The sequence below is a fragment of the Oncorhynchus kisutch genome, linkage group LG7, assembly GCF_002021735.2.
Source record: "Oncorhynchus kisutch isolate 150728-3 linkage group LG7, Okis_V2, whole genome shotgun sequence".
NCBI lineage: Eukaryota > Metazoa > Chordata > Actinopteri > Salmoniformes > Salmonidae > Oncorhynchus > Oncorhynchus kisutch.
The window spans coordinates 56619226-56691314 of NC_034180.2; the positions used below are offsets into that span (position 1 = coordinate 56619226).

The following is a 72089-nucleotide window of genomic DNA, read 5'->3' on the forward strand; positions in this document are numbered from 1 at the left end:
AGCATCGAATAGCCCCCGTGATATGCAACTTTTTAGGGAAGTTAGGAACCAATATACACAGGCAGTTAGGAAAGCTAAGGCTAGCTTTTTCAAACAGAAATTTGCATCCCTGGAGCACTAACTCAAAAAAGTTCTGGGACACAGTAAAGTCCATGGAGAATAAGAGCACCTCCTCCCAGGTGCCCACTGCACTGAGACTAGGAAACATTGTCACCACCGATAAATCCACTCAAATTTAGTATTTCAATAAGCATTTTTCTACGGCTGGCCATACTTTCCACTTGGCTACCCCTACCCCGGTCAACTGCCCTGCATTTCCACAGCAACTCGCCCAAGCCTCCCCCATTTCTCCTTCACCCAAATCCAGATAGCTGATGTTCTGGGCAAGACAATCTGGACCCTCTCTTTCTAAAATTATCTGCAGAAATGGTTGCAACCCCTATTACTAGCCTGTGATTCCCAAAGATTGGAAAGCAGCCACGAACCTCACCCTCTTCAAAGGGGGAGACACTCTAGACCCAAACTGCTACAGACCTATATCTATCCTACCCAGCCTTCAAGTCTTCAAAAGTCAAGTTAACAAACAGATTACCAACCATTTTGAATCTCACCGTACTTTCTCCGCTATGCAATCTGGATTCAGAGCTGGTCATGGGTGCACCTCAGCCACGCTCAAGGTCCTAAATGATATCATAACCGCCATCGATAAGAGACATCACTGTGCATTACTCAACAGCCTTGGTTTCTCAAATGACTGCCTTGCCTGGTTCACCAACTACTTTGCAGACAGAGTTCAGTGTGTCAAATCGGAGGGCATGTTGTCCAATCCTCTGGCAATCTCTATGGGGGTGCCACAGGGTTCAATTCTCGGGTCGACTCTCTTCTCTGTATACATCAATGATGTTGCTCTTGCTGCTGGTGATTCTCTGATCCACCTCTACGCAGACGACACCATTCTGTATACTTTGGACACTGTGTTAACTAACCTCCAGATGCCATACAATTCTCCTTCTGTGGCCTCCAACTGCTCTTCAATGCAAGTAAAACAAAATGCATGCTCTTCAACCGATCGCTGCCTGCACCTGCCCGCCTGTCCAGCATCACTACTCTGGACGGTTCTAACTTAGAATATGTGGACAACTACAAATACCTAGGTGTCTGGTTAGACTGTCAACTCTCCTTCCAGACTCACATTAAGCATCTCCAATCCAAAATTAAATCTAGAATCGGCTCCTATTTCGCAACAAAGCATCCTTCACTCATGCTGCCAAACATACCCTCGTAAAACTGACTATCCTGCCGATCCTGGACTTCAGCGAGCTCATTTACAAAATAGCCTCCAACATTCTACTCAGCAAACTGGATGGAGTCTATCACAGTGCCATGCGTTTTGTCACCACAGCCCCATACACTACCCACCACTGCAACCTGTACGCTCTCGTTGGCTGGCCCTTGCTTCATACTCGTCACCAAACCCATTGGCTCCAGGTCATCTATAAGTCTTTGCTAGGTAAATCCCTGCCTTATCTCAGCTCACTGGTCACCATAGCAGCACCCACCCGTAGCACGCACTCCAGCAGGTATATCTCACTGGTCACCCCCAAAGCCAATTCCTCCTTTGGCCGCCTTTCCTTCCAATTCTCTGCTGCCAATGACTGGAACGAACTGCAAAAAATCACTGAAGCTGGAGACTCATATCTCCCTCACTAACTTTAAGCACCAGCTGTCAGAGCAGCTCACAGATCACTGCACCTGTACATAGCCCACCTGTAAACAACCCATCTATCTACCTCATCCCCATACTGTATTTATTAATTTATCTTGCTCCTTTGCACCCCAGTATCTCTACTTGCACATTCATTAATCTTCTGCACATTCTACCATTCCAGTGTTTAATATCTATATTGTAATTACTTCACCACCATGGCCTATGTATTGCCTTACCTCCCTTATCCTACCTCATTTGTACATGCTGTATATAGATCTACTGTATTATTGATTGTATGTTTGTTTATTCCATGTGTAACTCTGTGTTGTTGTTTGTGTTGCACTGCTTTGCTTTATCTTGGCCAGGTCGCAGTTGTAAATGAGAACTTGTTCTCAACTAGCCTACCTGGTTAAATAAAGGTGTTCTCAACTAGCCTACCTGGTTAAATAAAGGTGTTCTCAACTAGCCTACCTGGTTAAATAAAGGTGGAATATATAAATAAAAAGGACAGCTGGAGCACCTGATTGGCTAAGTATGAATAGTCATTGAAAATGGTGAGAAAGATATCCTACTACATTGCCATTTTAAGAGAGATGAAAATGATGGTCAATTTAGCTATAATGTCATCCATTGTAGTCCCATTAAGATTGTAAGCTAAAGTAGTTACGCAGCATTGTGATGTTGACGCATGGTTCATTTTCATACATTTCAAACCTATAGCATTAACTATTCAAATCGACACAAACATGAAATGATGTCTGAAATTTGTTGAAAGTAATGAGCGTTACAAACCAGAAACATGGAGATAAGACAGATATTGTAAACTTCTCGCCAGCTGTTACTTCCCTCCCAAGGCTGTGTTACTTCCTTCCCAAGGCTGTGTTACTTCCCTCCCAGGGCTGTGTTACTTCCCTCCCAAGGCTGTGTTACTTCCCTCCCAGGGCTGAGTTACTTCCCTTCCCAAGGCTGTGTTACTTCCCTTCCCAGGGCTGTGTTACTTCCCTTCCCAAGGCTGTGTTACTTCCCTTCCCAAGGCTGTTTTACTTCCCTTCCCAAGGCTGTGTTACTTCCCTTCCCAAGGCTGAGTTACTTCCCTTCCCAAGGCTGTGTTACTTCCCTCCCAAGGCTGTGTTACTTCCCTTCCCAAGGCTGTGTTACTCCAGCTCCGCCAGCAGGTACAAAAGTAACGTTGCGGAAGTTCTGTTCTCCGTCAATTAATTCCAAGACATGATCACTAGCAAACCAATGGCAGTCTTATCTGCAATTAGGAATGTCTCATGTAAAATGAAAAATGACAGTAAGTTATTGTCAACCTTTCGAGTTACTGGCCCAACGCTCTAACCACTAGGCTACCTGCCACCCCAATTACAGTAAGTTATTGTCAATCTTTCGGGTTACTGGCCCAACGCTCTAACCACTAGGCTACCTGCCACCCCAATTACAGTAAGTTATTGTCAATCTTTCGGGTTACTGGCCCAACGCTCTAACCACTAGGCTACCTGCCACCCCAATTACAGTAAGTTATTGTCAACCTTTTGGGTTACTGGCCCAACGCTCTAACCACTATGCTACCTGCCACCCCAATTACAGTAAGTTATTGTCAACCTTTTGGGTTACTGGCCCAACGCTCTAACCACTAGGCTACCTGCCACCCCAATTACAGTAAGTTATTGTCAACCTTTTGGGTTACTGGCCCAACGCTCTAACCACTAGGCTACCTGCCACCCCAATTACAGTAAGTTATTGTCAACCTTTTGGGTTACTGGCCCAACGCTCTAACCACTATGCTACCTGCCACCCCAATTACAGTAAGTTATTGTCAACCTTTTGGGTTACTGGCCCAACGCTCTAACCACTAGGCTACCTGCCACCCCAATTACAGTAAGTTATTGTCAACCTTTTGGGTTACTGGCCCAACGCTCTAACCACTAGGCTACCTGCCACCCCAATTACAGTAAGTTATTGTCAACCTTTTGGGTTACTGGCCCAACGCTCTAACCACTAGGCTACCTGCCACCCCAATTACAGTAAGTTATTGTCAACATTTTGGGTTACTGGCCCAACGCTCTAACCACTAGGCTACCTGCCACCCCAATTACAGTAAGTTATTGTCAACCTTTTGGGTTACTGGCCCAACGCTCTAACCACTAGGCTACCTGCCACCCCAATTACAGTAAGTTATTGTCAACCTTTTGGGTTACTGGCCCAACGCTCTAACCACTAGGCTACCTGCCACCCCAATTACAGTAAGTTATTGTCAACCTTTTGGGTTACTGGCCCAACGCTCTAACCACTAGGCTACCTGCCACCCCAATTACAGTAAGTTATTGTCAACCTTTTGGGTTACTGGCCCAACGCTCTAACCACTAGGCTACCTGCCACCCCAATTACAGTAAGTTATTGTCAACCTTTTGGGTTACTGGCCCAACGCTCTAACCACTAGGCTACCTGCCACCCCAATTACAGTAAGTTATTGTCAACATTTTGGGTTACTGGCCCAACGCTCTAACCACTAGGCTACCTGCCACCCCAATTACAGTAAGTTATTGTCAACCTTTTGGGTTACTGGCCCAACGCTCTAACCACTAGGCTACCTGCCACCCCAATTACAGTAAGTTATTGTCAACATTTTGGGTTACTGGCCCAACGCTCTAACCACTAGGCTACCTGCCACCCCAATTACAGTAAGTTATTGTCAACCTTTTGGGTTACTGGCCCAACGCTCTAACCACTAGGCTACCTGCCACCCCAATTACAGTAAGTTATTGTCAACCTTTTGGGTTACTGGCCCAACGCTCTAACCACTAGGCTACCTGCCACCCCAATTACAGTAAGTTATTGTCAACCTTTTGGGTTACTGGCCCAACGCTCTACCCACTAGGCTACCTGCCACCCCAATTACAGTAAGTTATTGTCAACCTTTTGGGTTACTGGCCCAACGCTCTAACCACTAGGCTACCTGCCACCCCAATTACAGTAAGTTATTGTCAACATTTTGGGTTACTGGCCCAACGCTCTAACCACTAGGCTACCTGCCACCCCAATTACAGTAAGTTATTGTCAACATTTTGGGTTACTGGCCCAACGCTCTAACCACTAGGCTACCTGCCACCCCAATTACAGTAAGTTATTGTCAACCTTTTGGGTTACTGGCCCAACGCTCTAACCACTAGGCTACCTGCCACCCCAATTACAGTAAGTTATTGTCAACCTTTTGGGTTACTGGCCCAACGCTCTAACCACTAGGCTACCTGCCACCCCAATTACAGTAAGTTATTGTCAACATTTTGGGTTACTGGCCCAACGCTCTAACCACTAGGCTACCTGCCACCCCAATTACAGTAAGTTATTGTCAACCTTTTGGGTTACTGGCCCAACGCTCTAACCACTAGGCTACCTGCCACCCCAATTACAGTAAGTTATTGTCAACCTTTTGGGTTACTGGCCCAACGCTCTAACCACTAGGCTACCTGCCACCCCAATTACAGTAAGTTATTGTCAACCTTTTGGGTTACTGGCCCAACGCTCTAACCACTAGGCTACCTGCCACCCCAATTACAGTAAGTTATTGTCAACATTTTGGGTTACTGGCCCAACGCTCTAACCACTAGGCTACCTGCCACCCCAATTACAGTAAGTTATTGTTAACATTTTGGGTTACTGGCCCAACGCTCTAACCACTAGGCTACCTGCCACCCCAATTACAGTAAGTTATTGTCAACCTTTTGGGTTACTGGCCCAACGCTCTAACCACTAGGCTACCTGCCACCCCAATTACAGTAAGTTATTGTCAACCTTTTGGGTTACTGGCCCAACGCTCTAACCACTAGGCTACCTGCCACCCCAATTACAGTAAGTTATTGTCAACCTTTTGGGTTACTGGCCCAACGCTCTAACCACTAGGCTACCTGCCACCCCAATTACAGTAAGTTATTGTCAACCTTTTGGGTTACTGGCCCAACGCTCTAACCACTAGGCTACCTGCCACCCCAATTACAGTAAGTTATTGTCAATCTTTTGGGTTACTGGCCCAACGCTCTAACCACTAGGCTACCTGCCACCCCAATTACAGTAAGTTATTGTCAACCTTTTGGGTTACTGGCCCAACGCTCTAACCACTAGGCTACCTGCCACCCCAATTACAGTAAGTTATTGTCAACCTTTTGGGTTACTGGCCCAACGCTCTAACCACTAGGCTACCTGCCACCCCAATTACAGTAAGTTATTGTCAACCTTTTGGGTTACTGGCCCAACGCTCTAACCACTAGGCTACCTTCCACCCCAATTACAGTAAGTTATTGTCAACATTTTGGGTTACTGGCCCAACGCTCTAACCACTAGGCTACCTGCCACCCCAATTACAGTAAGTTATTGTCAACATTTTGGGTTACTGGCCCAACGCTCTAACCACTAGGCTACCTGCCACCCCAATTACAGTAAGTTATTGTCAACCTTTTGGGTTACTGGCCCAACGCTCTAACCACTAGGCTACCTGCCACCCCAATTACAGTAAGTTATTGTCAACCTTTTGGGTTACTGGCCCAACGCTCTAACCACTAGGCTACCTGCCACCCCAATTACAGTAAGTTATTGTCAACCTTTTGGGTTACTGGCCCAACGCTCTAACCACTAGGCTACCTGCCACCCCAATTACAGTAAGTTATTGTCAACCTTTTGGGTTACTGGCCCAACGCTCTAACCACTAGGCTACCTGCCACCCCAATTACAGTAAGTTATTGTCAACCTTTTGGGTTACTGGCCCAACGCTCTAACCACTAGGCTACCTGCCACCCCAATTACAGTAAGTTATTGTCAACATTTTGGGTTACTGGCCCAACGCTCTAACCACTAGGCTACCTGCCACCCCAATTACAGTAAGTTATTGTTAACATTTTGGGTTACTGGCCCAACGCTCTAACCACTAGGCTACCTGCCACCCCAATTACAGTAAGTTATTGTCAACCTTTTGGGTTACTGGCCCAACGCTCTAACCACTAGGCTACCTGCCACCCCAATTACAGTAAGTTATTGTCAACCTTTTGGGTTACTGGCCCAACGCTCTAACCACTAGGCTACCTGCCACCCCAATTACAGTAAGTTATTGTCAACCTTTTGGGTTACTGGCCCAACGCTCTAACCACTAGGCTACCTGCCACCCCAATTACAGTAAGTTATTGTCAACCTTTTGGGTTACTGGCCCAACGCTCTAACCACTAGGCTACCTGCCACCCCAATTACAGTAAGTTATTGTCAATCTTTTGGGTTACTGGCCCAACGCTCTAACCACTAGGCTACCTGCCACCCCAATTACAGTAAGTTATTGTCAACCTTTTGGGTTACTGGCCCAACGCTCTAACCACTAGGCTACCTGCCACCCCAATTACAGTAAGTTATTGTCAACCTTTTGGGTTACTGGCCCAACGCTCTAACCACTAGGCTACCTGCCACCCCAATTACAGTAAGTTATTGTCAACCTTTTGGGTTACTGGCCCAACGCTCTAACCACTAGGCTACCTGCCACCCCAATTACAGTAAGTTATTGTCAACCTTTTGGGTTACTGGCCCAACGCTCTAACCACTAGGCTACCTGCCACCCCAATTACAGTAAGTTATTGTCAACCTTTTGGGTTACTGGCCCAACGCTCTAACCACTAGGCTACCTGCCACCCCAATTACAGTAAGTTATTGTCAACCTTTTGGGTTACTGGCCCAACGCTCTAACCACTAGGCTACCTGCCACCCCAATTACAGTAAGTTATTGTCAACCTTTTGGGTTACTGGCCCAACGCTCTAACCACTAGGCTACCTGCCACCCCAATTACAGTAAGTTATTGTCAACCTTTTGGGTTACTGGCCCAACGCTCTAACCACTAGGCTACCTGCCACCCCAATTACAGTAAGTTATTGTCAACCTTTTGGGTTACTGGCCCAACGCTCTAACCACTAGGCTACCTGCCACCCCAATTACTGTAAGTTATTGTCAATCTTTTGGGTTACTGGCCCAACGCTCTAACCACTACGCTACCTGCCACCCCAATTACAGTAAGATATTGTCAACCTTTTGGGTTACTGGCCCAACGCTCTAACCACTAGGCTACCTGCCACCCCAATTACAGTAAGTTATTGTCAACCTTTTGGGTTACTGGCCCAACGCTCTAACCACTAGGCTACCTGCCACCCCAATTACAGTAAGTTATTGTCAACCTTTTGGGTTACTGGCCCAACGCTCTAACCACTAGGCTACCTGCCACCCCAATTACAGTAAGTTATTGTCAACCTTTTGGGTTACTGGCCCAACGCTCTAACCACTAGGCTACCTGCCACCCCAATTACAGTAAGTTATTGTCAACCTTTTGGGTTACTGGCCCAACGCTCTAACCACTAGGCTACCTGCCACCCCAATTACAGTAAGTTATTGTCAACCTTTTGGGTTACTGGCCCAACGCTCTAACCACTAGGCTACCTGCCACCCCAATTACAGTAAGTTATTGTCAACCTTTTGGGTTACTGGCCCAACGCTCTAACCACTAGGCTACCTGCCACCCCAATTACAGTAAGTTATTGTCAACCTTTTGGGTTACTGGCCCAACGCTCTAACCACTAGGCTACCTGCCACCCCAATTACAGTAAGTTATTGTCAACCTTTTGGGTTACTGGCCCAACGCTCTAACCACTAGGCTACCTGCCACCCCAATTACAGTAAGTTATTGGGGAACTGTTTTCCATGCTCTTGCTGGTCTAGTAAACACAGATGTAAGAATGTAAGGTAAACAGATATAGATATATATATTTGTAAAACATCAAGACAGGCTCATGTTACTCCTTCAAAGTATATATTTGTGAAACATCAAAACAGGCTCATGTTACTCCTTCAAAGTATATATTTGTAAAACATCAAGACAGGCTCATGTTACTCCTTCAAAGTATATATTTGTGAAACATCAAAACAGGCTCATGTTACTCCTTCAAAGTATATATTTGTAAAACATCAAGACAGGCTCATGTTACTCCTTCAAAGTATATATTTGTAAAACATCAAGACAGGCTCATGTTACTCCTTCAAAGTATATATTTGTAAAACATCAAGACAGGCTCATGTTACTCCTTCAAAGTATATATTTGTAAAACATCAAGACAGGCTCATGTTACTCCTTCAAAGTATATATTTGTAAAACATCAAGACAGGCTCATGTTACTCCTTCAAAGTATATATTTGTAAAACATCAAGACAGGCTCATGTTACTCCTTCAAAGTATATATTTGTAAAACATCAAGACAGGCTCATGTTACTCCTTCAAAGTATATATTTGTAAAACATCAAGACAGGCTCATGTTACTCCTTCAAAGTATATATTTGTAAAACATCAAGACAGGCTCATGTTACTCCTTCAAAGTATATATTTGTAAAACATCAAGACAGGCTCATGTTACTCCTTCAAAGTATATATTTGTAAAACATCAAGACAGGCTCATGTTACTCCTTCAAAGTATATATTTGTAAAACATCAAGACAGGCTCATGTTACTCCTTCAAAGTATATATTTGTAAAACATCAAGACAGGCTCATGTTACTCCTTCAAAGTATATATTTGTAAAACATCAAGACAGGCTCATGTTACTCCTTCAAAGTATATATTTGTAAAACATCAAGACAGGCTCATGTTACTCCTTCAAAGTATATATTTGTAAAACATCAAGACAGGCTCATGTTACTCCTTCAAAGTATATATTTGTAAAACATCAAGACAGGCTCATGTTACTCCTTCAAAGTATATATTTGTAAAACATCAAGACAGGCTCATGTTACTCCTTCAAAGTATATATTGTAAAACATCAAGACAGGCTCATGTTACTCCTCAAAGTATATATTTGTAAAACATCAAGACAGACTCATGTTACTCCTTCAAAGTATATATTTGTAAAACATCAAGACAGGCTCATGTTACTCCTCAAAGTATATATTTGTAAAACATCAAGACAGGCTCATGTTACTCCTTCAAAGTATATATTTGTAAAACATCAAGACAGGCTCATGTTACTCCTTCAAAGTATATATTTGTAAAACATCAAGACAGGCTCATGTTACTCCTTCAAAGTATATATTTGTAAAACATCAAGACAGGCTCATGTTACTCCTTCAAAGTATATATTTGTAAAACATCAAGACAGGCTCATGTTACTCCTTCAAAGTATATATTTGTAAAACATCAAGACAGGCTCATGTTACTCCTTCAAAGTATATATTTGTAAAACATCAAGACAGGCTCATGTTACTCCTTCAACGTATATATTTGTAAAACATCAAGACAGGCTCATGTTACTCCTTCAACGTATATATTTGTAAAACATCAAGACAGGCTCATGTTACTCCTTCAAAGTATATATTTGTAAAACATCAAGACAGGCTCATGTTACTCCTTCAAAGTATATATTTGTAAAACATCAAGACAGGCTCATGTTACTCCTTCAAAGTATATATTTGTAAAACATCAAGACAGGCTCATGTTACTCCTTCAAAGTATATATTTGTAAAACATCAAGACAGGCTCATGTTACTCCTTCAAAGTATATATTTGTAAAACATCAAGACAGGCTCATGTTACTCCTTCAAAGTATATATTTGTAAAACATCAAGACAGGCTCATGTTACTCCTTCAAAGTATATATTTGTAAAACATCAAGACAGGCTCATGTTACTCCTTCAAAGTATATATTTGTAAAACATCAAGACAGGCTCATGTTACTCCTTCAAAGTATATATTTGTAAAACATCAAGACAGGCTCATGTTACTCCTTCAAAGTATATATTTGTAAAACATCAAGACAGGCTCATGTTACTCCTTCAAAGTATATATTTGTAAAACATCAAGACAGGCTCATGTTACTCCTTCAAAGTATATATTTGTAAAACATCAAGACAGGCTCATGTTACTCCTTCAAAGTATATATTTGTAAAACATCAAGACAGGCTCATGTTACTCCTTCAAAGTATATATTTGTAAAACATCAAGACAGGCTCATGTTACTCCTTCAAAGTATATATTTGTAAAACATCAAGACAGGCTCATGTTACTCCTTCAAAGTATATATTTGTAAAACATCAAGACAGGCTCATGTTACTCCTTCAAAGTCAGGAACAAATGAGCACATACATTAATATTGATGAGATCCACATCGTTATTATTTATCAAAATAAACCTTTCTTAAAACATCTAAAACATGTGTATATTACTATGATATACTATATTCACAATCAAATCAATGTTAAACTATAATTCTGTTCTGTGGTGTCGCCTTACATAAATATTACTTATCTTAAGGGAGGGGGGAGAGAGAGACAGGGCGAGAGAGGGAGAGAGAGACAGGGTGAGAGAGGGAGTGAGAGACAGGGTAAGAGAGGGAGAGAGAGACAGGGCGAGAGAGGGAGTGAGAGACAGGGTAAGAGAGGGAGTGAGAGACAGGGTGAGATAGGGAGTGAGAGACAGGGCGAGAGAGGGAGTGAGAGACAGGGTAAGAGAGGGAGAGAGAGACAGGGCGAGAGAGGGAGTGAGAGACAGGGTAAGAGAGGGAGTGAGAGACAGGGTGAGATAGGGAGTGAGAGACAGGGCGAGATAGGGAGTGAGAGACAGTGCAAGAGAGGGAGAGAGAGACAGGGTGAGATAGGGAGTGAGAGACAGGGCGAGATAGGGAGTGAGAGACAGGGCGAGATAGGGAGTGAGAGACAGGGTGAGATAGGGAGTGAGAGACAGGGTGAGAGAGGAAGAGAGAGACAGGGTGAGATAGGGAGTGAGAGACAGGGTAAGAGAGGGAGAGAGAGACAGGGCGAGAGAGGGAGTGAGAGACAGGGTGAGATAGGGAGAGAGAGACAGGGCGAGAGAGGGAGTGAGTGAGGGAGTGAGAGACAGGGTGAGATAGGGAGTGAGAGACAGGGTAAGAGAGGGAGAGAGAAACAGGGCGAGAGAGGGAGAGAGAGACAGGGCGAGAGAGGGAGAGAGAGACAGGGCGAGAGAGGGAGTGAGAGACAGGGTGAGATAGGGAGTGAGAGACAGGGCGAGAGAGGGAGTGAGAGACAGGGTGAGATAGGGAGTGAGAGACAGGGCGAGAGAGGGAGTGAGAGACAGGGCGAGAGAGGGAGTGAGAGACAGGGTAAGAGAGGGAGAGAGAGACAGGGCGAGAGAGGGAGTGAGAGACAGGGTGAGATAGGGAGTGAGAGACAGGGTAAGAGAGGGAGTGAGAGACAGGGCGAGAGAGGGAGTGAGAGACAGGGTGAGATAGGGAGTGAGAGACAGGGTAAGAGAGGGAGAGAGAGACAGGGCGAGAGAGGGAGAGAGAGACAGGGCGAGAGAGGGAGAGAGAGACAGGGCGAGAGAGGGAGTGAGAGACAGGGTGAGATAGGGAGTGAGAGAGGGAGTGAGAGACAGGGTGAGATAGGGAGTGAGAGAGGGAGTGAGAGACAGGGTGAGATAGGGAGTGAGAGACAGGGTGAGAGAGGGAGAGAGAGACAGGGCAAGAGAGAGGCACAGTGCTAGAGAGAGACACAGGGCGAGAGAGACACAGGGCGAGAGAGAGAGAGACAGCGCCAGAGAGAGAGACAGGGCGAAAGAGAGAGAGACAGGGCGAAAGAGAGAGAGACAGGGCGAAAGAGATAGGGAGAGAGTGAGAGATAGGGAGAGAGAGAAAGAGAGGCAGATAGAGACAGGGCAAGAGAGAGAGACAGGGTGAGAGACAGGGCGAGAGAGAGAGCGACAGGGCGAGAGAGAGACACACAGGGCGAGAGAATGAGAGAGAGAGGGAGCGAGAGAGAGATAGGGAGAGAGTGATAGATAGGGAGAGAGTGATAGATAGGGAGAGAGGTTGTGTCTGTGTGAAGGCATGCCAATTGTTGCATTCCCACTCAGTTATATGTTTTTCTAAATGTTATCACCATATCAGAGTCACTGAGAAATCAGCACTAGAGGGAAACTGTGGCAAATCTCTGAGGTCCTACATGTCGCCAAGCCAGTCATGGCACAACCTTACATAAACAAACCAGACCAACAACAGAGAATAATACAAATGCAGGAATGGAGCTTTATGGCACTGGACTGGAGTTGTGAGATGCTGTGGAGAGAAGAGGTGGAACAGAGTTCTGGTCCTGGTTTTTGATCACATGGTGCTGGTCCAGACCTGTTCCTGCTGGTAGAGAGAGGAGACACCTAATCTGTCTGTCCATAAAGGTCCTGATGGGCACCTCTCTCTCTCTCTTTCACCTCTCCCTCCATCCCTTTGTTCCAGTGCTTCACCTGTGTGGATGGATGGAAAACAAATCACAGTCCTTTTATCCAGGAGTTGGTCTGTATCTACATGTGTTGGTCTGTGTCTGTATCTACATGTGTTGGTCTGTGTCTGTATCTACAAGTGTATCTACATGTGTAACATGTGCTGTTACATGTGTTACATGTGCTGGTCTGTTACATGTGTTGGTCTGTGTCTGTATCTACATGTGTTGGTCTGTTACATGTGTTGATCTGTGTCTGTAGTTACATGTGTTGGTCTGTGTCTGTAGTTACATGTGTTGGTCTGTGTCTGTATCTACGTGTGTTGGTCTGTGTCTGTAGTTACATGTGTTGGTATGTGTCTGTAGTTACATGTGTTGGTCTGTTACATGTACTGGTCTGTGTCTGTAGTTACATGTGTTGGTCTGTTAAATGTTTTTGTATTGTGTCTGTAGTTACATGTGTTGGTCTGTGTCTGTATCTACATGTGTTGGTCTGTGTCTGTATCTACAAGTGTATCTACATGTGTAACATGTGCTGTTACATGTGTTACATGTGTTGGTCTGTTACATCTGTTGATCTGTGTCTGTAGTTACATGTGTTGGTCTGTTACATGTGTTGGTCTGTGCCTGTAGTTACATGTGTTGGTCTGTGTCTGTAGTTACATGTGTTGGTCTGCGTCTGTAGTGACATGTGCTGGTCTGTGTCTGTAGTTACATGTGCTGGTCTGTGTCTGTAGTTACATGTGTTGGTCTGTTACATGTGTTGGTCTGTTACATGTGTTGGTCTGTGTCTGTAGTTACATGTGTTAGTCTGTTACATGTGTTGGCCTGTGTCTGTAGTTACATGTGTTGGTATGTGTCTGTAGTTGCATTTGATGGTCTGTTACATGTGTTGGTCTGTGTCTGTAGTTATGTGTGTTGGTCTGTGTCTGTAGTTGCATTTGATAGTATGCTACATGTGTTGGTCTGTGTCTGTAGTTACATGTGTTGGTCTGTGTCTGTGGTTACATGTGTTGGTCTGTGTCTGTAGTTATGTGTGTTGGTCTGTGTCTGTAGTTGCATTTGATAGTCTGCTACATGTGTTGGTATGTGTCTGTAGTTACATGTGTTGGTCTGTGTCTGTGGTTACATGTGTTGGTCTGTGTCTGTAGTTACATGTGTTGGTCTGTTACATGTGTTGGTCTGTGTTTGTAGTTACATGTGCTGGTGTGTGTCTGTAGTTACATGTGCTGGTCTGTTACATGTGTTGGTCTGTTACATGTGTTGGTCTGTGTCTGTAGTTACATGTGTTGGTCTGTTACATGTGTTGGTCTGTTACATGTGTTGGTCTGTTACATGTGTTGGTCTGTTACATGTGTTGGTCTGTTACATGTGTTGGTCTGTTACATGTGTTGGTCTGTTACATGTGTTGGTCTGTTACATGTGTTGGTCTGTTACATGTGTTGGTCTGTTACATGTGTTGGTCTGTTACATGTGCTGGTCTGTTACATGTGTTGGTCTGTGTCTGTAGTTACATGTGTTGGTCTGTTACATGTGCTGGTCTGTTACATGTGTTGGTCTGTGTCTGTAGTTACATGTGTTGGTCTGTTACATGTGTTGGTCTGTTACATGTGTTGGTCTGTTACATGTGTTGGTCTGTTACATGTGTTGGTCTGTTACATGTGTTGGTCTGTTACATGAGTTGGTCTGTTACATGTGTTGGTCTGTGTCTGTAGTTACATGTGTTGGTCTGTTACATGTGTTGGTCTGTGTCTGTAGTTACATGTGTTGGTTGTGTTACATGTGTTGGTCTGTTACATGAGTTGGTCTGTGTCTGTAGTTACACGTGTTGGCCTGTTAAATGTTTTTGTCTTGTGTCTGTAGTTACGTGTGTTGGTCTGTTAAATGTTTTATTTGTGTCTGTAGTTGCATGTGTCGGTCTGTGTCTGTAGATACATGTGTTGGTCTGTTACATGTGCTGGTCTGTGTCTGTAGTTACATGTGTTGGTCTGTTACATGTGTTGGTCTGTGTCTGGTGTTACATTTGATGCTCTGTTACATGTGTTGGTCTATGTCTGTAGTTACATTTGATGGTCTGTTACATGTGTTGGTCTGTGTCTGTAGATACATGTGTTGGTCTGTTAAATGTTTTTCTCTTGTGTCTGTAGTTGCATGTGTTGGTCTGTGTCTGTAGATACATGTGTTGGTCTGTTACATGTGTTGGTCTGTGTCTGTAGTTACATTTGATGGTCTGTTACGTGTGTTGGTCTATGTCTGTAGTTACATTTGATGGTATGTTACATGTGTTGGTCTGTGTCTGTAGATACATGTGTTGGTATGTTACATGTACTGGTCTGTGTCTGTAGTTACATGTGTTGGTCTGTGTCTGTATCTACATGTGTTGGTCTGTAGTTATGTGTGCTGGTCTGTGTCTGTAGTTACATGTGTTGGTCTGTTAAATGTTTTTGTCTTGTGTCTGTAGTTACATGTGTTGGTCTGTGTCTGTATCTACATGTGTTGGTCTGTGTCTGTAGTTATGTGTGCTGGTCTGTGTCTGTAGTTACATGTGTTGGTCTGTTAAATGTTTTTGTATTGTGTCTGTAGTTGCATGTGTTGGTCTGTGTCTGTAGTTACATGTGTTGGTCTGTGTCTGTATCTACGTGTGTTGGTCTGTGTCTGTAGTTACATGTGTTGGTCTGTGTCTGTAGTTACATGTGTTGGTCTGTTACATGTACTGGTCTGTGTCTGTAGTTACATGTGTTGGTCTGTTAAATGGTTTTGTATTGTGTCTGTAGTTACATGTGTTGGTCTGTTACATGTACTGGTCTGTGTCTGTAGTTACATGTGTTGGTCTGTTAAATGTTTTTGTATTGTGTCTGTAGTTGCATGTGTTGGTCTGTGTCTGTAGTTACATGTGTTGGTCTGTGTCTGTATCTACGTGTGTTGGTCTGTGTCTGTAGTTATGTGTGCTGGTCTGTGTCTGTAGTTACATGTGTTGGTCTGTTAAATGTTTTTGTCTTGTGTCTGTAGTTGCATGTGTTGGTCTGTGTCTGTAGTTACATGTGTTGGTCTGTGTCTGTATCTACGTGTGTTGGTCTGTGTCTGTATCTACGTGTGTTGGTCTGTGTCTTTAGTTACATGTGTTGGTCTGTGTCTGTGGTTACATGTGTTGGTCTGTTAAATGTTGTTGTATTGTGTCTGTAGTTACATGTGCTGGTCTGTGTCTGTAGTTACATGTATTGGTCTGTGTCTGTAGATACATGTGTTGGCCTGTTACATGTGCTGGTCTGTGTCTGTAGTTACACGTCTTGGTCTGTGTCTGTAGATACATGTGTTGGTCTGTTACATGTGTTGGTCTGTGTCTGTTGTTACATTTGTTGGTCTGTTAAATGTTTTTGTCTTGTGTCTGTAGTTACATGTGTTGGGCATCCATGATATCCAGGTATTTAGCCTCGATGATGTGAGGAAGAACACAGTTCCTGAAACAGGAAGAAGAATTAGTGGGAAGTCAGTTAGTGAGAAGTCAGTTAGTGTGAAGTCAGTTAGTGAGAAGTCAAATTTTTGATGATTTTAATATTCACATGAAAAAGTCCACAGACCCAGTCCAAAAGGCTTTCGGAGCCATCATCGACTAAGTGGGTTTTGTCCAACATGTATCTAATCAAAATCAAATCAAATCAAATGTATTTATATAGCCCTTCGTACATCAGCTGATATCTCAAAGTGATGGAGGAACATATTGTCTGTAGTCTACTGTACATGATGGAGGAACATGTTGTCTGTAGTCTACTGTACATGATGGAGGAACATGTTGTCTGTCTGTAGTCTACTGTACATGATGGAGGAACATATTGTCTGTCTGTAGTCTACTGTACATGATGGAGGAACATACTGTCTGTAGTCTACTGTACATGATGGAGGAACATATTGTCTGTAGTCTACTGTACATGATGGAGGAACATATTGTCTGTAGTCTACTGTACATGATGGAGGAACATATTGTCTGTAGTCTACTGTACATGATGGAGGAACATATTGTCTGTCTGTAGTCTACTGTACATGATGGAGGAACATATTGTCTGTAGTCTACTGTACATGATGGAGGAACATATTGTCTGTCTGTAGTCTACTGTACATGATGGAGGAACATATTGTCTGTAGTCTACTGTACATGATGGAGGAACATAGTGTCTGTCTGTAGTCTACTGTACATGATGGAGGAACACATTGTCTGTCTGTAGTCTACTGTACATGATGGAGGAACATATTGTCTGTAGTCTACTGTAAATGATGGAGGAACATATTGTCTGTCTGTAGTCTACTGTACATGATGGAGGAACATATTGTCTGTAGTCTACTGTACATGATGGAGGAACATATTGTCTGTCTGTAGTCTACTGTACATGATGGAGGAACATATTGTCTGTAGTCTACTGTACATGATGGAGGAACATATTGTCTGTAGTCTACTGTACATGATGGAGGAACATATTGTCTGTCTGTAGTCTACTGTACATGATGGAGGAACATATTGTCTGTCTGTAGTCTACTGTACATGATGGAGGAACATATTGTCTGTCTGTAGTCTACTGTACATGATGGAGGAACATATTGTCTGTCTGTAGTCTACTGTACATGATGGAGGAACATATTGTCTGTAGTCTACTGTACATGGAGGAACATATTGTCTGTAGTCTACTGTACATGGAGGAACATATTGTCTGTAGTCTACTGTACATGATGGAGGAACACATTGTCTGTCTGTAGTCTACTGTACATGATGGAGGAACATATTGTCTGTAGTCTACTGTACATGATGGAGGAACATATTGTCTGTAGTCTACTGTACATGGAGGAACATATTGTCTGTAGTCTACTGTACATGATGGAGGAACATAGTGTCTGTCTGTAGTCTACTGTACATGATGGAGGAACATATTGTCTGTCTGTAGTCTACTGTACATGATGGAGGAACATATTGTCTGTAGTCTACTGTACATGATGGAGGAACATATTGTCTGTCTGTAGTCTACTGTACATGATGGAGGAACATATTGTCTGTAGTCTACTGTACATGATGGAGGAACATATTGTCTGTCTGTAGTCTACTGTACATGATGGAGGAACATATTGTCTGTAGTCTACTGTACATGATGGAGGAACATATTGTCTGTCTGTAGTCTACTGTACATGATGGAGGAACATATTGTCTGTAGTCTACTGTACATGATGGAGGAACATATTGTCTGTCTGATGAAAAAGTCCACAGACCCAGTCCAAAAGGCTTTCGGAGCCATCATCGACTAAGTGGGTTTTGTCCAACATGTATCTAATCAAAATCAAATCAAATCAAATGTATTTATATAGCCCTTCGTACATCAGCTGATATCTCAAAGTGATGGAGGAACATATTGTCTGTAGTCTACTGTACATGATGGAGGAACATGTTGTCTGTAGTCTACTGTACATGATGGAGGAACATGTTGTCTGTCTGTAGTCTACTGTACATGATGGAGGAACATATTGTCTGTCTGTAGTCTACTGTACATGATGGAGGAACATACTGTCTGTAGTCTACTGTACATGATGGAGGAACATATTGTCTGTAGTCTACTGTACATGATGGAGGAACATATTGTCTGTAGTCTACTGTACATGATGGAGGAACATATTGTCTGTAGTCTACTGTACATGATGGAGGAACATATTGTCTGTCTGTAGTCTACTGTACATGATGGAGGAACATATTGTCTGTAGTCTACTGTACATGATGGAGGAACATATTGTCTGTCTGTAGTCTACTGTACATGATGGAGGAACATATTGTCTGTAGTCTACTGTACATGATGGAGGAACATAGTGTCTGTCTGTAGTCTACTGTACATGATGGAGGAACACATTGTCTGTCTGTAGTCTACTGTACATGATGGAGGAACATATTGTCTGTAGTCTACTGTAAATGATGGAGGAACATATTGTCTGTCTGTAGTCTACTGTACATGATGGAGGAACATATTGTCTGTAGTCTACTGTACATGATGGAGGAACATATTGTCTGTCTGTAGTCTACTGTACATGATGGAGGAACATATTGTCTGTAGTCTACTGTACATGATGGAGAACATATTGTCTGTAGTCTACTGTACATGATGGAGGAACATATTGTCTGTCTGTAGTCTACTGTACATGATGGAGGAACATATTGTCTGTCTGTAGTCTACTGTACATGATGGAGGAACATATTGTCTGTCTGTAGTCTACTGTACATGATGGAGAACATATTGTCTGTCTGTAGTCTACTGTTACATGATGGAGGAACATATTGTCTGTAGTCTACTGTACATGGAGGAACATATTGTCTGTAGTCTACTGTACATGATGGAGGAACACATTGTCTGTAGTCTACTGTACATGATGGAGGAACACATTGTCTGTCTGTAGTCTACTGTACATGATGGAGGAACATATTGTCTGTAGTCTACTGTACATGATGGAGGAACATATTGTCTGTAGTCTACTGTACATGGAGGGGAACATATTGTCTGTAGTCTACTGTACATGATGGAGGAACATAGTGTCTGTCTGTAGTCTACTGTACATGATGAGGAAATATTGTCTGTCTGTAGTCTACTGTACATGATGGAGGAACATATTGTCTGTAGTCTACTGTACATGATGGAGGACATATTGTCTGTCTGTAGTCTACTGTACTGATGGAGGAACATATTGTCTGTAGTCTACTGTACATGATGGAGGAACATATTGTCTGTCTGTAGTCTACTGTACATGATGGAGGAACATATTGTCTGTAGTCTACTGTACATGATGGAGGAACATATTGTCTGTCTGTAGTCTACTGTACATGATGGAGGAACATATTGTCTGTAGTCTACTGTACATGATGGAGGAACATATTGTCTGTCTGTAGTCTACTGTACATGATGGAGGAACATATTGTCTGTAGTCTACTGTACATGATGGAGGAACATATTGTCTGTAGTCTACTGTACATGATGGAGGAACATATTGTCTGTCTGTAGTCTACTGTACATGATGAAGGAACCTATTGTCTGTAGTCTACTGTACATGATGGAGGAAACATATTGTCTGTAGTCTACTGTACATGATGGAGGAACATATTGTCTGTAGTCTACTGTACATGATGGAGGAACATATTGTCTGTCTGTAGTCTACTGTACATGATGAAGGAACATATTGTCTGTAGTCTACTGTACATGATGGAGGAACATATTGTCTGTCTGTAGTCTACTGTACATGATGAAGGAACATATTGTCTGTAGTCTACTGTACATGATGGAGGAACATATTATACACTGTGTTGTACCTGATAGGTATAAGCAGTACCATAAAGAGAGGGATGCCATCTTCATGTAGGGTAGAGGGGACATGCCAAAGCCACACAGCACCAGTAGCTGCATCATCTGGAGAAACGTGAAATAGTGGATCTTCCTCTGGGGAACCTTACGGATGTAGTGGGCGGGTGGGTAGGACGTCTAGAGATAGGAGAGGGAGAAGAGAAAGAGAGAGAGAGAGAGAGAGAGAGAGAGAGAAAGAGGGAGCAGAGAGAGAGAGAGAGAGAGAGAGAGAGAGAGGGAGCAGAGAGAGAGAGAGAGAGAGAGAGCAGAGCAAAGAGAGAGGGAGCAGAGAGAGAGAGAGAGAAGAGAGAGAGCAGAGAGAGGGAGCAGAGAGAGAGGGAGAGAGAGAGAGCAGAGCAAAGAGAGAGGGAGCAGAGAGAGAGAGAGAGAGAGAGAGAGAAGAGAGAGAGAGAGAGGGAGCAGAGAGAGAGAGAGAGAGAGAAGAGAGAGAGCAGAGAGAGAGGGAGCAGAGAGAGAGAGAGAGAGAGAGCAGAGAAAGAGAGAGAGCAGAGCAAAGAGAGGGAGAGGGAGAGAGAGAGAGAGCAGAGAGAGAGAGAGAGAGAGAGAGGGAGCAGAGAGAGAGAGAGAAGAGAGAGAGTGGGAAAAGAGAGAGAGAGAGAGAGAGAGAGAGAGAGAGAGAGGTAGAAGAGAGAGAGACAGTGAGAAAGTGAGAGAGAGATAGAGAGAGAGAGAGGGAGCAGAGAGGGAGAGAGATGGAGAAGAGAGGGAGAAGAGAGAGAACAATTAACTTCTTTACTGATTTAACATCTGTTGGTCGGTGGTCTCCAAAAGATCTGCAGGTTTAAACTGTGCCTACAGGGTCCTACCGTTGTTTTGATCTGCAAAGCACTGTGGCCATTACAGTAACCCACCAAAAGCCCTGTGGCCATTACAGTAACCCACCAAAAGCCCTGAGGCCATTACAGTAACCCACCAAAAGCCCTGTGGCGAATGTGTGGCACTGCCCAAAATCACCTGTTCACACCTGCAGGGCCTTGTGGTCACTAACCTGTTCTTTAAGAAGCAGGACATTGTGGTCACTAACCTGTTCTTTAAGAAGCAGGGCATTGTGGTCACTAACCTGTTCTTTAAGAAGCAGGGCATTGGGGTCACTAACCTGTTCTTTAAGAAGCAGGGCATTGTGGTCACTAACCTGTTCTTTAAGAAGCAGGGCATTGTGGTCACTAACCTGTTCTTTAAGGAGCAGGGCATTGTGGTCACTAACCTGTTCTTTAAGGAGCAGGGCATTGTGGTCACTAACCTGTTCTTTAAGAAGCAGGGCATTGTGGTCACTAACCTGTTCTTTAAGGAGCAGGGCATTGTGGTCACTAACCTGTTCTTTAAGAAGCAGGGCATTGGGGTCACTAACCTGTTCTTTATGAAGCAGGGCATTGTGGTCACTAACCTGTTCTTTAAGAAGCAGGGCATTGTGGTCACTAACCTGTTCTTTAAGAAGCAGGGCATTGTGGTCACTAACCTGTTCTTTAAGAAGCAGGGCATTGTGGTCACTAACCTGTTCTTTAAGGAGCAGGGCATTGTGGTCACTAACCTGTTCTTTATGAAGCAGGGCATTGTGGTCACTAACCTGTTCTTTAAGGAGCAGGGCATTGTGGTCACTAACCTGTTCTTTAAGGAGCAGGGCATTGGGGTCACTAACCTGTTCTTTATGAAGCAGGGCATTGTGGTCACTAACCTGTTCTTTATGAAGCAGGGCATTGTGGTCACTAACCTGTTCTTTAAGGAGCAGGGCATTGTGGTCACTAACCTGTTCTTTAAGGAGCAGGGCATTGGGGTCACTAACCTGTTCTTTATGAAGCAGGTCATTGTGGTCACTAACCTGTTCTTTATGAAGCAGGGCATTGTGGTCACTAACCTGTTCTTTAAGAAGCAGGGCATTGTGGTCACTAACCTGTTCTTTATGAAGCAGGGCATTGTGGTCACTAACCTGTTCTTTAAGAAGCAGGGCATTGTGGTCACTAACCTGTTCTTTATGAAGCAGGGCATTGTGGTCACTAACCTGTTCTTTAAGAAGCAGGGCATTGTGGTCACTAACCTGTTCTTTAAGGAGCAGGGCATTGTGGTCACTAACCTGTTCTTTAAGGAGCAGGGCATTGGGGTCACTAACCTGTTCTTTATGAAGCAGGGCATTGTGGTCACTAACCTGTTCTTTATGAAGCAGGGCATTGTGGTCACTAACCTGTTCTTTATGAAGCAGGGCATTGTGGTCACTAACCTGTTCTTTAAGAAGCAGGGCATTGTGGTCACTAACCTGTTCTTTAAGGAGCAGGGCATTGTGGTCACTAACCTGTTCTTTATGAAGCAGGGCATTGTGGTCACTAACCTGTTCTTTATGAAGCAGGGCATTGTGGTCACTAACCTGTTCTTTATGAAGCAGGGCATTGGGGTCACTAACCTGTTCTTTAAGGAGCAGGGCATTGGGGTCACTAACCTGTTCTTTAAGGAGCAGGGCCATGCGGTCACACATCTGGTTCCCGTCTATAGATGTCAGGGCGATGTAAAGGAAGAGTCCGTAGAGGACAGGTTTGGGGATCCACTGGAGAGGAACCGGTAGCAGAAACACTGACATACCGATGAAGATGTTGGCCACTAGAGATGTTAGCCTGGTTTCCTTTACACTGACAATACTGGACACACACACACACACACACACACACAAAATAAGTCAACAGTTACTTCTGATTAAGGACACTAGTCTATCTATAACCTCTTAGAGCATGTTATAACCCACAGGACACTAGTCTATCTATAACCTCTTAGAGCATGTTATAACCCACAGGACACTAGTCTATCTATAACCTCTTAGAGCATGTTATAACCCACAGGACACTAGTCTATCTATAACCTCTTAGACGTGTGTCCTGTGGGTTATAACATGCTCTATCGATAACCTCTTAGAACATGTTATAACCCACAGGACACTAGTCTAAGAGGTTAACAGGTCACACGTGGCATACTGCGAAAGGGTATGAAAGAGAATGATCTATGACAAAGGATGGTCAATGGCAGAGTCTGGTCTATGACAAAGGATGGTCTATGGCAGAGTCTGGTCTATGGCAGAGGACGGTCTATGACAGAGTCTGGTCTATGGCAGAGTCTGGTCTATGACAGAGGATGGTCTATGGCAGAGGACGGTCTATGGCAGAGGACGGTCTATGGCAGAGGACGGTCTATGACAGAGTCTGGTCTATGACAGAGGACAGTCTATGACAGAGGACAGTCTATGACAGAGTCTGGTCTATGACAGAGGATGGTCTATGACAGAGGACGGTCTATGACAGAGTCTGGTCTATGACAGAGTCTGGTCTATGACAGAGGATGGTCTATGGTCTCAGGGGATACAGCTGTCTTCAATTACAGACTCCTGCAGCCTCTTTACCTCCATCTACAGTCACATACCTCTTTACCTCCACATACAGTCACTTACCTCCACCTACAGTCACATACCTCTTTACCTCCATCTACAGTCACATACCTCTTTACCTCCACATACAGTCACTTACCTCCACCTACAGTCACATACCTCTTTACCTCCACCTACAGTCACATACCTCTTTACCTCCACCTAAAGTACCATACCTCTTTACCTCCACCTACAGTCACATACCTCTTTACCTCCACCTGCAGTAGTGGGTAGGCAGGTAAGTTAGGAGAGGGTAGGTTTGGTAAGTAGTGGGTAGGCAGGTAAGGTAGGAGAGGGTAGGTTAGGTAAGTAGTGGGTAGGCAGGTAAGGTGGGAGAGTGTAGGTTAGGTAAGTAGTGGATAAGCAGGTAAGGTAGGTAGGAGAGGGTAGGTTAGGTAAGTAGTGGGTAGGCAGGTAAGGTAGAAGAGGGTAGGTTAGGTAAGTAGTGGTAGGCAGGTAAGGTAGGAGAGGGTAGGTTAGGTAAGTAGTGGGTAGGTAGGTAAGGTAGGAGAGGGTAGGTTAGGTAAGTAGTGGGTAGGCAGGTAAGGTAGGAGAGGGTAGGTTAGGTAAGTAGTGGGTAGGCAGGTAAGGTAGGAAAGGGGACTAAAACTTTTACTTTCTTTGATTTGGTTCTGTCCAGCCCCTTTTTCCCACATTACCGTGTAAGGAAATAAATTCCCAGTAAACGGTGATATTCTCTGCCTCTGTCATCCTTACCCGTACCTACAGTTCCATACCTCTTTACCTCCACCTACAGTTCCATACCTCTTTACCTCCACCTACAGTTCCATACCTCTTTACCTCCACCTACAGTTCCATACCTCTTTACCTCCACCTACAGTCACATACCTCTATACCTCCACCTACAGTCCCATACCTCTTTACCTCCACCTACAGTTCCATACCTCTTTACCTCCACCTACAGTTCCATACCTCTTTACCTCCACCTACAGTTCCATACCTCTTTACCTCCACCTACAGTCACATACCTCTTTACCTCCACCTACAGTTCCATACCTCTTTACCTCCACCTACAGTCACATACCTCTATACCTCCCCCTACAGTCCCACACCTCTTTACCTCCACCTACAGTGCCATACCTCTATACCTCCCCCTACAGTCCCATACCTCTTTACCTCCACCTACAGTCCCATACCTCTATACCTCCCCTTACAGTCCCATACCTCTTTACCTACCTCCACCTACAGTCCCATACCTCTATACCTCCCCCTACAGTTCCATACCTCTTTACCTCCACCTACAGTTCCATACCTCTTTACCTCCACCTACAGTCACATATCTCTATACCTCCATCTGGAGTCACATACCTCTTTACCTCCACCTACAGCCACTTACCTCCATCTACAGTCACATACCTATTTACCTCCACCTACAGTCACATACCTCTATACCTCAACCTGGAGTCACATACCTCTTTACCTCCACCTGGAGTCACATACCTCTTTACCTCCACCTACAGTCCCATACCTCTTTACCTCCACCTACAGTCCCATACCTCTTTACCTTCACCTACAGTCACATACCTCTTTACCTCCACCTACAGTCCAATACCTCTTTACCTCCACCTACAGTCACATACCTCTTTACCTCCATCTACAGTCCCATACCTCTTTACCTCCACCTGGAGTCACATACCTCTTTACCTCCACATACAGTCACTTACCTCCACCTACAGTCACATACCTCTTTACCTCCACCTAAAGTACCATACCTCTTTACCTCCACCTACAGTCACATACCTCTTTACCTCCACCTACAGTCACATACCTCTTTACCTCCACCTACAGTCCCTTATCTCTTTCCCTCCACCTATAGTCCCATACCTCTTTCCCTCCACCTACAGTCCCTTACCTCTTTACCTCCACCTAGTCACATACCTCTTTACCTCCACCTACAGTCACACACCTCTTTCCCTCCACCTACATTCACATTCACATACTTCTTTCCCTCCACCTACAGTCCCATACCTCTTTCCCTCCACCTACAGTCCCATACCTCTTTACCTCCACCTACAGTCCAATACCTCTTTACCTCCACCTACAGTCCCATACCTCTTTACCTCCACCTACAGTCCAATACCTCTTTACTTCCACCTACAGTCCCATACCTCTTTACTTCCACCTACAGTCCCATACCTCTTTACTTCCACCTACAGTCCCATACCTTTTTCACTCCACGGGGAGTTGAGTGTAGCAGGGTGTTCCCTCTTCACAGAGGTGTAACATAATGGGGGCTCATCCGGGGTCATTCCATTAAACCCACCAGACCCTGGTGCTCTGAGCTCTCTGTGATTGGTGATTGAGGTGCGATGGTGGGTTGTGAGTTTGGGGGACTTGTTTAGTTTGTGTGTTCAGTAGACTGCAGTGTACAAAATGGCTGCCTCAGCCATCTCCCAGTTATTGAAGCGCCCTCTGTTGATTGGTTGGCTGAGGAAAGTAGACCTTTTAGCTGTAGCTGACCATTATGGTCTCTTAGTCCCTGAGAAAGCCCTAAAGGCTGAGCTTGTGTTACAAGTCAGGGAGGGTTTTAGGAGAAAAATAATTTTCTTGTTGAAAGATGACAAGAGGGGGTCTTCAGGAGACGGTAGACCTTCCGATGCCAAGTCAGAGGACGGCGTGGAGGAAGGGGTTGCTCGTACCCCCTTTACATTGCCCCGATTTGACCCTTTATTTCTGCTTCGGGTCATTCAGACAGCTTTAGGATAGTCCTCGTTGAGGAAGATTCATCTCAAGTTGGGCTTGTCACCTGGGCCGGTGGTGGGTTTTTACGTCCTGTGGGCGCACTCCACCTGAATCTTCCTGTGCTTCAATTTCTCAGAGATCATTTCCCTCACTTTGTCCTCAGACTCCGTCCAGGTCTCATGTGGAGATTCTGCTATTCTGTCCACAACCATGTTGTTCCACCTTGATCGTCCCTTGACTGATTTATCTGTCATTGTTATCATGGATTCACACACCGAACTGATTTCCTCTCTCAATGACTTAGAGAGATTGCTGTCAACTTGCCGTTCTCCTGTTTCAACTCATTCAGCTGACCTACAAACTGTTCTTCAGGTCCTGGACCTCTCTTGTCCCGGTTGTCTTTTATTAGTTGAATCCACCAATATTTGGACACTTGTAGAACTGCTTGTAGAACTCTTTGTGTTTGTTTAAAATAACCTTTACCTGTGATCGAGAGACACCACTGTCCTCAATGGTAATCCCGCCGGCTTTCGTCTTTGTCATGGTAGCTAGCAACGTACAGTACCACTCAAAAGTTTGGACACACCTGCTCATTTAAGGGGTTTTCTTTATTTTTACTGTTTTCTACATTGTAGAATAATAGTGAAGACATCCAAACTATGAAATAACATATGGAATTGTGTAGTTACGAAACAAAATGTTAAACAAATCAAAATATACTTCATATTTTAGATTCTTTAAAGTAGCCACCGTTTGCCTTGATGACAGCTTTGCACACTCTTGGCATTCTCTCAACCAGCTTCACCTGGAATGCTTTTCCAACAGTCTTGAAGGAGTTCCCCCTTATGCTGAGCACTTGTTGGCTGATTTTCCTTCACTTTGTGGTCCAATTAATCCCAAACCATGTAAATTGTGTAGAGGTATTCCATCACTCTCCTTCTTGGTCAAATAGCCCTTACCCTGGAGGTGTGTTGGGTCATTGTCCTGTTGAAAAACAAATGATAGTCCCACTAAGCGCAAAGCAGATGAGATGGCGTATCGCTGCTGAATGCTGTGGTAGCCATGCTGGTTAAGTGTGCCTTGAATTCTAAATAAATCACAGACTGTGTCGCCAGCAAAGTACCCCCACAACATCACAATTCCTCCTCCGTGCTTCACAGTGGGAACCAGACATGTGGAGATCATCCGTTCACCTACTTTGAGTCTCACAAAAACACGGCGGTTGGAACCGAAAATCTCCAATTTGGACTCCAGACCAAAGGACACTTTTCCACCGGACTAATATCCATTGCTCTTGTTTCTTGGCCCAAGCAAGTGTCTTCTTGTTATTGGTGTCCATTAGTAGTGATTTCTTTGCAGCAATTCGACCATGGAGGCCTGATTCACACAGTCTCCTCTGAAAAGTTGATGTGCTCAAGAACATTAACCTTAATGCCTGCCTAAATGCCTAAACCTGCCTAAATGACTCGTAGCACTCACATCTGTAGCCATGACGTGCTTTGAAAGGCTGGTCATGGTTCACATCAACACCATTATCCCAGAAACCCTAGACCCACTCCAATTTGCGTACTGCCCCAACAGATCCACAGATAATGTAATCTCTATTGCACTCCACACTGCCCTTTCTCACCTGGACAAAAGGAACACCTATCTGAGAATGCTATTCATTGACTACAGCTCAGCGTTCAACACCATAGTGCCTTCAAAGCACATCACTAAGCTAAGGACCATGGGACTAAACATCTCCCTCTGCAACTGTATCCTGGACTTCCTGACGGGCTCCCCCCAGATGGTGAGGGTAGGTAACAACACATCCGGCACGCTGATCCACAACACGGGGGCCCCTCAGGGGTGTGTGCTCAGTCCCTTCCTCTACTCCCTGTTCACTAATGACTGCACCGCCAGGTACGACTCCAACACCATCATTAAGTTTGCCGATGACACAACAGTGGTAGGCCTTAATCACAGACAATGACAAGACAGTGTATAGGGATGATGTCAGAGACCTGGCTGTGTGGTTCTAGGACAACAACCTCTCCCTTAACGTGATCAAGACAAAGGAGATGATTGTGGACTACAGGAAAAGGAGGACTGAGCAGCCCCCATTCTCATTGATGGAGTTGAGCAGGTTGAGAGCTTCAAGTTCCTTGGTGTCCACATCACAAACAAACTAATATGACCTGCTAGAGCTGCCCCGGTCAACTGTAAGTGCTGTTGTTGTGAAGTGGAAATGTCTTGGAGGAACAGGCTCGGTCGCGAAATGGTAGGCCGCACAAGCTCACAGAATGGGATAGCCGAGTGATGAAGCACATTGGGCTGTTTTTCATGGTTCGGGCCTCTTAGTTCCAGTGAAGGAAAATCTTAACATTACAGCAAACATGTTTATTGTTCGCCAAAAAGCATGTGGGAGACTCCCCAAACATATGGAAGAAGGTACTCTGGTCAGATGAGATTAAAATTGAGCTTATTGGCCATCAAGGAAAATGCTATGTCTGGCACAAACCCAACACCTCACCACGAGAACAACATCCCCACAGTGAAGCATGGTGGTGGCAGCATCAGAATATTTTTCATCGGCAGGGACTGGGAAACTGGTCAGAAATGAAGGATGGCGCTAAATACAGGGACATTCAGCCTTTCAGCCTGCCTTGTTTCAGCCTTCCAGAGATTTGAGACTGGGACGGAGGTTCACCTTCCAGCTGGACAATGACCCTAAGCATACTGCTAAAGCAACACTCGAGTGGTTTAAGAGGAAACATTTACATGTCTTGGAATGGCCTAGTCAAATCCCAGACCTCATTCCAATTGAGAATCTGTTGTATGACTTAAAGATGGCTGTACACCAGCGGAACCCATCCAACTTGAAGGTGCTGGAGCAGTTTTGCCTTGAAGAATGGGCAAAAATCCCAGTGGCTAGATGTGCCAAGCTTATAGAGACATACCCCAAGAGACTTGCAGCTGTAATTGCTGCAAAAGGTGGCTCTACAAAGTATTGACTTTGGGGGGGTGAATAGTTATGCACGCTCAAGTTCTGTTTTGTTGTCTTATTTTTGGTTTGTTTCACAAGAAAAAATATTTTGCATCTTCAAAGTGGTAGGCATGTTGTGTAAATCAAATGATACAAACCCCCCAAAAAGCTCTTTTAATTCCAGGTTGTAAGGCAACAAAATAGGAAAAATGCCAAGGGGGGTGAATACTTTCAGAAGGCATTGTAGATGACATCTTGGTCCGTTGTTGAATGAGTAGGTCTATTTTCTGTCATCAAGATGAGGTATGTGGATATGGACTTCATTGTCCTGTTGTATTTTTTTATTTTACCTTTATTTAACTAGGCAAGTCAGTCAAGAACAAATTCTTATTTACAATGACAGCCTAGGAACAGTGGGTTAACTGCCTTGTTCAGGGGAGAACGACAGATTTGTACCTTGTCAGCTTGGGGATTCGATCTAGCAACCTTTCGTTTACTGGCCCAACACACTCTAACCACTAGGCTACCTGCCGCCCCTATTCTGGAGCAAAAATCATTCAAACTTTAGAATACACTACATTACCAAAAGTATGGCTTTCCACTAGATGTTGGAACATTGCTGCTATAACAGCCTCCACTCTTCTGGGAATGCTTTCCACTAGATGTTGGAACATTGCTGCTATAACAGCCCCCACTCTTCTGGGAAGGCTTTCCACTAGATGTTGGAACATTGCTGCTATAACAGCCTCCACTCTTCTGGGAAGGCTTTCCACTAGATGTTGGAACATTGCTGCTATAACAGCCTCCACTCTTCTGGGAAGGCTTTCCACTAGATGTTGGAACATTGCTGCTATAACAGCCTCCACTCTTCTGGGAAGGCTTTCCACTAGATGTTGGAACATTGCTGCTATAACAGCCTCCACTCTTCTGGGAAGGCTTTCCACTAGATGTTGGAACATTGCTGCTATAACAGCCTCCACTCTTCTGGGAAGGCTTTCCACTAGATGTTGGAACATTGCTGCTATAACAGCCTGCACTCTTCTGGGAAGGCTTTCCACTAGATGTTGGAACATTGCTGCTATAACAGCCTCCACTCTTCTGGGAAGGCTTTCCACTAGATGTTGGAACATTGCTGCTATAACAGCCTCCACTCTTCTGGGAAGGCTTTCCACTAGATGTTGGAACATTGCTGCTATAACAGCCTCCACTCTTCTGGGAAGGCTTTCCACTAGATGTTGGAACATTGCTGCAGGGACTTGCTTCCATTCAGCCACAAGAGCATTAGTGATGTAGGGCGCTGATGTTGGGCGATTAGGCCTGGCTCGCAGTCAGCGTTCCAATTCACCCCAAATGTGTTCAATGGCGTTGAGGTCAGGCCTCTGTGTAGGCCAGTCAAGTTCTTCCACACCAATGTCGACAAACCATGTCTGTATGGATCTCACTTTGTCCACGGGAACATTGTCATGCTGAAACAGGAAAGGGCCTTCCCCAAACTGTTGCCACAAAGTTGGAAGCACAGAATTGTCTAGAATGTCATTGTATGCTGTAATGTTAAGATTTTCCTTCACTGGAACTAAGAGGCCCGAACCATGAAAAACAGCCCAATGTGCTTCATCACTCGGCTATCCCATTCTGTGAGCTTGTGCGGCCTACCATTTCGCGACCGAGCCTGTTCCTCCAAGACATTTCCACTTCACAACAACAGCACTTACAGTTGACCGGGGCAGCTCTAGCAGGGCAGAAATTTGACTTGTTGGAAAGGTGGCATCCTATGACGGTGCCACGTTGAAAGACACTGAGCTCTTCAGTAAGGACCATTCTACTGCCAGTGATTGTCTATGGAGATTGCATGGCTCTGTGCTCGATTTTATACACCTGTATACACGGTGTGGCTGAAATCGCAGAATCCACAAATTTGAAGGGGTGTCCACATACTTTTGTATATGATATGGATCAAGATAGCAGGCTGATTGGGGCCATATCCTGACCCTGCAGTTCAAAATGGACTTATTCTGGCCAGTGGGGTCAACAATGGTTCCTGGTCTGAAGGGGGTTGATAGGCCCCTCCCAGTAAAAGGGGTTTGTACTGATGCGACATGAGGGTCCACTCCTGAGGGGCAGGTCGTCTCTAAGGGGCAGGTCGTCTCTAAGGGGCAGGTCGTCTCTAAGGGGCAGGTTGTCTCTAAGGGCAGGTCGTCTCTAAGGACAGGTAGTCTCTAAGGGCAGGTAGTCTCTAAGGGGCAGGTCATCTCTAAGGGTCTGGTTGTCTCTAAGGGCAGGTTGTCTCAAAGGGCAGGTAGTCTCTAAGGGGCAGGTCGTCTCTAAGGGGCAGGTAACTCACGTCTCATATAGATGTCCTCCCTCCACCCGCTGCTCTACGAAGGCCAGCTGTCTGACGTGCAGGGTGGAGTGGGGGAATGCTGCGTGTATCCATGGTAACCCCAGGAGAGACATCAGGATGTTGATGAGCCCAGAGAGCATCAGGTCCCAGTGGTACGCTGTTCCCTTCAGCAGCCTGACACACACACACAGTTGATACACAGACACACACACACACACACAGTTGATACACACACACACACACACACACACACACACACACACACACACACACACACACACACACACACACACACACACACACACACACACACACACACACACACAGTTGAGACACACACACACAGTTGGTACACACACACACACATACATAACACACACACACTTGATACACACACAGTTGATACACACACACACAGTTGATACACACACACACACACACACAGTTGATACACACACACACACACACAGTTGATACACACACACACACACACATTTGATACACACACACACACAGTTGATACACACACACACACACACACATTTGATACACACACACACACACAGTTGATACACACACACACACACACACACACACACAGTTGATACACACACACACACAGTTGATACACACACACACACACACAGTTGATACACACACACACACACACACAGTTGATACACACACACACACACACACACACAGTTGATACACACACACAGTTGATATATACACACACACACACACACACACAGTTGATATATACACACACACACAGTTGATATATACACACACACACACACACACACAGTTGATATATATACACACACACACACACACACACACACACACACACACACACACACACACACACACACACACACACACACAGTTGATATATACACACACACACACACACACACACACACACACACACACACACACACACACACACACACACACACACACACACACACACACACACACAGTTGATATATATACACACACACACACATTTGATACACACACACACACGCACAGTTGATACACACACACACACACACACACACACAGTTGATACACACACGCACACAGTTGATACACACACACACACAGTTGATACACACACACACACACAGTTGATACACACACACACACACACACACACACACACACACACACACACACACACAGTTGATACACACACACAGTTGATATATACACACACACACAGTTGATATATACACACACACACACACAGTTGATATACACACACACAGTTGATACACACACACACACACACAGTTGATACACACACACACACACACACACACATTTGATACACAAACACACACACACAGTTGATACACACACACACACACACACACACAGTTGATACACACACACACACAGTTGATACACACACACACACACACAGTTGATACACACACACACACACACACAGTTGATACACACACACACACACACACAGTTGATACACACACACACACACACAGTTGATATATACACACACACACAGTTGATATATACACACACACACACACACACACAGTTGATATATATACACACACACACACACACACACACACACACACACACACACACACACACACACAGTTGATATATACACACACACACACACACACACACACACACACACACACACACACACAGTTGATATATATACACACACACACACATTTGATACACACACACACACACGCACAGTTGATACACACACACACACACACACAGTTGATACACACACGCACACAGTTGATACACACACACACACAGTTGATACACACACACACACACAGTTGATACACACACACACACACACACACAGTTGATACACACACACAGTTGATATATACACACACACACAGTTGATATATACACACACACACACACACAGTTGATATATACACACACACACACACACACAGTTGATATATACACACACACACCACATATATAGCGCATCGCCGTCGGCACATCTTTACCTGTTCTCGGGAGCGTTGGTGAGAGAGACCACGATGTTCTGGTCGATGAAGATGAGGAGAGCCAGGAGGAAGCCCAGAACCATGGCCGACAAAACGTTCATGACTGACAACTTCCCAACTGGAGCAACGCTGAACATCGGACCGTTATGGAAGTTAAATACTGGAACTGTAGAAACAAGACTAGGCTTGAGGACTAGGCTGGAGACTAGTGTTGAGGACTAGAGTTGAGGACTAGAGATGAGGACTAGGGTGGAGGACTAGGGTTGAAGAATAGGCTTGAAGACTAGGGTTGAAGCCTAGGATGGAAGACTAGGGTTGAGGACTTGGGTTGAAGACTAGGGTTGAAGCCTAGAGTTGAAGACTAGGGTTGAAGTCTAGGCTTGAAGACTAGGGTTGAAGTCTAGGGTTGAGGATGAGTGTTGAGGACAAGGTTTGAAGACTAGGGTTGAGGACTAGGGTTGAAGACTAGGGTAGAGGGCTAGGGTTGAAGACTAGGTTTGAGGACTAGGGTTGAAGTCTAGGTTGAAGACTAGGGTTGAGGATGAGTGTTGAGGACGAGGCTTGAGGATGAGGGTTGAGGACTAGGCTGGAAGACTAGGGTTGAGGACTAGAGTTGAGGACTAGAGTTGAGGACTAGAGTTGAAGACTAGGTTTGAGGATGAGTGTTGAGGACGAGGGTTGAGGATGAGGGTTGAGGACGAGAGTTGAGGATGAGGGTTGAGGACTAGGATGGAAGACTAGGGTTGAGGACTAGAATTGATGACTAGAGTTGAAGACTAGGGTTGAAGCCTAGGGTTGAAGATGAGTGTTGAGGATGAGGGTTGAGGACTAGGGTTGAGGATGAGTGTTGAGGACTAGGATTGAAGAATAGGGTTGATGACTAGGGTTGATGATTAGGGTTGAGGACTAGGAAGTGGGAATAGGGTTGAAGACTAGGGTTGAGGACTAGGTGGGGGGACAAGGCTTGAAGACTAGGGTTGAGGACTAGAAAGGGGGACTAGTGTTGAAAACTAGGCTTGAGGATTAGGGTTGAGGACTAGGGTTGAGGATTAGGGTTGAGGACTAGGAAGGGGGACTAGGGTTGAGGATTAGGGTTGAGGACTAGGGTTGAAGTTTAGGGTTGAAGACTAGGGTTGAGGATTAGGGTTGAGGACTAGGAAGGGGGACTAGGCTTGAGGACTATGGTTGAAGACTAGGGTTGAAGACAAGGTTTGAAGACTAGGGATGAGGACTAGGGTTGAAGACTAGGGTTGAAGACTAGGGTTGAAGACTAGGGTGGAGGATGAGTGTTGAGGACGAGGTTTGAGGACGAGGGTTGATGACTAGGCTTGAAGACTAGGATTGAGGACTAGGGTTGAAGACTAGGTTTGAGGACGAGGATAGGGGACGAGGTTTGAAGACTAGGGTTGAGGACTAGGGTTGAGGATGGGGGTTGAGGACTAGGGTTGAGGACTAGGGTTGAAGTCTAGGGTTGAAGGTGAGTGTTGAGGATGAGGTTTGAGGACTAGGGTTGAAGATGAGTGTTGAAGACTAGGGTTGAGGATGAGTGTTGAGGATGAGGGTTGAAGACTAGGGTTGAAGACTAGGTTTGAAGACTAGGGTTGAAGATGAGTGTTGAGGACTAGATTTGAGGATTAGGGATGAAGATTAGGTTTGAGGACAAGGATAGGGGACGAGGACTGAGGACTAGGGTTGAAGAAGAGTGTTGAGGACTAGAGTTGAGGACAAGGGTTGAAGACTAGGGTTGAAGACTAGGGTTGAAGATGAGTGTTGAAGACTAGGGTTGAGGATGAGTGTTGAGGACGAGGGTTAAGGACTAGAGTTGAAGATGAGTGTTGAAGACTAGGTTTTAGGATGAGTGTTGAGGATGAGGGTTGAAGACTAGGGTTGAAGACTAGGGTTGAAGATAAGGGTTGAAGATAAGGGTTGAAGATGAGTGTTGAGGACTAGATTTGAGGATTAGGGTTGAAGTTTAGGTTTGAGAACAAGGATAGGGGACGAGGACTGAGGACTAGGGTTGAAGAAGAGTGTTGAGGACTAGAGTTGAGGACTAGAGTTGAGGACTAGGGTTGAAGACTTGGGTTGAAGACTAGGGTTGAAGACTAGGGTTGAGGATGAGTTTTGAGGATGAGGGTTGAGGACTAGAGTTGAGGACTATGTTTGAAGACCAGGGTTGAAGATGAGTGTTGAGGACTAGAGTTGAGGACTGGGGTTGAAGACTTGGGTTGAGGATGAGTGTTGAGGATGAGGGTTGAGGACTAGAGTCGTTTGTGTTTGAGAGCAGAAAGTAAGAAACAGAGGAGAGTATATCAGGTGGACAGGGAGAAGGAGTCAGGTACTGAAGAAGATGAGGAGAGGGACAGAAGGACAGGCAGAGAGGGTGCAGAGGATAGAAGGATGGAAGGACAGGAGGAGAAGCTTGATGTCATTGAACAGGTAGGCTCCAATGAAGAAGAAGGAGAGGAGAGGTGTCGAGAAAGAGGAGGAGAGGGTACTGAAGTATAGATGGAGTGGAGGAGAGGGGTACTAAAGGATGGAAGGAGAGGAGGATAGGGTACTGAGAGGGGAGAAGGAGAAGAGAGTAGGGGTGCTGAAGGAGAGGAGGAGAGGGGTGCTGATGCTTGATGTCATTGAACAGGTGGGATCCAATGAAGAAGAAGGAGACAGAAGAGGAGGAGTAGAGAAGGAGGAGAGGAGGGAGGTACTGACGGTCGATGTCGTTGAACAGGTAGGATCCGATGAAGGAGAATGTCAAAACCGAGATGGGCAGGGCACAGTCTGACAAAACCTCTCTCACCCTGGCATGGAGGAATGGACTGGTGGGAGAGAGGAGAGGGAGGGTGAGGGAGAGAGGAGAGGGAGAGAGCAGAGGGGGGGGGTAGGTATAGAGGGAAAGAGGGGAGGAGATAGAGGGAGGAAGAGAGAGGGAGGACGTGAGGAGAGAGAGAGAGAGGTTGATTAGATTCATCAAAACAATTAGACTATGTATGCCAAACTTATTGAAAAGAGGCTGGACTGACAGAGGCATTCATGGCAGCTAGCAGACACGGTGGCCTTCAGGGCAGGGAGCAGACATAGAGGCCCTCAGGGCAGCAAGCAGACACAAGGGCCCTCAGAGCAGGGAGCAGACATAGAGGCCCTCAGGGCAGCGAGCAGAGGCCCTCAGGGCAGGGAGCAGACACAGAGGCCCTCAGGGCAGCTAGCAGACACAGAGGCCCTCAGGGCAGGGAGCAGACACAGAGGCCCTCAGGGCAGGCAGCAGACAGAGGCCCTCAGGGCAGCTAGCAGACACAGAGGCCCTCAGGGCAGGGAGCAGACAGAGGCCCTCAGGGCAGCTAGCAGACACAGAGGCCCTCAGGGCAGGGAGCAGACACAGAGGCCCTCAGGGCAGGGAGCAGACATAGAGGCCCTCAGGGCAGGGAGCAGACACAGAGGCCTTCAGAGCAGGGAGCAGACATAGAGGCCCTCAGGGCAGCTAGCAGACACAGAGGCCCTCAGGGTCTAAAGGTGTACACTACATAGGGAATAGGGTGCCATAGAGCCCTGGTCTAAAGTAGTGCACTACATAGGGAATAGGGTGTCACTTGGGATGCACACAAGGCCCTGCAATAGGTCAATAGGAACCGCATGGAGAGGCCACACCTCTAATGTGCACTATACAGTGCAGTCAGAACCTTTCACTTATTCCACATTTTGTTACTTTACTCATCAATCTACACACAATATCACACAATGACAAAGCAAATCAGGTAGAATTTATTTAGCAAATGTATTAAAAATAAAAAACGGAAATATAATATTTACATAAGTATTCAGACCCTTTACTCAGTGCTTTGTTGAAGAACCTTTAGCAGCATTTACAGCCTTGAGTCTTCTATGACGCTACAAGTTTGCCACACCTGTATTTGGGGAGTTTGTCACATTCTGTTCTCAAGCTCTGTCAGGTTGGACGGGGAGCATCGCTGTACAGCTATGGTCAGGTCTCTCCAGAGATGATCGATCGGGTTCAAGTTCGGGCTCTGGCTGGGCCACTCAAGGACATTCAGAGACTTGTCCCAAAGTCACTCCTGCATTGACTTGGCTGTGTGCTTAAGGTTGTTCTCCTGTTGGTAGGTGGACCTTCGCCCCAGTCTGAGGTCCTGAGTGATCTGGAGCAGGTTTTCATCAAGGATCTCACTGTACTTTGCTCCGGTCATCTTTCCTTCAATCCTGACTTGTCTCCCAGTCCCTGCCACTGAAAAACATCCCCACAGGTGCCAGGTTTCCACCAGACGTGCGCTTGGCATTCAGGCCAAAGAGTTCAATATTGGTTTCATCAGACCAGAGAATCTTGTTTCTCATGGTCTGTGAGTCCTTTAGGTGCCTTTTGGCAAACTCCAAGCGGGCTGTCGTACCGTTTACTGAGGAGTCGCTTCCGTCTGGCCACTCTACAATAAAGGCCTGATTGGTGGAGTGCTGCAGAGATGGTTGTCCTTCTGGAAGGTTCTCCAACCTCTACAGAGGAACTCTGGAGCTCTGTCAGAGTGGCCATCGGGTTCTTGGTCACCTCCCTGACCAAGGCCCTTCTCCCCCAATTGCTCAGTTTGGCCGGAAGGCCAGCTCTAGGAAGAGTCTTGGTGGTTCCAAACGTCTTATATTTAAGAATGATTGAGGCCACTGTTTTCTTGGGGACCTTCAATGCTTCGACCTCATGGCTTGCTTTTTGCTCTGACATGCACTCTCAACTTTGGGACATTATATAGACAGGTGTGTGCCTTTCCAAATCATGTCCAAACAATAGAATTTACCACAGGTGGACTCCAGTCAAGTTGTAGAAACATCTAAAGGATGATCAACGAAAACACGATGCACCGGAGCTCAATTTTGAGTCTCATATCAAAGAGTCTGAATACTTACGTACATCGACGGGACCGCAGTGGAGAAGGTGGAAAGCTTCAAGTTCCTTGGCGTGCACATCACTGACGATCTGAAATGGTCCACCCACACAGAGAGTGTGGTGAAGTCGAAACTGCACCTCTTAAATCTCAGGAGGCTGAAGAAATTTGCTTGTCATCTAAAACTCTCACAAACTTTAACAGATGCACAAGGGAGAGCATCGTGTCTGTCTGTATCACCACCTGGTACGGCAACTGCTCCGCCCGCAACCTCAGGGCTCTCCAGAGGGTAGTGAGGTCTGCACAACACATCACTGGGGTCAAACTACCTGCCCTCCAGGACACCTACAGCACCCGATGTCACAGGAAGGCCAACAAGATCATCAAGGACGATAAAATCAAATCAAATCACATTTTATTTGTCACATACACATGGTTAGCAGATGTTAATGCGAGTGTAGCGAAATGCTTGTGCTTCTAGTTCCGACAATGCAGTAATAACCAACAAGTAATCTAACTAACAATTCCAAAACTACTGTTTTATACACACAAGTGTAAGGGGATAAAGAATATGTACATAAAGATATATGAATGAGTGATGGTACAGAGCGGCATAGGCAAGATACAGTAGATGGTATCGAGTACAGTATATACATATGAGATGAGTATGTAAACAAAGTGGCATAGTTAAAGTGGCTAGTGATACATGTATTACATAAAGATGCACTAGATGATATAGAGTACAGTATATACGTATACATATGAGATGAATAATGTAGGGTATGTAAACATTATATTAGGTCGCATTGTTTAAAGTGGCTAGTGATATATTTTACATCATTTCCCATCAATTCCCATTATTAAAGTGGCTGGAGTTGAGTCAGTGTGTTGGCAGCAGCCACTCAATGTTAGTGGTGGCTGTTTAACAGTCTGATGGCCTTGAGATAGAAGCTGTTTTTCAGTCTCTCAGTCCCAGCTTTGATGCACCTGTACTGACCTCACCTTCTGGATGATAGCTGGGTGAACAGGCAGTGGCTCGGGTGGTTGTTGTCCTTGATGATCTTTAGGGCCTTCCTGTAACATCGAGTGGTGTAGGTGTCCTGGAGGGCAGGTAGTTTGCCCCCGTTGATGCGTTGTGCAGACCTCACTACCCTCTGGAGAGCCTTACGGTTGTGGGCGGAGCAGTTGCCGTACCAGGTGGTGATACAGCCTGCCAGGATGCTCTCGATTGTGCATCTGTAGAAGTTTGTGAGTGCTTTTGGTGACAAGCCGCATTTCTTCAGCCTCCTGAGGTTGAAGAGGCGCTGCTGCGCCTTCTTCACGATGCTGTCCGTGTGGGTGGACCAATTCAGTTTGTCTGTGATGTGTATGCCGAGGAACTTAAAACTTGCTACCCTCTCCACTACTGTCCCATCGATGTGGATAGGGGGGTGTTCCCTCTGCTGTTTCCTGAAGTCCACAATCATCTCCTTAGTTTTGTTGACGTTGAGTGTGAGGTTATTTTCCTGACACCACACTCCGAGGGCCCTCACCTCCTCCCTGTAGGCCGTCTCGTCGTTGTTGGTAATCAAGCCTACCACTGTTGTGTCGTCCGCAAACTTGATGATTGAGTTGGAGGCGTGCGTGGCCACGCAGTCATGGGTGAACAGGGAGAACAGGAGAGGGCTCAGAACGCACCCTTGTGGGGCCCCAGTGTTGAGGATCAGCGGGGTGGAGATGTTGTTGCCTACCCTCACCACCTGGGGGCGGCCCGTCAGGAAGTCCAGTACCCAGTTGCACAGGGCGGGGTCGAGACCCAGGGTCTCGAGCTTGATGACGAGCTTGGAGGGTACTATGCTGTTAAATGCCGAGCTGTAGTCGATGAACAGCATTCTCACATAGGTATTCCTCTTGTCCAGATGGGTTAGGGCAGTGTGCAGTGTGGTTGAGATTGCATCGTCTGTGGACCTATTTCGGCGGTGAGCAAATTGGAGTGGGTCTAGGGTGTCAGGTAGGGTGGAGGTGATATGGTCCTTGACTAGTCTCTCAAAGCACTTCATGATGACGGAAGTGAGTGCTACGGGGCGGTAGTCGTTTAGCTCAGTTACCTTAGCTTTCTTGGGAACAGGAACAATGGTGGCCCTCTTGAAGCATGTGGGAACAGCAGACGGGGATAGGGATTGATTGAATATGTCCGTAAACACACCAGCCAGCTCGTCTGCGCATGCTCTGAGGGCGTCTGGGCCTGCAGCCTGGGCCTGCAGCCTTGCGAGGGTTAACACGTTTAAATGCAGCCTTGCGAGGGTTAACACGTTTAAATGTTTTACTCACCTCGGCTGCAGTGAAGGAGAGGCCGCATGTTTTGGTTGCAGGCCGTGTCAGTGGCACTGTATTGTCCTCAAAGCGGGCAAAAAAGTTATTTAGTCTGTCTGGGAGCAAGACATCCGGGTCCGTGACGGGGCTGGTTTTCTTTTTGTAATCCGTGATTGACTGTAGACACTGCCACATACCTCTTGTGTCTGAGCCGTTGAATTGAGATTCTACTTTGTCTCTATACTGACGCTTAGCTTGTGCAGTGGTTCGTGCTTTCAGTTTCACGCGAATGCTGCCATCAATCCACAGTTTCTGGTTTGGGAATGTTTTAATCGTTGCTATGGGAACGACATCTTCAACGCACGTTCTAATGAACTCGCACACCGAATCAGCGTATTCGTCAATGTTGTTGTCTGACGCAATATGAAACATATCCCAGTCCACGTGATGGAAGCAGTCTTGGAGTGTGGAATCAGATTGGTCGGACCAGCGTTGAACAGACCTCAGCGTGGGAGCTTCTTGTTTTAGTTTCTGTCTGTAGGCAGGGATCAACAAAATGGAGTCGTGGTCAGCTTTTCCGAAAGGAGGGCGGGGCAGGGCCTTATAAGCGTCGCGGAAGTTAGAATAGCAGTGATCCAAGGTTTTGCCAGCCCTGGTTGCGCAATCGATATGCTGATACAATTTAGGGAGTCTTGTTTTCAGATTAGCCTTGTTAAAATCCCCAGCTACAATGAATGCAGCCTCAGGATGTATGGATTCCAGTTTGCAAAGAGTCAAATAAAGTTCGTTCAGAGCCATCGATGTGTCTGCTTGGGGGGAATATATACGGCTGTGATTATAATCGAAGAGAATTCCCTTGGTAGATAATGCGGTCGACATTTGATTGTGAGGAATTCTAAATCAGGTGAACAGAAGGACTTGAGTTCCTATATGCTTTTGTGACCACACCACGTCTCGTTAGCCATAAGGCATATGGCCCCACCCCTCTTCTTACCAGAAAGATGTTTGTTTCTATCGGCGCGATGCGTGGAGAAACCAGTTGGCTGCTCCGTGAAGCAAAAATCGTTACAGTCTCTGATGTCCCTCTGGAATGCTACCCTTGCTCGGATTTCATCAACCTTGTTGTCAAGAGACTGGACATTGGCGAGAAGTATACTGGGGAGTGGATAACCACCCGAGCCACTGCCTGTTCACCCCACTACCATCCAGAAGGTGAGGTTAGTTCATTTCCATCAAAGCTGGGACCGAGAGACTTAAAACAGCTTCTATCTCAAGGCCATCAGACTGTTAAATAGCCGCCTTCATATGTATATACTGTATTCTATTCTACTGTATCTTAGTCAATACCACTCCGACATTGATCAATCTAATATTTATATATTTCTTAATTCCATTATTTTTCTTATAGATTTGTTTACTGTTCTGAATTGTTAGATACTACTGCACTGTTGGAGCTGGGAACACAAGCATTTCGCTCCACCCGCAAAAACATCTGCTAAATATATGTATGTGACCAATAGAATTTGATTTGATTTGAATTCAACTTCAACTGCACTGCCTTCATGAGTCCTGTTTACAGTGCGCACCGGATGGACATGGTACAGACACATGCCACAGTCTGGCTTGAGTTTGTAAAGCTTGACAATGAATAACCAAAAAAACTAAACCAACAAAACACAACATAGCAGAAACAGTAGGACTATTACAGCCACATTTGAGCAGTAGCCTCGGTTGGCAACTCAACTACAATACATTTGGAGTGCACCATTCAGCAACGTTGCAGTGCAAAATAAGGAAAAACATGTTTTAAGTTGAAATGTTACAACAACCTACAGCATAGCAGCAAAGGCTGGATAAATGTTAAAACGCTATATACAGCACCCTGTGTACATACTGTAATGAAACAGGCAGGGAGCATCGACCAATCTAGCCCGAAGTCCAGCGCGCTATCAACTGTGCCCTAAAAGCATGCTCATGCGGCAGAGTCAATATCCGAGCTTATAAACCCAGTGTAATGGCTGTCTTGGGAAGAAGGTGAGGACCAATGTGCAGAGTGGTACATGTTCATCTTTTTAATAAAGTAAACTGAACACTGAATAACAAAACAACAAAGATACAACCGGAACAGTTCTGTCTGGTGGAGACACACAAAGACTGGAAACAACAGGAACAGTTCTGTCTGGTGGAGACACACAAAGACAGAAAACAACCGAAACAGTTCTGTCTGGTGGAGACACACAAAGACAGAAAACAACCGAAACAGTTCTGTCTGGTGGAGACACACAAAGACAGAAAACAACCGAAACAGTTCTATCTGGTGCAGACACACAAAGACAGAAAACAACCACCCACAAAACACAATAGAAAACAGGCTCCCTAAATATGGTTCTCAATCAGGTACAACGATTGACAGCTGCCTCTGATTGAGAACCGTACCAGGCCAAACACAGAAATAGCAAATCATAGAAAAACTAACAGACAACCCACCCAACTCACGCTCTGACCATACTAAAACGAAAGACAAAACAAAGGAACTAAGGTCAGAACGTGACACCCAGGGTTGTTACAATACTGTAGGTGGACATTAGCTAACTATTCTGAACTTGAACGACTGTTATCCACAATTAGTGTATATTTTAGTTGTCAATCAAATTGATTTGGCATTGATCAAATGGGTGGGCAGGCAGGCAGTTCCCATTCAGTTGTCAAAACGTGAGTTGGGACAAGCATGCATTGGTAGAGGGGGTTCTAATGTACCTCTGTTTAAACTGGTAGAGGGGGTTATACTGTCTCTCTGTTTAAACTGGTAGAGGGGGTTCTACTGTACCTCTTTAAACTGGTAGAGGGGGTTCTACTGTACCTATGTTTAAACTTGTAGAGGGGGTTCTACTGTCTCTCTGTTTAAACTGGTAGAGGGGGTTCTACTGTACCTATGTTTAAACTTGTAGAGGGGGTTCTACTGTCTCTCTGTTTAAACTGGTAGAGGGGGTTCTACTGTCTCTCTGTTTAAACTGGTAGAGGGGGTTCTACTGTACCTCTGTTTAAAATGGTAGAGGGGGTTCTACTGTATCTCTGTTTAAACTGGTAGAGGGGGTTCTACTGTACCTCTGTTTAAACTGGTAGAGGGGGTTCTACTGTCTCTCTGTTTAAACTGGTAGAGGGGGTTCTACTGTACCTCTGTTTAAATTGGTAGAGGGGGTTCTACTGTACCTCTGTTTAAATTGGTAGAGGGGGTACTACTGTACCTCTGTATAAACTGGTAGAGGGGGTTCTACTGTACCTCTGTTTAAACTGGTAGAGGGAGTTCTACTGTCTTTCTGTTTAAACTGGTAGAGGGGGTTCTACTGTCTCTCTGTTTAAACTGGTAGAGGGGGTTCTACTGTACCTCTGTTTAAAATGGTAGAGGGGGTTCTACTGTACCTCTGTTTAAACTGGTATAGGGGGTTCTACTGTCTTTCTGTTTAAACTGGTAGAGGGGGTTCTACTGTCTCTCTGTTTAAACTGGTAGAGGGGGTTCTACTGTCTCTCTGTTTAAATTGGTAGAGGGGTTTTACTGTCTCTCTGTTTATATTGGTAGAGGGGGTTCTACTGTACCTCTGTTTAAATTGGTAGAGGGGGTTCTACTGTACCTCTGTTTAAACTGGTAGAGTGGGTTCTACTGTACCTCTGTTTAAACTGGTAGAGGGGGTTCTGCTGTACCTCTGTTTAAACTGGTAGAGGGGGTTCTACTGTACCTCTGTTTAAATTGGTAGAGGGGTTCTACTGTACCTCTGTTTAAACTGGTAGAGTGGGTTCTGCTGTACCTCTGTTTAAACTGGTAGAGGGTGTAGCCCAGCCACAGGGTTCCCAGCATCAGCAGCAGGCACAGGACTGGTCTCTCCCTGGTACACTGGATGAAGGAGTCAGGCAGAGGGAGAGAGCTCCCCATCCCTCCTCCCCCCGCCCCCGTCCCATTACCCCCCAGTAGGGTCACACCCCCCTGCTCCTGTAGCCGTAGCAATGCCTCCCCACTTCCATTGGTCAGCGCCGGGACGTGGTAGTATTTATGGAAGACTGAAGGGTGGAGACACAACAGGGAGTAATTAATTATCATCACTTCAACATATCAAATTGGATCATCTCCATGACACCTTGGGCATGGTAGCCTACTGAAAGAAAATGGTATATAATCATCTGAATGGTCTGTATGGTATATAATCATCTGAATGGTCTGTATGGTATATAATCATCTGAATGGTCTGTATGGTATATAATCATCTGAATGGTCTGTATGGTATATATTCTGTATGGTATATAATCATCTGAATTGTCTGTATGATATATGTTCTGTATGATCTGTATGGTATATAATCATCTGTATTGTCTGTATAGTATATAATCATCTGAATGGTCTGTATGGTATATGTTCTGTATGGTCTGTATGGTATATAATCATCTATATGGTCTGTATGGTATATAATCATCTGAATGGTCTGTATGGTATATAATCATCTGAATGGTCTGTATGGTATATGTTCTGTATGGTCTGTATGGTATATAATCATCTGAATGGTCTGTATGGTATGTAATCATCTGAATGGTCTGTATGGTATATGTTCTGTATGGTCTGTATGGTACATGTTCTGTATGGTCTGTATGGTATATAATCATCTGAATGGTCTGTATGGTATATAATCACCTGAATGGTATGCATGGTATATAATCATCTGAATGGTCTGTATGGTATATAATCATCTGCATGGTCTGTATGGTATGTAAACATCTGAATGGTCTGTATGGTATATAATCATCTGAATGGTCTGTATGGTATATAATCATCTGAATGGTCTGTATGGTATATAATCATCTGAATGGTCTGTAGGGTATATAATCATCTGAATGGTCTGTATGGTATATAATCATCTGAATGGTCTGTATGATATATGTTCTGTATGATCTGTATGGTATATAATCATCTGTATGGTCTGTATGGTATATAATCATCTGAATGGTCTGTATGGTATATAATCATCTGAATGGTCTGTATGGTATATGTTCTGTATGGTCTGTATGGTATATAATCATCTGAATGGTCTGTATGGTATGTAATCATCTGAATGGTCTGTATGGTATATGTTCTGTATGGTCTGTATGGTACATGTTCTGTATGGTCTGTATGGTATATAATCATCTGAATGGTCTGTATGGTATATAATCACCTGAATGGTATGCATGGTATATAATCATCTGAATGGTCTGTATGGTATATAATCATCTGCATGGTCTGTATGGTATGTAAACATCTGAATGGTCTGTATGGTATATAATCATCTGAATGGTCTGTATGGTATATAATCATCTGAATGGTCTGTAGGGTATATGGTCTGTATGATCTGTATGGTATATGTCCTGTATGGTATATATTATGGATGGTGTATATAATCATCTGTATGGTCTGTATGGTATATAATCATCTGAATGGTCTGAGTGGTATATAATCATCTGTATGGTCTGTAGGGTATATGGTCTGTATGGAATATGTTCTGTATGGTCTGTATGGTATATAGTAATCTGTGTGGGTTGTATGGTATATAATCATCTGAATGGTCTGTATGGTATATAATCATCTGTATGGTCTGTAGGGTATATGGTCTGTATGGTCTGTATGGAATATGTTCTGTATGGTCTGTATGGTATATAGTAATCTGTGTGGGTTGTATGGTATATAATCATCTGTATGGTCTGTATTGTATATGTTCTGTATGGTCTGTATGGTATATAATCATCTGAATGGTCTGTATGGTATATATTCTGTATGGTATATAACCATCTGCATGTTATGTATGGTATGTAATCATCTGAATGGTCTGTATGGTATATAATCATCTGAATGGTCGGTATGGTATGTAATCATCTGAATGGTCTGTATGGTATATGTTCTGATTGGTCTGTATGGTATATAATCATCAGTGTGGTCTGTATGGTATATAATCATCTGAATGGTCTGTATGGTATATATTCTGTATGGTCTGTATGGTATATAATCATCTGAATGGTCTGTATGGTATATATTCTGTATGGTATATAATCATCTGAATTGTCTGTATGGTATATAATCATCTGAATGTTCTGTATGGTATGTAATCATCTGAATGGTCTGTAATCATCTGAATGGTCTGTATGGTATGTAATCATCTGAATGGTCTGTATGGTATATGTTCTGATTGGTCTGTATGGTATATAATCATCTGTATGGTCTGTATGGTATATGTTCTGTATGGTCTGTATGGTATATAATCATCTGAATGGTCTGTATGGTATGTAATCATCTGAATGGTCTGTATGGTATGTAATCATCTGTATGGTCTGTATGGTATATGTTCTGTATGGTCTGTATGGTATATGTTCTGTATGATCTGTATGGTATATAATCATCTGTATGGTCTGTATGGTATATGTTCTGTATGGTCTGTATGGTATATGTTCTGTATGGTCTGTATGGTATATATTCATCTATATGGTCTGTATGGTATATGTTCTGTATGGTCTGTATGGTATGTAATCATCTGAATGGTCTGTAGGGTATATGGTCTGTATGTTATATGTTCTGTATAGTCTGTATGGTATTAGTTCAGTATGGTCTGTATGGTATTAGTTCAGTATGGTCTGTATGGTATATCATCATCTGTATGGTCTGTATGGTATATCATCATCTGTATAGTCTGTATGGTATATCATCATCTGTATAGTCTGTATGGTATATGTTCTGTATGGTCTGTATGGTATTAGTTCAGTATGGTCTGTATGACCTATATTGAGTTGTCCTCCTCCCTACTTTTGATGGTTCCTTTCAGAGCGTCCACTACGAAGGCTATAGAGATGAACAGAGCTATGATCTCCTCTGTTGACCTGGGAGACGACAAGAACAACAAGAGAAACAACAATAGACAGTAAACATGTTGTCCCCCACCAACGATGCAGCACTTCCCTTGGGCCAAATGAGATATCACATTTGACTAACACATTCCAGTTAATTACTATAGCTCCCGACTTGGGCCTATCGCTGTCATTTTGTAAATGTCGGATCTCTATGGCAAGATGCATCATTCAACCAAGTTTTGTCAAAATCGGGCCATTGCTGTCTGAATTACTAACGTACGGACGAACAGAGACACATCCACAGTCCCCTCCCCAACGACAACATCAGTGAAATGATGGCTTGTACCCCATGTCCATGTGTCTATGATGTAGGTGACAAGACCTTTAAAACATGACATTCATGACATTGTAGATGTTACTGTACGTTATACCATGGCATTGTTGAATACGTGTTTCTGATTGGCTTGACGGCCATTCTAGAGCGTGCATTGTTTAAGGAATAAGGCCAGAGGGGGTGTGGTATATGACCAATCTACCACGGCTAAGTCTGTTCTTCACACGACGCAACGCAGACTGCCTGGATACAGCCTTTAGCCGTGGTATCGTGGCCATATACCACAACCCCCCGAGGTGCCTTATTACTATTATAAACTGGTTACTGATAAGATAATTTACAGTGCCTTGCGAAAGTATTCAGCCCCCTTGAACTTTGCGACCTTTTGCCACATTTCAGGCTTCAAACATAAAGATATAAAACTGTATTTTTTTGTGAAGAATCAACAACAAGTGGGACACAATCATGAAGTGGAACGACATTTATTGGATATTTCAAACTTTTCAAAAACTGGGTTATCTACTGTGGGTTATCTACCGTTTGTGTGGAGGTATGTGGTTAGGTTATCTACCATTTGTGTGGAGGTATGTGGATAGGCTATCTACTGTTTGTGTGGAGGTATGTGGGTAGGCTATCTACTGTTTGTGTGGAGGTATGTGGGTAGGTTATCTACCGCTTGTGTGAAGGTATGTGCGTAGGCTATCTACCGTTTGTGTGGAGGTATGTGCGTAGGCTATCTACCGTTTGTGTGGAGGTATGTGCGTAGGTTATCCACCATTTGTGTGGAGGTATGTGGGTAGGTTATCTACTGTTTGTGTGGAGGTATGTGGGCAGGTTATCTACCGTTTGTGTGGAGGTATGTGGGCAGGTTATCTACTGTTTGTGTGGAGGTATGTGGGCAGGTTATCTACCGTTTGTGTGGAGGTATGTGGGCAGGTTATCTACCGTTTGTGTGGAGGTATGTGCGTAGGCTATCTACTGTTTGTGTGGAGGTATGTGGGTAGGTTATCTACTGTTTGTGTGGAGGTATGTGGGTAGGTTATCTACTGTTTGTGTGGAGGTATGTGGGTAGGTTATCTACTGTTTGTGTGGAGGTATGTGGGTAGGTTATCTACTGTTTGTGTGGAGGTATGTGGGTAGGTTATCTACTGTTTGTGTGGAGGTATGTGGGCAGGTTATCTACCGTTTGTGTGGAGGTATGTGGGCAGGTTATCTACTGTTTGTGTGGAGGTATGTGGGCAGGTTATCACCGTTTGTGTGGGTGGAGGTATGTGGGCAGGTTATCTACCGTTTGTGTGGAGGTATGTGGGCAGGTTATCTACCGTTTGTGTGGAGGTATGTGGGCAGGTTATCTACCGTTTGTGTGGAGGTATGTGGGTAGGTTATTTACTGTTTGTGTGGAGGTATGTGGGTAGGTTATTTACTGTTTGTGTGGAGGTATGTGGGTAGGTTATCTACTGTTTGTGTGGAGGTATGTGGGTAGGTTATCTACTGTTTGTGTGGAGGTATGTGGGTAGGTTATCTACTGTTTGTGTGGACGTATGTGCGTAGGCTATCTACTGTTTGTGTGGAGGTATGTGGGTAGGTTATCTACTGTTTGTGTGGAGGTATGTGGGTAGGTTATCTACTGTTTGTGTGGAGGTATGTGGGTAGGTTATCTACTGTTTGTGTGGACGTATGTGCGTAAGTAGGGAGTGGGATATAAAATGGCATGTCTTTGTATTATGGACTTTAGAACGTTCTCTGAATAAACTGTACTAACCTTTTGCATTAGCTGAGTCTTTGCCTAATTATTATTAAACCCAGGGTCTTACAAACCTCTGGGATTGGTCAAATCTTATTGATTGTTAGTTATTATCATTGGGATTGAAAATTCTCGTGACAGTTACCAATGTAATTAGAGCAGTTAAAATATATGTTTTGTAATACCCGTGGTATATGGTCTGATATACCACGGCTGCCAGCCAATTAGCCTTCAGGGCTTAAACCACTCAGTTTATATTTCCCTATAACACACAGTGTATCAGCACGGTAGAATTCAATGGCTATAATTCTTACATGTTCTATGTCTGAGCTGCTTTTGAAAGCAGAAGTTGAACTGAAAACATTTTTGCCGTTGCGATTGTTGATTTTAATAATACCAAGCTAGGACTGATGGTTTAATTAGCTAAACTAGCAAGTCTGTTTGTTTGGTTACCACATAAACTACTGTAGATTTCTACTAATCTTTCAAGCTACTTCAGTGGATGGTTTAGCATTTCTAGCTTCATATGTGGTAAATTATAGACATGGTATGAAAGGGATAATCAACCCGGGGCTCTATGCGGTCTCTGGAAATAATGCAACTCTGTGGAAGGGTGTGTGTTCCATTCTGCTAGCACGTCATGGAAAACACCTTCCATGTCATTCATTAGAACTATAGAACACATAGCCCTTCGTTGATATAAACACTGGAACACAGTATACTATTCAATACATACAGAGTACCTTTTGAACAGCTTCATGAGCAGGGAGACGTTGAAGATGCCTCCCAGGATGAGGAAGAGGGAGTTCCAGAGACCGATGCAGGCGTAGAACGCTGGAAAGTCCAGATCATAGTCGTCACAGAGACCACGGATCACTGTAGACACACAGAGAATTCTATTTGTTAATGATCAGGGAGATAGAAGAAGACTTTATTAGTCAACACAAGACAGAAATATGTCCAAACCCTGTGATATACATGCATTAGTTGAAGAGAGGAAAGGGCAGCTGTAGTGCAACACCCAATGAGAAGTTTAAGGGTGAAAGTTGCTTGTCCAGGAGCTGCTGGCCAACTTCCTTAACCTTGATAGACAGTTTGTTTCTGGCAATGCATCAGTGCTCCTGCTTACGTTGCTCCACGGTCAGGGATATCCAACACCATATCCTTGAGACTACTGCAGCGCCCTGTCAGTCTGGGTAGACAGACAGGAATGTGAAGACAGTGGGACAGACTACAGTAGGATTCAACTAGCCGTGAGATCAAACCCCAGGCTCAGCTACAGACATGTCTGATGGTGCCAGACAAATATAACTCCAGTGTTACCAACATTATACAGCAACAAAAACACCATAGGCTTCCTCAGACAAACAACTGTTTTACCACCATGGGCTTCCTCAGACAAACAACTGTTTTACCACCATGGGCTTCCTCAGACAAACAACTGTTTTACCACCATGTTTTACCACTAGGTGATCCACCTCTACACAGACGACACCATTCTGTATACTTTGGACACTGTGTTAACTAACCTCCAGATGAGCTTCAATGCCATACAACTCTCCTTCCGTGGCCTCCAATTGCTCTTAAATGCAAGTAAAACTAAATGCATGCTCTTCAACCGATCGCTGCCCGCACCAACATCACTACTCTAGACGGTTCTGACTTAGACTATGTGGTCAACTACAAATACCTAGGTGTCTGGTTAGACTGTAAACTCTCCTTCCAGACCCACGTCAAACATCTCCCTACTCAACAAATTGGATGCAGTCTATCACAGTGCCATCCGTTGTGTCACCAAAGCCCCATATACTACCCACCATTGCGACCTGTACGCTCTTGTTGGCTGGCCCTCGCTTCATACTCGTCGCCAAACCCACTGGCTCCATGTCATCTACAAGACCCTGCTAGGTAAAGTCCCCCCTTATCTCAGCTCGCTGGTCACCATTGCATCACCCTCCAGTAGCACGCGCTCCGGCAGGTATATCTCTCTGGTCACCCCCAAAACCAATTCTCTCCTTCCAGTTCTCTGCTGCCAATGACTGGAACGAACTACAAAAATCTCTGAAACTGGAAACACTTATCTCCCTCACTAGCTTTAAGCACCAACTGTCAGAGCAGCTCACAGATTACTGCACATGTACATAGACCACCTATAATTTAGCCCAAACAACTACGTATTCTCTACTGTATTTATTTTATTTTATTTATTTATTTTGCTCCTTTGCACCCCATTATTTTTATTTCTACTTTGCACATTCTTCCCCTGCAAATCTACCATTCCAGTGTTTTACTTGCTATATTGTATTTACTTTGCCATCATGGCCTTTTTTGCCTTTACCTCCCTTATCTCACCTCATTTGCTCACATCATATATAGACTTGTTTATACTGCATTATTGACTGTATGTTTGTTTTACTCCATGTGTAACTCTGTGTCGTTGTATGTGTCGAACTGCTTTGATTTATCTTGGCCGGGTCGCAGTTGTAAATGAGAACTTGTTCTCAACTTGCCCACCTGGTTAAATAAAGGTGAAATAAATAAAAACATTTTTTAAAAACATGGGTTTCCTCAGACAAACAACTGATGAGAAAGACCTACTACTGATGAAGAAGAAGAGAAAGACCTGCCTTATTATTATTCGACCATGCTGGTCATTTATGAACATTTGAACATCTTGGCCATGTTCTGTTATAATCTCCACCCGGCACAGCCAGAAGAGGACTGGCCACCCCACATAGCCTGGTTCCTCTCTAGGTTTCTTCCTAGGTATTGACCTTTCTAGGGAGTTTTTCCTAGCCACCGTGCTTCTACACCTGCATTGCTTGCTGTTTGGGGTTTTAGGCTGGGTTTCTGTACAGCACTTTGAGATATCAGCTGATGTACGAAGGGCTATATAAATACATTTGATTTGATTTGATTTGAAATACCTACTACTGATGAAGAAGAAGAGAAAGACCTACTACTGATGAAGAAGAAGAGAAAGACCTACTACTGATGAAGAAGAAGAGAGACCTACCACTGATGAAGAAGAAGAGAGAGACGTACCACTGATGAAGAAGAGATACCTACTACTGATGAAGAAGAAGACAGACCTACCACTGATGAGGAAGAAGAGAAAGCCCTACTACTGATGAAGAAGAGAGACCTACCACTGATGAAGAAGAAGAGAGATGCCTACTACTGATGAAGAAGAGAGACCTACCACTGATGAAGAAGAAGAGAAAGACCTACTACTGATGAAGAAGAAGAGAGACCTACCACTGATGAAGGAGAAGAGAGACCTACCACTGATGAAGAAGAAGAGAAAGACCTACTACTGATAAAGATGAAGAGAGAGACCTACTACTGATGAAGAAGAAGAGAGACCTACCACTGATGAAAAAGAAGAGAGATACCAACTACTGATGAAGAAGAAGAGAAAGACCTACTACTGATGAAGATGAAGAGAGAGACCTACTACTGATGAAGAAGAAGAGAAAGACCTACTACTGATGAAGAAGAAGAGAGTGACCTACTACTGATGAAGAAGAAGAGAGAGACCTACCACTGATGAAGTAGAAGAGAGAGACCTACCACTGATGAAGAAGAAGAGAGAGACCTACTACTGATGAAGAAGAGAGACCTACCACTGATGAAGAAGAAGAGAGAGACCTACCACTGATGAAGAAGAAGAGAGAGACCTACCACTGATGAAGAAGAAGAGAGAGACCTACCACTGATGAAGAAGAAGAGAGAGACCTACTACTGATGAAGAAGAGAGACCTACCACTGATGAAGAAGAGGAGAGAGACCTACCACTGATGAAGAAGAAGAGAGAGACCTACCTCTGATGAAGAAGAAGAGTGAGACCTGCTACTGATGAAGAAGAGAGACCTACCACTGATGAAGAAGAAGAGAGAGACCTACCACTGATGAAGAAGAGAAAGACCTACCACTGATGAAGAAGAGAGACCTACCACTGATGAAGAAGAGAAACCTACCACTGATGAAGAAGAAGAGAAAGACCTACTACTGATGAAGAAGAAGAGAGTGACCTACTACTGATGAAGAAGAAGAGAGTGACCTACCACTGATGAAGAAGAGATACCTACCACTGATGAAGAAGAAGATAAAGACCACCACTGATGAAGAAGAAGAGAGAGACCTACCACTGATGAAGAAGAAGAGAGTGACCTACCACTGATGAAGATGGCCAGAGGAGCTGTGGTCAGAGGGATGACCAATGGTGACCCAGCGAAAAGAGAATAGATGAGCCCTCCTATACTTTGGCCGATAATGGTCTTCCTGACATCTGAAAAGACACACACACAGTCAGGTGTGTGTGTTTGCGTGCATGCGTGCGTGTGTGTCTGTGTGCGTGTATACCAATCTCGCCCCGCGTTCTCTCATCGTTGAGTGAGCCGAAAGCGATTGCAGGGAGGAGGATAGCAATATACAGGAAGATAGCTGTTGTCATGTACTTCAGTACAGTCTTATTACTGCCTACTACACCTGGGGAGAGGGAGGAGGCAGAGAGGAGAGGAGGAGGATAGGAGAGGAGAGGAGGAAAGGGAGGTGAGAGGGAGGAGCAGGGGAGAGGGAGGATAATAGAGGGAGGAGGTGAGGGGGAGGAGGTGAGAGGGAGGAGAAGAAGAGAGGGAGGAGGAGGGGAAGGAGGAGAAGAAGGGAAGGAGGAGAAGAGAGGTAGGAGGAGGTTAGGTGTCAACTCAAACACTCAATTAACTTACTTGCTTCAATTACCCTGATTACTAAAACACAGTAACATGCTGATGTTCTGTCTAGAATGGAGTTTATACACAATAACATACTGATGTTCTATCTAGAATGGAGTTTATACACAATAACATACTGATGTTCTATCTAGAATGGAGTTTATACACAATAACATACTGATGTTCTGTCTAGAATGCAGTTTATACACAATAACATACTGATGTTCTATCTAGAAAGCAGTTTATACACAATAACATACTGATGTTCTATCTAGAATGGAGTTTAAACACAATAACATACTGATGTTCTGTCTAGAATGCAGTTTATACACAATAACATACTGATGTTCTATCTAGAATGCAGTTTATACACAATAACATACTGATGTTCTATCTAGAATGGAGTTTACACACAATAACATACTGATGTTCTATCTAGAATGCAGTTTATACACAATAACATACTGATGTTCTATCTAGAATGCAGTTTATACACAATAACATACTGATGTTCTATCTAGAATGGAGTTTAAACACAATAACATACTGATGTTCTGTCTAGAATGGAGTTTACACACAATAACATACTGATGCTCTATCTAGAATAGAGTTTATACATAGTAAATGATATATATATAATTTACTAATTGAATAAGTGAGAATAATGCTAGTAGTGGGAAACAGAGCAGGGTATGAGAAGCCAGCACCACTGAGCTGTTGACAGAAAGAGCTGATAATCAGAGGAGTTTGACCCAGCCTACCATCTGTAAAGTCTGAAGAGTACAGTGGCAGTCTGCGACACAGGTCTTCATAAATCCCCCGCCCGGGCCTGAAGAAGTCTTTCCACTGGAGAAACACAGTAGGGTTTACAAATAAAAGTCAAAAGCACCATCAAAAATGTCTAAATAAACCTCTAATTTACTGGTTATTAACCTATGTTTACAGGTGAAGACTTGTATATCTATATTTTAAATAAAAGTTGGATAGAGGTAAGCGAACTTAGTGTGAAAATCACTCCAGCCCCGTATTCCTGTCACGCTGGTATAAGGGATCAGGAGACAGGCGCAGGAATGCATAATGGGGGGTTTTATTTCCCAAATTATGGCGTGCCGTGTAAAGGCATGAGGACGAAGACCAAACCAACACGTACACAAAACACAGGGTTGAAACCCAAACAAAAGAGCGAGTAATACCTCAAATAAATACACGGGGCGAGACCCGTAATCATCTGCACAATACAAGTGGCACGAAAGCAAAACAACACAGCACAGGTAGTCACACCACCAACGGACATTGGACCAATAATCGACAGGACAATGGTGAACAATGGGTGCACTGATACAATACACAATCAGTGGGAATGGGAACCAGGTGTGATAATGACAGTTTCCGGAAGGATCCGTGACAATTCCTGCATTAAGACTATTGTGATGTCCAGGGTTGGATAGGTCTAAATGTAATCTCCCCAACCCTGTCCCAAATGGCAGTCTCTTATCCATATATAGTGCACTACTTTAGGAGTCTGGGTGTCGTTTGGGATGCAGCCTTCATATTGTCTGTTAGTGAGCATTTCTCCTTTCCCAAGATGATCCTGACCGGTTTGGCATATCAAGAAGCTGATAAAACAGCATGATTATTACACAGGTGGACCTTGTGCTGGGGACAATAAAAGGGCACTCTAAAATGTGCAGTTTTGTCACACAACAGAATGCCACAGATGTCACAAGTTTTGAGGGAGAGTGCAATTGGCATGCTAACTGCAGGAATGTCCACCAGCGCTATAAGCCACATCCAATGTCGTTTTAGAGAATTTGGCAGTATGTCCAATCGGTCTCACAACCGCAGATCACATGTAACCACGCCAGCCCGTGACCTCCACATCCGGTTCCTTCACCTGCGGGATCGTCTGAGACCAGCCACCAGACGATCCCGCAGGTGAAGGAACCGGATGTGGAGGTCCCGGGCTGGCGTGGTTACATGTGATCTGCAGTTGTGAGACCGATTGGACATACTGCCAAATGATGTAACTGTGGTTGCACAACCAAAGAATGTCTGCACAAACTGTCTCAGGGAAGTTCATCTGCGTGCTCGTCGTCCTCATCAGGGTCTTGACCTGACTGCAGTTCGGCATCGTAACCGACTTCATTGGGCAAATGCTCACCTTTGATGGCCACTGGCACGCTGGAGAAGTGTGCTCTTCACGGATGAATCCCGGTTTCAACTGTACCGGGAAGATGGCAGACAGCGTGTATGGTGTAGTGTGGGTGGGGGGTTTGCTGATGTCAACGTTGTGAACTGAGTGCTCCATGGTGGTGGTGGGGTTATGGTATGGGAAGGCATAAACTACGGACAACGATGGCAATTTGAATGCACATAGATACTGTAACGAGATCCTGAGGCTCATTGCCGTGCCAGTCATCAGCCGCCATCACCTCATGTTTCAGAATGATAATGCACAGCTACATGTCCCAAGGATCTGTACACAATTCCTGGAAGCAGGAAATGTTCTTCTGTGACCTGCATACTCACCAGACATGTCACCCATTGAGCATGTTTGGGATGCTCTGGATCAACGTGTACGACAGTGTGTTCTAGTTCAAGCCAATATCCAGCAACTTCCCACAGCCATTGAAGAGGAGTGGGACAACATTCCACAGGCCACAATCAACAGCCTGATCAACTCTATGTGAAGGAGATGTGTCGCGCTGCATGAGGCAAACAGCGGTCACACCAGATACTGACTGGTTTTCTGATCCACGCCCCTATCTGTGACCGACAGATGCATATCTATATTCCCCGTCATGTGAAATCCATAGATTAGTGCCTAACGAATGCATTTAAATTACTGATTTAATTACATGAAATGTAACTCAGTTGAATCTATAAAATTGTCGAAGGTAGCGTTTCTATTTTTTGTTCAGTTCATGAAGCCAGACCCACATGTTTGTTTAGAGGATGTCTGAACCGACTGACTGAGCTGTTCTCCGTGTGTGTAGTACATATCATACCTCACCAGGGTACCTATGACTGCACTATGGGGCCTCACCAGTGTATCTATGACTGCACTATGGGGCCTCACCAGGGTACCTATGACTGCACTATGGGGCCTCACCAGGGTACCTATGACTGCACTATGGGGCCTCACCATAGTACCTATGACTGCACTATGGGGCCTCACCAGGGTACCTATGACTGCACTATGGGGCCTCACCCGGGTACCTATGACTGCACTATGGGGCTTCACCAGGATACCTATGACTGCACTATGGGGCCTCACCCGGGTACCTATGACTGCACTATGGGGCTTCACCAGGATACCTATGACTGCACTATGGGGCCTCACCAGGGTACCTATGACTGCACTATGGGGCCCCACCAGGATACCTATGACTGCACTATGGGGCCTCACCAGGGTACCTATGACTGCACTATGGGGCTTCACCAGGATACCTATGACTGCACTATGGGGCCTCACCAGGGTACCTATGGGGCCTCACCAGGGTACCGATGACTGCACTATGGGGCCTCACCAGGGTACCTATGACTGCACTATGGGGCCTCACCAGGGTACCTATGGGGCCTCACCAGGGTACCTATGAATGCACTATGGGGCCTCACCAGGGTACCTATGGGGCCTCACCAGGGTACCTATGACTGCACTATGGGGCCTCACCAGGGTACCTATGACTGCACTATGGGGCCTCACCAGGGTACCTAAGACTGCACTAAATCAAATTGTATTGGTCACATACACATGGTTAGCAGATGTTAATGTGAGTGTAGCAAAATGCTTGTGCTTCTAGTTTTGACAGTGCCGTAATATCTAACAAGTAATCTAACAATTCCACAACAACTACCTAATACACACAAATCTAAAGGGGTGAATGAGAATATGTACATATAAATATATGGATGAGTGATGACCGAGCGGCATGGGCAAGGTGCAATATATGGTATAAAATACAGTATATACATGTGATATGAGTAATGTAAGATATGTAAACATTATTAAAGTGGCATTATTTAGAGTGGCATTGTTTAAAGTGACTGGGTCTCAATGTAGGCAGCAGCCTCTCTGAATTAGTCATGGCTGTTAAGCAGTCTGATGACCTTGAGATCCCAACTTTGATGCACCTGTACTGATGTTGCCTTCTGGATGGTAGTGGTGTGAACGGGCAGTGACTCGGGTGGTTGATGTCCTTGATGATATTTTTGTCCTTCCTGTGTCATCGGGTGCTGAATGGTGTCATGGAGGGCAGGTAGTTTGCCCCCGTTGTGCAGACTGCACCACCCTCTGGAGAGCCCTGCGTTTGAGGGAGGAGCAGTTGCCGTACCAGGCGGTGATACAGTCCGACAGGATGCTCTCGATAGTGCATCTGTAAAAGTTTGTCAGGGTTTTGGTTGACAAGCCAAATTTCTTCAGCCTCCTGAGGCTGAAGAGGTGCTATTGCGCCTTCTTCACTACACTGTCTGTGTGGGTGGATCATTTCAGTTTGTCCATGATGTGTACACCGAGGAACTTAAAACTTTCCACCTTCTCGACTGCTGTTCCTTCGATGTAGATAGGGGGGTGTTTGCTGAAGTCCACGATCATCTCCTTTGTTTTGTTGATGTTGACTGAGAGGTTGTTTTCCTGACACCACACTCAGAGGGCCCTCACCTCCTCCCTGTAGGCTGTCTCATCGTTATTGGTAATCAAGCCCATTACTGTTGATGATTGAGTTGGAGGTGTGCATGGCCATGCAGTCGTGGGTGAACAAGGAGTACAGGAGGGGGCTGAGCACGCACCCTTGTGGGGCCCCCGAAGTGGAGATGTTATTTCCTACCTTCACCACCTGGGGGTGGCCCGTCAGGAAGTCCAGGACCCAATTGCACAGGGCGGGGTCGAGATCCAGGGTCTCGAGCTTAATGACGAGTTTGGAGGGTAGTATGGTGTTGAATGCTGAGCTGTAGTCAATGAACAGCATTCTTACATAGGTATTCCTCTTGTTCAGATGGGATAGTGCAGCATGCAGTGTAATGGTGATTGCATTGTCTGTGGACCTATTTGGGGCAGTATGCAAACTGAAGTGGGTCTAAGGTGGCCGGTAAGGTGGAGGTGATATGATCCTTGACTAGTCTCTCAAAGCACTTCATGATGACAGAAGTGAGTGCTACGGGGTGGTAGTCATTTAGTTCAGTTACCTTTGCCTTCTTGGGTACAGGAACAATGGTAGCCATCTTGAAGTATGTGGGGACAACAGAATGGGATAGGGAGAGATTGAATATGTCCGTTAACACACCAGCCAGCTGGTCTGCACATTCTCTGAGGACGTGGCTAGACCTTGTGAGGGGTAACACGTTTAAATGTTTTACGTCGGCCACAGAGAAGGAGGGGGGGGGTTGCGGGCTGCGATGGTGGCACTGTATTATCCTCAAAGTGGGCAAAGAATGTGTTAAGTTGTGGCTGTGGCTATTCACCAAAATAAGGGGAGAACAGTTCTGGTATAAACTATTAAGCTATTTCTTCACATTATAAGGGCAACAATGCCTACGTGGTAATAGGCTATAAGCACAAATGTTTCATTAGCGGTAAAACACCATTATCAAAATGTGATTATGCATGTAATGTTTCATTAGCGGTAAAACACCATTATCAAAATGTGATTATGCATGTAATGTTTCATTAGCGGTAAAACACCATTATCAAAATGTGATTATGCATGTAATGTTTTATTAGCGGTAAAACACCATTATCAAAATGTGATTATGCATGTAATGTTTCATTAGCGGTAAAACACCATTATCAAAATGTGATTATGCATGTAATGTTTCATTAGCGGTAAAACACCATTATCAAAATGTGATTATGCATGTAATGTTTCATTAGCGGTAAAACACCATTATCAAAATGTGATTATGCATGTAATGTTTCATTAGCGGTAAAACACCATTATCAAAATGTGATTATGCATGTAATGTTTCATTAGCGGTAAAACACCATTATCAAAATGTGATTATGCATGTAATGCTTCATTTATTTGTATGGTGAAAATGATCTTCCCCTTGAAGCACTGCTATGTATGTTCCCTTTACCTACACATACTGAGTAGCTCACTGCTATGTATGTTCCCTTTACCTACACATACTGAGTAGCTCACTGCTATGTATGTTCCCTTTACCTACACATACTGAGTAGCTCACTGCTATGTATGTTCCCTTTACCTACACATACTGAGTAGCTCACTGCTATGTATGCTCCCTTTACCTACACATACTGAGTAGCTCACTGCTATGTATGCTCCCTTTACCTACACATACTGAGTAGCTCACTGCTATGTATGCTCCCTTTACCTACACATACTGAGTAGCTCACTGCTATGTATGTTCCCTTTACCTACACATACTGAGTAGCTCACTGCTATGTATGTTCCCTTTACCTACACATACTGAGTAGCTCACTGCTATGTATGTTCCCTTTACCTACACATACTGAGTAGCTCACTGCTATGTATGTTCCCTTTACCTACACATACTGAGTAGCTCACTGCTATGTATGTTCCCTTTACCTACACATACTGAGTAGCTCACTGCTATGTATGTTCCCTTTACCTACACATACTGAGTAGCTCACTGCTATGTATGTTCCCTTTACCTACACATACTGAGTAGCTCACTGCTATGTATGTTCCCTTTACCTACACATACTGAGTAGCTCACTGCTATGTATGTTCCCTTTACCTACACATACTGAGTAGCTCACTGCTATGTATGTTCCCTTTACCTACACATACTGAGTAGCTCACTGCTATGTATGTTCCCTTTACCTACACATACTGAGTAGCTCACTGCTATGTATGTTCCCTTTACCTACACATACTGAGTAGCTCACTGCTATGTATGTTCCCTTTACCTACACATACTGAGTAGCTCACTGCTATGTATGTTCCCTTTACCTACACATACTGAGTAGCTCACTGCTATGTATGTTCCCTTTACCTACACATACTGAGTAGCTCACTGCTATGTATGTTCCCTTTACCTACACATACTGAGTAGCTCACTGCTATGTATGTTCCCTTTACCTACACATACTGAGTAGCTCACTGCTATGTATGTTCCCTTTACCTACACATACTGAGTAGCTCACTGCTATGTATGTTCCCTTTACCTACACATACTGAGTAGCTCACTGCTATGTATGTTCCCTTTACCTACACATACTGAGTAGCTCACTGCTATGTATGCTCCCTTTACCTACACATACTGAGTAGCTCACTGCTATGTATGTTCCCTTTACCTACACATACTGAGTAGCTCACTGCTATGTATGCTCCCTTTACCTACACATACTGAGTAGCTCACTGCTATGTATGTTCCCTTTACCTACACATACTGAGTAGCTCACTGCTATGTATGTTCCCTTTACCTACACATACTGAGTAGCTCACTGCTATGTATGTTCCCTTTACCTACACATACTGAGTAGCTCACTGCTATGTATGTTCCCTTTACCTACACATACTGAGTAGCTCACTGCTATGTATGTTCCCTTTACCTACACATACTGAGTAGCTCACTGCTATGTATGTTCCCTTTACCTACACATACTGAGTAGCTCACTGCTATGTATGTTCCCTTTACCTACACATACTGAGTAGCTCACTGCTATGTATGTTCCCTTTACCTACACATACTGAGTAGCTCACTGCTATGTATGCTCCCTTTACCTACACATACTGAGTAGCTCACTGCTATGTATGTTCCCTTTACCTACACATACTGAGTAGCTCACTGCTATGTATGTTCCCTTTACCTACACATACTGAGTAGCTCACTGCTATGTATGTTCCCTTTACCTACACATACTGAGTAGCTCACTGCTATGTATGCTCCCTTTACCTACACATACTGAGTAGCTCACTGCTATGTATGCTCCCTTTACCTACACATACTGAGTAGCTCACTGCTATGTATGTTCCCTTTACCTACACATACTGAGTAGCTCACTGCTATGTATGCTCCCTTTACCTACACATACTGAGTAGCTCACTGCTATGTATGTTCCCTTTACCTACACATACTGAGTAGCTCACTGCTATGTATGTTCCCTTTACCTACACATACTGAGTAGCTCACTGCTATGTATGCTCCCTTTACCTACACATACTGAGTAGCTCACTGCTATGTATGTTCCCTTTACCTACACATACTGAGTAGCTCACTGCTATGTATGTTCCCTTTACCTACACATACTGAGTAGCTCACTGCTATGTATGTTCCCTTTACCTACACATACTGAGTAGCTCACTGCTATGTATGTTCCCTTTACCTACACATACTGAGTAGCTCACTGCTATGTATGCTCCCTTTACCTACACATACTGAGTAGCTCACTGCTATGTATGCTCCCTTTACCTACACATACTGAGTAGCTCACTGCTATGTATGCTCCCTTTACCTACACATACTGAGTAGCTCACTGCTATGTATGTTCCCTTTACCTACACATACTGAGTAGCTCACTGCTATGTATGTTCCCTTTACCTACACATACTGAGTAGCTCACTGCTATGTATGTTCCCTTTACCTACACATACTGAGTAGCTCACTGCTATGTATGTTCCCTTTACCTACACATACTGAGTAGCTCACTGCTATGTATGTTCCCTTTACCTACACATACTGAGTAGCTCACTGCTATGTATGTTCCCTTTACCTACACATACTGAGTAGCTCACTGCTATGTATGTTCCCTTTACCTACACATACTGAGTAGCTCACTGCTATGTATGTTCCCTTTACCTACACATACTGAGTAGCTCACTGCTATGTATGTTCCCTTTACCTACACATACTGAGTAGCTCACTGCTATGTATGTTCCCTTTACCTACACATACTGAGTAGCTCACTGCTATGTATGTTCCCTTTACCTACACATACTGAGTAGCTCACTGCTATGTATGTTCCCTTTACCTACACATACTGAGTAGCTCACTGCTATGTATGTTCCCTTTACCTACACATACTGAGTAGCTCACTGCTATGTATGTTCCCTTTACCTACACATACTGAGTAGCTCACTGCTATGTATGTTCCCTTTACCTACACATACTGAGTAGCTCACTGCTATGTATGTTCCCTTTACCTACACATACTGAGTAGCTCACTGCTATGTATGTTCCCTTTACCTACACATACTGAGTAGCTCACTGCTATGTATGTTCCCTTTACCTACACATACTGAGTAGCTCACTGCTATGTATGTTCCCTTTACCTACACATACTGAGTAGCTCACTGCTATGTATGTTCCCTTTACCTACACATACTGAGTAGCTCACTGCTATGTATGCTCCCTTTACCTACACATACTGAGTAGCTCACTGCTATGTATGTTCCCTTTACCTACACATACTGAGTAGCTCACTGCTATGTATGCTCCCTTTACCTACACATACTGAGTAGCTCACTGCTATGTATGTTCCCTTTACCTACACATACTGAGTAGCTCACTGCTATGTATGTTCCCTTTACCTACACATACTGAGTAGCTCACTGCTATGTATGTTCCCTTTACCTACACATACTGAGTAGCTCACTGCTATGTATGTTCCCTTTACCTACACATACTGAGTAGCTCACTGCTATGTATGTTCCCTTTACCTACACATACTGAGTAGCTCACTGCTATGTATGTTCCCTTTACCTACACATACTGAGTAGCTCACTGCTATGTATGTTCCCTTTACCTACACATACTGAGTAGCTCACTGCTATGTATGTTCCCTTTACCTACACATACTGAGTAGCTCACTGCTATGTATGCTCCCTTTACCTACACATACTGAGTAGCTCACTGCTATGTATGTTCCCTTTACCTACACATACTGAGTAGCTCACTGCTATGTATGTTCCCTTTACCTACACATACTGAGTAGCTCACTGCTATGTATGTTCCCTTTACCTACACATACTGAGTAGCTCACTGCTATGTATGCTCCCTTTACCTACACATACTGAGTAGCTCACTGCTATGTATGCTCCCTTTACCTACACATACTGAGTAGCTCACTGCTATGTATGTTCCCTTTACCTACACATACTGAGTAGCTCACTGCTATGTATGCTCCCTTTACCTACACATACTGAGTAGCTCACTGCTATGTATGTTCCCTTTACCTACACATACTGAGTAGCTCACTGCTATGTATGTTCCCTTTACCTACACATACTGAGTAGCTCACTGCTATGTATGCTCCCTTTACCTACACATACTGAGTAGCTCACTGCTATGTATGTTCCCTTTACCTACACATACTGAGTAGCTCACTGCTATGTTTTCTTCCTTTACCTACACATACTGAGTAGCTCACTGCTATGTATGTTCCCTTTACCTACACATACTGAGTAGCTCACTGCTATGTATGTTCCCTTTACCTACACATACTGAGTAGCTCACTGCTATGTATGCTCCCTTTACCTACACATACTGAGTAGCTCACTGCTATGTATGGACTTGAAGCACTGCTATGTATGTTCCCTTTACCTACACATACTGAGTAGCTCACTGCTATGTATGTTCCCTTTACCTACACATACTGAGTAGCTCACTGCTATGTATGTTCCCTTTACCTACACATACTGAGTAGCTCACTGCTATGTATGCTCCCTTTACCTACACATACTGAGTAGCTCACTGCTATGTATGTTCCCTTTACCTACACATACTGAGTAGCTCACTGCTATGTATGCTCCCTTTACCTACACATACTGAGTAGCTCACTGCTATGTATGTTCCCTTTACCTACACATACTGAGTAGCTCACTGCTATGTATGTTCCCTTTACCTACACATACTGAGTAGCTCACTGCTATGTATGTTCCCTTTACCTACACATACTGAGTAGCTCACTGCTATGTATGTTCCCTTTACCTACACATACTGAGTAGCTCACTGCTATGTATGTTCCCTTTACCTACACATACTGAGTAGCTCACTGCTATGTATGTTCCCTTTACCTACACATACTGAGTAGCTCACTGCTATGTATGTTCCCTTTACCTACACATACTGAGTAGCTCACTGCTATGTATGTTCCCTTTACCTACACATACTGAGTAGCTCACTGCTATGTATGCTCCCTTTACCTACACATACTGAGTAGCTCACTGCTATGTATGTTCCCTTTACCTACACATACTGAGTAGCTCACTGCTATGTATGTTCCCTTTACCTACACATACTGAGTAGCTCACTGCTATGTATGTTCCCTTTACCTACACATACTGAGTAGCTCACTGCTATGTATGCTCCCTTTACCTACACATACTGAGTAGCTCACTGCTATGTATGCTCCCTTTACCTACACATACTGAGTAGCTCACTGCTATGTATGTTCCCTTTACCTACACATACTGAGTAGCTCACTGCTATGTATGCTCCCTTTACCTACACATACTGAGTAGCTCACTGCTATGTATGTTCCCTTTACCTACACATACTGAGTAGCTCACTGCTATGTATGTTCCCTTTACCTACACATACTGAGTAGCTCACTGCTATGTATGCTCCCTTTACCTACACATACTGAGTAGCTCACTGCTATGTATGTTCCCTTTACCTACACATACTGAGTAGCTCACTGCTATGTATGCTCCCTTTACCTACACATACTGAGTAGCTCACTGCTATGTATGTTCCCTTTACCTACACATACTGAGTAGCTCACTGCTATGTATGTTCCCTTTACCTACACATACTGAGTAGCTCACTGCTATGTATGTTCCCTTTACCTACACATACTGAGTAGCTCACTGCTATGTATGTTCCCTTTACCTACACATACTGAGTAGCTCACTGCTATGTATGTTCCCTTTACCTACACATACTGAGTAGCTCACTGCTATGTATGTTCCCTTTACCTACACATACTGAGTAGCTCACTGCTATGTATGCTCCCTTTACCTACACATACTGAGTAGCTCACTGCTATGTATGTTCCCTTTACCTACACATACTGAGTAGCTCACTGCTATGTATGCTCCCTTTACCTACACATACTGAGTAGCTCACTGCTATGTATGTTCCCTTTACCTACACATACTGAGTAGCTCACTGCTATGTATGTTCCCTTTACCTACACATACTGAGTAGCTCACTGCTATGTATGCTCCCTTTACCTACACATACTGAGTAGCTCACTGCTATGTATGTTCCCTTTACCTACACATACTGAGTAGCTCACTGCTATGTTTTCTTCCTTTACCTACACATACTGAGTAGCTCACTGCTATGTATGTTCCCTTTACCTACACATACTGAGTAGCTCACTGCTATGTATGTTCCCTTTACCTACACATACTGAGTAGCTCACTGCTATGTATGCTCCCTTTACCTACACATACTGAGTAGCTCACTGCTATGTATGTTCCCTTTACCTACACATACTGAGTAGCTCACTGCTATGTATGCTCCCTTTACCTACACATACTGAGTAGCTCACTGCTATGTATGTTCCCTTTACCTACACATACTGAGTAGCTCACTGCTATGTATGTTCCCTTTACCTACACATACTGAGTAGCTCACTGCTATGTATGTTCCCTTTACCTACACATACTGAGTAGCTCACTGCTATGTATGTTCCCTTTACCTACACATACTGAGTAGCTCACTGCTATGTATGCTCCCTTTACCTACACATACTGAGTAGCTCACTGCTATGTATGCTCCCTTTACCTACACATACTGAGTAGCTCACTGCTATGTATGCTCCCTTTACCTACACATACTGAGTAGCTCACTGCTATGTATGTTCCCTTTACCTACACATACTGAGTAGCTCACTGCTATGTATGTTCCCTTTACCTACACATACTGAGTAGCTCACTGCTATGTATGTTCCCTTTACCTACACATACTGAGTAGCTCACTGCTATGTATGTTCCCTTTACCTACACATACTGAGTAGCTCACTGCTATGTATGTTCCCTTTACCTACACATACTGAGTAGCTCACTGCTATGTATGTTCCCTTTACCTACACATACTGAGTAGCTCACTGCTATGTATGTTCCCTTTACCTACACATACTGAGTAGCTCACTGCTATGTATGTTCCCTTTACCTACACATACTGAGTAGCTCACTGCTATGTATGTTCCCTTTACCTACACATACTGAGTAGCTCACTGCTATGTATGTTCCCTTTACCTACACATACTGAGTAGCTCACTGCTATGTATGTTCCCTTTACCTACACATACTGAGTAGCTCACTGCTATGTATGTTCCCTTTACCTACACATACTGAGTAGCTCACTGCTATGTATGTTCCCTTTACCTACACATACTGAGTAGCTCACTGCTATGTATGTTCCCTTTACCTACACATACTGAGTAGCTCACTGCTATGTATGTTCCCTTTACCTACACATACTGAGTAGCTCACTGCTATGTATGTTCCCTTTACCTACACATACTGAGTAGCTCACTGCTATGTATGCTCCCTTTACCTACACATACTGAGTAGCTCACTGCTATGTATGTTCCCTTTACCTACACATACTGAGTAGCTCACTGCTATGTATGTTCCCTTTACCTACACATACTGAGTAGCTCACTGCTATGTATGTTCCCTTTACCTACACATACTGAGTAGCTCACTGCTATGTATGCTCCCTTTACCTACACATACTGAGTAGCTCACTGCTATGTATGCTCCCTTTACCTACACATACTGAGTAGCTCACTGCTATGTATGTTCCCTTTACCTACACATACTGAGTAGCTCACTGCTATGTATGCTCCCTTTACCTACACATACTGAGTAGCTCACTGCTATGTATGTTCCCTTTACCTACACATACTGAGTAGCTCACTGCTATGTATGTTCCCTTTACCTACACATACTGAGTAGCTCACTGCTATGTATGCTCCCTTTACCTACACATACTGAGTAGCTCACTGCTATGTATGTTCCCTTTACCTACACATACTGAGTAGCTCACTGCTATGTTTTCTTCCTTTACCTACACATACTGAGTAGCTCACTGCTATGTATGTTCCCTTTACCTACACATACTGAGTAGCTCACTGCTATGTATGTTCCCTTTACCTACACATACTGAGTAGCTCACTGCTATGTATGCTCCCTTTACCTACACATACTGAGTAGCTCACTGCTATGTATGGACTTGAAGCACTGCTATGTATGTTCCCTTTACCTACACATACTGAGTAGCTCACTGCTATGTATGTTCCCTTTACCTACACATACTGAGTAGCTCACTGCTATGTATGTTCCCTTTACCTACACATACTGAGTAGCTCACTGCTATGTATGCTCCCTTTACCTACACATACTGAGTAGCTCACTGCTATGTATGTTCCCTTTACCTACACATACTGAGTAGCTCACTGCTATGTATGCTCCCTTTACCTACACATACTGAGTAGCTCACTGCTATGTATGTTCCCTTTACCTACACATACTGAGTAGCTCACTGCTATGTATGTTCCCTTTACCTACACATACTGAGTAGCTCACTGCTATGTATGTTCCCTTTACCTACACATACTGAGTAGCTCACTGCTATGTATGTTCCCTTTACCTACACATACTGAGTAGCTCACTGCTATGTATGTTCCCTTTACCTACACATACTGAGTAGCTCACTGCTATGTATGTTCCCTTTACCTACACATACTGAGTAGCTCACTGCTATGTATGTTCCCTTTACCTACACATACTGAGTAGCTCACTGCTATGTATGTTCCCTTTACCTACACATACTGAGTAGCTCACTGCTATGTATGCTCCCTTTACCTACACATACTGAGTAGCTCACTGCTATGTATGTTCCCTTTACCTACACATACTGAGTAGCTCACTGCTATGTATGTTCCCTTTACCTACACATACTGAGTAGCTCACTGCTATGTATGTTCCCTTTACCTACACATACTGAGTAGCTCACTGCTATGTATGCTCCCTTTACCTACACATACTGAGTAGCTCACTGCTATGTATGCTCCCTTTACCTACACATACTGAGTAGCTCACTGCTATGTATGTTCCCTTTACCTACACATACTGAGTAGCTCACTGCTATGTATGCTCCCTTTACCTACACATACTGAGTAGCTCACTGCTATGTATGTTCCCTTTACCTACACATACTGAGTAGCTCACTGCTATGTATGTTCCCTTTACCTACACATACTGAGTAGCTCACTGCTATGTATGCTCCCTTTACCTACACATACTGAGTAGCTCACTGCTATGTATGTTCCCTTTACCTACACATACTGAGTAGCTCACTGCTATGTATGCTCCCTTTACCTACACATACTGAGTAGCTCACTGCTATGTATGTTCCCTTTACCTACACATACTGAGTAGCTCACTGCTATGTATGTTCCCTTTACCTACACATACTGAGTAGCTCACGGCTATGTTATGTTCCCTTTACCTACACATACTGAGTAGCTCACTGCTATGTATGTTCCCTTTACCTACACATACTGAGTAGCTCACTGCTATGTATGTTCCCTTTACCTACACATACTGAGTAGCTCACTGCTATGTATGTTCCCTTTACCTACACATACTGAGTAGCTCACTGCTATGTATGCTCCCTTTACCTACACATACTGAGTAGCTCACTGCTATGTATGTTCCCTTTACCTACCATACTGAGTAGCTCACTGCTATGTATGCTCCCTTTACCTACACATACTGAGTAGCTCACTGCTATGTATGTTCCCTTACCTACACATACTGAGTAGCTCACTGCTATGTATGTTCCCTTTACCTACACATACTGAGTAGCTCACTGCTATGTATGCTCCCTTTACCTACACATACTGAGTAGCTCACTGCTATGTATGTTCCCTTTACCTACACATACTGAGTAGCTCACTGCTATGTTTTCTTCCTTTACCTACACATACTGAGTAGCTCACTGCTATGTATGTTCCCTTTACCTACACATACTGAGTAGCTCCACTGCTATGTATGTTCCTTTACCTACACATACTGAGTAGCTCACTGCTATGTATGCTCCCTTTACCTACACATACTGAGTAGCTCACTGCTATGTATGTTCCCTTTACCTACACATACTGAGTAGCTCACTGCTATGTATGCTCCCTTTACCTACACATACTGAGTAGCTCACTGCTATGTATGTTCCCTTTACCTACACATACTGAGTAGCTCACTGCTATGTTAGTTCCCTTTACCTACACATACTGAGTAGCTCACTGCTATGTATGTTCCCTTTACCTACACATACTGAGTAGCTCACTGCTATGTATGTTCCTTTACCTACACATACTGAGTAGCTCACTGCTATGTATGCTCCCTTTACCTACACATACTGAGTAGCTCACTGCTATGTATGCTCCCTTTACCTACACATACTGAGTAGCTCACTGCGATGTATGCTCCCTTTACCTACACATACTGAGTAGCTCACTGCTATGTATGTTCCCGTTACCTACACATTACTGAGTAGCTCACTGCTATGTATGTTCCCTTTACCTTACACATACTGAGTAGCTCACTGCTATGTATGTTCCCTTTACCTACACATACTGAGTAGCTCACTGCTATGTATGTTTCCCTTACCTACACAATACTGAGTAGCTCACTGCTATGTATGTTCCCTTTACCTACACATACTGAGTAGCTCACTGCTATGTATGTTCCTTTACCTACACATACTGAGTAGCTCACTGCTATGTATGTTCCTTTACCTACACATACTGATAGCTCACTGCTATGATGTTCCCTTTACCTACACATACTGAGTAGCTCACTGCTATGTATGTTCCCTTTACCACACATACTGAGTAGCTCACTGCTATGTATGTTCCCTTTACCTACACATACTGAGTAGCTCACTGCTATGTATGTTCCCTTTAACCTACACATACTGAGTAGCTCACTGCTATGTATGTTCCCTTTACCTACACACTACTGAGTAGCTCACTGCTATGTATGTTCCCTTTACCTACACATACTGAGTAGCTCCACTGCTATGTTATGTTCCTTACCTAAACCATACTGAGTAGCTCACTGCTATGTATGTTTTCCCTTTACCTACACATACTGAGTAGCTCACTGCTATGTATGTTCCCTTTACCTACACATACTGAGTAGCTCACTGCTATGTATGTTCCCTTTACCTACACATACTGAGTAGCTCACTGCTATGTATTTTCCCTTTACCTACACATACTGAGTAGCTCACTGCTATGTATGTTCCCTTTACCTACACATACTGAGTAGCTCACTGCTATGTATGGACTCCCGTTACCTACACATACTGAGTAGCTCACGGCTATTATGTTCCCTTTACCTACACATACTGAGTAGCTCACTGCTATGTATGCTCACCTTTACCTACACATACTGAGTAGCTCACTGCTATGTAGTGTTCCCTTTACCCTACACAGACTGAGTAGCTCACTGCTATGTATGTTCCCTTTACCTACACATACTGAGTAG

General features: G+C 44.2%; 1 protein-coding gene across 1 annotated transcript; it reads right to left on the bottom strand.

The window, feature by feature from the left end:
• Positions 1–16356: 16356 nt before the first annotated feature.
• Positions 16357–57023, bottom strand: LOC109893839 (sodium bicarbonate transporter-like protein 11). Its single transcript, XM_031828101.1, is given in 14 exon segments — positions 16357–16423; positions 20290–20326; positions 20329–20458; positions 22770–22965; positions 31754–31927; positions 33781–33946; positions 36490–36596; positions 44750–44999; positions 47761–47834; positions 50626–50758; positions 54060–54173; positions 54248–54373; positions 55356–55440; positions 56976–57023. Coding segments are annotated over 14 exon segments (1707 nt in total).
• Between the last annotated feature and the right edge of the window lie 15066 nt (positions 57024–72089).